This window comes from Chenopodium quinoa, unplaced genomic scaffold, assembly GCF_001683475.1.
Source record: "Chenopodium quinoa cultivar QQ74 unplaced genomic scaffold, ASM168347v1, whole genome shotgun sequence".
Lineage (NCBI taxonomy): Eukaryota > Viridiplantae > Streptophyta > Magnoliopsida > Caryophyllales > Amaranthaceae > Chenopodium > Chenopodium quinoa.
This window is the reverse complement of record NW_018745240.1, coordinates 657,159-729,247: the sequence shown is the minus strand read 5'-3', so window position 1 is coordinate 729,247 and position 72,089 is coordinate 657,159. Positions and strand designations below refer to the sequence as shown.

Below are 72,089 nucleotides of genomic sequence, written 5' to 3'. Positions count from 1 at the left end.
TTAGGCTAGCCTAGCACTCGCATGGCTAGGCCAATGCGAGGCTACAACCTAGCTTGTACTTGTCGCTTGGTTGATTTCTCGTCTCGTCGAATTCTAAACTCGACTCAACTTATGACGCTCGGTTTCGACGCTCCAAGCTTGATATCCGATGTCTTTGTTCGTAATACTCTAATGACTCATCTAATCTTTCGGAGTGATTCGTCGTCTCGGATCGATTATTCGATTGGGATACGACCTGAAGGGTTCAGTCAAGATTAAGCTGTAATATTAATTACACATTAATATTACTGATCGAAAGCGGCCTCCACCTAGGCATTTCGATCACTTGACCTCACTGAAGAATTAGCTTTCTAATAATTCCTAACCCTCTATCGAAATAATACACTTGTTGGTAGGACACCATTCCTTTCACGACAAGGTTGTCGCGACGCGGTAAACCTGGCGTTTGGCGGCACAAATTAAATTTCCGCACCAATTAATGGAATGTTAATTTAACTTGTTTTCAGTAATCCTTTCAAAGGTATAAGCTTATAGTCATGCTAGGTCAAGTATATTTAGACTTTATAAGTTAAAATTAATTAACCAATTAATTAAGCAAAGTCCTTTTTTAGTCTTTGGTTAGTTGATTAAGACTTTACTTACAAACATAAGTCAACACAAGAGGTTAGTTTAATCACAAGTAGAGTATGCACAAGTAGTCACAATCATGATGCAATGAGTTTGCAATCTAACCATGCCTCTAGGTCTTTAAAGGTGAAGAATTATGGTGTCCAAAGAGGGTCCATGGTTATGAGTCCGGATGCATTGTGCTGAAGCCTTACCTTTGGAAGGGCTGGCACGATGGATGGGACCTCGCAAGTTAGACTTGCTTCCATGGTTTGGTGAATTCACAAACTCGGATGCACCCATCGTTGCACGGAGCGTTCGTTAGGGTGGATGGAGCGCGAATTTCTAGGGGCTAAGACCATATGTAGAACACATATGGGTTCGGAAAAGAAGGAAAAACTTAATCAGGAAGTAAAATCGTCGAGATAGTACTAGAATTGGTCAAAACAAGAAGACAGACTCCAGGCACGATGTCGCAAGAACTTAGCGCAAGAAGACAGGAGTTGTCGCGCGATAAAGCTGTCGCATGGCGACAAAACCTGCCGTTTCGCGACAGTTGCAATGCGTCGCGGCAGTTTTCTATGTTCTATGATTTTTCTGATTTTCATAGTATCTTTTCGATTCTAGTTATTGTGAAATATTTCTAGCTTTTCCTACGTGTAAAAATCCTATGTTTTTGACGCATTATGGATTGTCTTTCCAATGCGAACCTTTTTATGCTTATGCCACAATGTTAATCAAAATTACGCACATGAATATCTAGAATCTTTCAAGTCTCATCCACTCATTTTAAAGTCAATTGCCAAAATAAATTTTAGGAATCAAAATTAGAAATCCTCCCCGACGGAGTCGCCAAAAACTATAGGGAATTTTTCAAACTCAACCTTGTGAGCCCCACTGTGTTCATGCTTTTAAGCATGGTGGCGTCCAAAGGGAAGGAAGCTAGAGATAAAAGAGTCGCCAACAAGTTTTAGGAACTTGTAAACCGTTCACGGGTGTGAAGGTTACACCCCATTCACGACCACGGAGATCGCTAACTCCATAGTGGTCCAGAACCATGACTGGATATTCGGGGATGATGGTACGAATCCAACCTAAAAGATATTGAACCTGCCCTAAATCAACCCTACTTAATTTTTATAATATTCATGTGCGCTTTCTGATCAACATACATACATTAAATTAGCCTTAATTAAACCTGTTAATCTACATTGGTTGATTATTAATGCACAAATAAATCTATTATTGGCGATCACTTGAATTAAAATCATATTAGCCTAAAATAAATTATTAATTATCTTATTAAGTGTGATTTCAAGTACAAATTCCCTTTAAACCTGCAAGAAGGTGCATCAAGCAATAACAATAGATCATAAATAATCAAGCAATGTATAATTGACACAACAATCATCATCATAATTAAATCATCAAAACATGATTAATAGCAAGATCCTAGGCATGATACTAAACGAATTAATAACAAACCCTAGCATGTCACTAATAAAAAAGATCAAAGCATTAGCCTAAACATGACACTAGGAACATGATATTAGAAATATTAATTAACACCCTAAACATGATACTAGGAATCAAAATCAACATCCTAACATGATACTAGGAATCAAAATCAATATCCTAACATGATACTAGGAATTAAAATAATATCCTAAGCATGATCTCTATATCAAAATAATAAATATTAGGGAGATCAAATTACTCACTTTGATGTCTCGTATCTCTTTCTATCAAAATAATACACACGTTAGTAATTTCAAGAAAGATTAAATCAAATAAATAAATCAAATAATAATTGAAATATAGATTTAGGACCAAACCCTCAGAACAATCAACCTTTCACGTCGAGGTCGAATGCAACTTCGAGATTGGCTTAGAGTATTCAAGGCTCGTGAAGGAGGTATGGTGTTTGCTTGAAGAGAATATCAAGAAGGTGTTGGGATGTTTAGGCAAAGGCTAGACATCAAGAAAGAAGAGAGAGAGAGAGAGAGAGAGAAAAGCTTTTAGCTTAGAGAGGGGATTAGATGATGATTGTTGGTGATTGAAAACGGGGTGAAACGACCTCTATTTATAGGAAAAAAGAGGGTCGTAGGGTCAGAAAAAGAGTCAAAATTCAAATCAAAATAAAAACATATTCCATCGCGGCGCGGTAATTCTGTCGCTCAATGATGGTTTTTGGAAGATAAAACTCGTACGGAATCCGACTTCCAAATTTCCGTACGTATTCTAATTTGACCAAGATTAAAATCATTGAAAAACAGATGTTTTATCTGATGTAAAATTCTTAAATCTTTATCTTTTCAAAAACAGGATAAATTAGGACCTTCTAGAGGATTCCAAAAGCTTGTAATAAATCCTAATCGATTTAGGAATGAGGTTGAGATTAATGGACCTTCCACATGGTCATTGGGTTGCAGGTAAGGCTCGATTTGGGCTTAGTTTAGTATTTTGACCATAACTTCTTCGTTATAAGTCGAATTTGGGCTCACAATATACCGTTGGAAAGCTCTCTTCAAGTCCCATCCAACTAAACAATTATTGGACTAGGATCATGGACCAAAATAAACTAGTTTGGAAGTTTTTATAAATAGGACACGAAATGGATGATTTTCAAAGGCATGAAATGAATGATTTTGGATTTAAAGGCACGAAATAAATGATTTTGATTAAAACATTTCAGGTAAGGTTAGAAATGGTCAAGGCTTAAGTGAAATTCACGAGACTCTTCAACTTTTTACCTAACTCGATAATCAAAGACGTGAAAGGTACTCATTACTAGGTTTGGTTTTTAGGGAGACACAATCAGGTGTCTACACCACCAAAATATATATTTATTTGTAACTTGTGCTTGTGGACAAACATTAGACAAACAATATTACAAATAACACAAACCAGTAAGATAATCAATTAATCAGTCACTAAGTGAGACTTCACTTCACAAATTCCAAGGATATGTCATTCCAAATTCATATAGTAATAGTGATCTCTTAACCTTATAAAACGTTTAAATTTTAAATTTTTTAAATCAATATAAAACATTTACATATGTTGTTTGATACTCTCTCCGTTTCGTAATATTCGTAATATTAGGGATGACACAAAATTTTAGGAAAATTATAAGGTGGGGACCTAAAAAGGAATTTTATAATATAAAGTATAATTAGTGGGTATATATATATATAATTGTTAATAAGAGAGAAAAATAATAATAATAATAATAATAATAATAATAATAATAATAATAATAATAATAAAAAAGTATAAATGGGGTCAATATGAGAGAAAAATCTAATCTAATATATATAAATAAAGTAGGCATTTTTTGAGAGCATTAGGCACGCCACATAAGCAAAGGCATTATTTCGACCAATTAAAAAATAGATTTCTATTTTATTTTAGAATTAAAAAAATTCGTTTGCCACCTAAGTGAAAGTGACGAATGAGATTTAAGAGTTTTTCCACGTAAGTAAAAACAACGAATATTGATTTATTAGGATTTAATTTACTTAAAAAACTAAAAGTTATCTTTTAAACTAATTATCTTTAGATATAGGATTTATATACCTACTATTATAAGATAAATTTTGATAGTGTTTATGATAAGAAATAAAAATTATTCCTAAATTATAATTAAATTAAAATTTGTGATATTTACCATTATAAATTGATGTATCATATCACACCAACAAAATTTCGTATCAATACAAAACCAAACCAAGCAAATTTTGTGTCATTAATTTGTGTCGGTTTATTAGGTCATCAATGGCTGGGTATTTCTTAGCCTAATTTTTAAAACTCATGTTTAAATGTATATTTGTGATTATTGATTAAATAGTATTTATTTGGGATACTTAATGATTATATGTTTATGTTTTGTTTACTGAATTTTGTTTTTACATGCAGATCTAATTTAATTAGAGAATTAAATTCGAGCAAAAATCTTTGGAATATCAAAGTACGAGTTTCTCGCTTGATAATCTTATTGGATGAGAAGGTATTATATCTTTATAAATTTTTTTACATTTATTAAATCTTTTAATGAACCTTTTAGTTTTTATCAATTAATTTTATGATTAAAACAAATTTTTTGTGATTTAGGTAGCTTAATTAAGTCATAAAATTAACTTAATTTTTTATTTTTAATTACAGGGTGATTACGTTCCCTCAATTAAAGTCAACTTTGTTCTACAATTTTTTTCAAAATTGATTATTAAAATTATATTTTTATTTTTGATTTTGTTCAACGAATAATGATTTAGGATTTAAATTATTTTAAAAATAAAAAATTATTATTTTTTCACAATAAAGATTTTATGCTAATATGTAATCAATGAAATATCATATTTACATTTTTTTTGTAAAGATATCATATTATTGTCATATAACCAATAACAACGAATAAAATACAAAACAACAATAAATTAAGTGGCATTATAAATTACATTAAAAAAATATATACTTTTGTAATTGGCAATATCATTTTAATTAATTTTTTTTTTCTGAAATTATTAAATTGTAAAATAAATCAAATAATTATAAAAAAAAAAAAAACCCCCTTAGAGTATATAGGAAAATATCTTTTCTTGAGATATATGTATGAAAATTCGTGCATCACACGATATTATTTCAACCAATTAAAAGTTAGATTTGAATTTTATTTTATAAATAAAAAATTCACTCGCCACATAAGCAAAAGTGACGAATGAAATTTAAAATTTTTGCCACGTAGGTAAAAACAAAGAATAATGATTTATTATTTAAATTATTTTAAAACTAAAAATTAACTTTTTTAAAAGATGATCTTTTGATATTAGGATTTAAATTAAAAAAAACAACTATAAATTATACAAAATTATAGACAAACACTTTAAAATTAAATATTTGAAAAAGGAAAATATATGTTCATTTTGTTTTTAAGAAAACGTTCAATCAATTTTTTTAAAAAAAAAAATTAAAAGAAATATAAATTATTAATAATTAACTAATATTCTTCAATTTTTTTCAAAAAAATCAATATTCTTCAAAAAAAAAAATTAACAATAATGTTCAGTCTTTATCAATATTCTTAAAAAAAAACAATAATGTTCAATTTTTATCTTATCTAGCAACCCATTTCATGATTAGATAAAATTTTTATAAGAGATTTATTTGCTACTCCACAAATATATAAGATAGGATGATATTAAAGATTTGTATACATCCTCTCAAAAATATAATTTTGATTTTTTTCTTCAATTGTAAATAGACAATATATATATACTATACAAAAAACACAAACATGTTAATATTATTTATCTACACTTTTTCATGGTGTGAATTTTTTTCAGGTCTAATTCGTTGATTAACAAAAAATATTGGAAATAATGTAAGTATATCAAGGCTTTCTGATGGTAAACAAAATAAATTGATTGTTATTCATTATTTTATAAGATGTATGTTTTGTTTTATTTTACCTAATCTAATTATGTTACTTATCGTATTAAATTTTGTTAAACAACTTAATTGTAACTTAATATTAATTATTTTATATTTGAAGGGATTATGTCCATGCGCCAATTGAAAGGAAATTATTGGAAAAGTAAGGGTCTGTTCTCTTCAGCTTAATCTCAGTTCAGTTTTGTTCAGTTCCTAATTTCCCTCTCTCATAAAATATTCAGTTCAGTTCAGCTTCAATCAGTTCAGTTCACCTCAGCTCAGTTCAGTAAATCAGAACAGACCCTAAGTAAACTATAATGTTACAATAGTAGGGAAAAAAAATTATAGATTGTAAGAGATGTCTCAAATAATTTTTATTTTTTGTGTATTATAGTTTCTGGTAGAATATCTATATTATTATTGTAAAAATCATTTTAGTAGTGTATACATATAACTCTATTATTAAGACATATGATAATGAAATTTCATTATAAAGATTTAATTTTATTCAATTAGATTAATTTTAGTAATGCAACACTCTTGGTAGTATATATATATATTTCATTTAACTATTTAAAAATTTATAAAGTCATATCTTTTACTATTACTCCCACCGTCTTTATTTTAACCCTATTGTTTTGGGTTTACTTTATTAATTTTTCATTGTATAAAGTTGATACGGAGTAAAAGAATAATGGTGGTCTAAGTTATTGTTTGTGAAAGAAAAATAGTAATTCTATAACTATATATGTATAGTGGAACAACGTGTTTTCGTTATACAAACGAATCATAGGTTGAAAAAATACGAACAGGATTATGATTTTATTCTAATATCTATCATACTTATAATTTTCATATAACTAATATTAGTAAATTAAGGTCGCATTATAAGTTGCATAAAAATAAAACAAATTATCCGTTTTCTAACAAGCAAAATAATAAAAAAAAAATTATAGGGTTTAATTAAGAAAAACATCTTTTTTATGAGATTTATGCATCGCACGGGCTTTCATCTAGTAATAAAATAATAGTGGATCTTTACCAAAAAAGAAAAAGTGTTGTAATTATTATGAAACGGATAAAAATGAAAAGTGTTTCGTTAACTACGAAACGGAGTGAGTGAGGTTATACACCCCTTGGTCACCCCTTGCAGGCCTGCCACTTGGTGGCAGTAGATGTTGCAAACAACAACAGGACGAAGGACGAAGGAAGGAGTAATCTCTTCGTATTACAATTGGGTTTTGTTGTGTCATTATCAGTAGTTGGAATCAAATCTTGGAATTTCGGTTACTTTGGACTCTTTGGTCATACACTTCTACTACGTAGAAGATTCATAAGGCTTAAAAGCAACCTCAAGATAATATTTCGTGATTCATGAACAACTACAATACTTTAGAATAAAATAAAATTTGAATGAGATATTGTGGGCTTGGTAAGTACGAGTATGAGCTTGATTGATAATTGCAATAATTAAGCTATTTGTCGCGTCACATATGAATTGCATGTGACTGCTTTACCAGATTTTGTACGCAATTGTCACATGATACCCCTCTCGAATATTCTTTTTTTTTTCTTTTTTTTTTTTTCAATAAGCAGCCATTAATCTCTTCTTGTCTTCTTCATTTAGCTATTTTCTAAGAAAAGCACTTTTAATTGTATAAATTAGAATAAAATAGGACAAATAATTTCAACTAGACCCTCACTGATATAATTTTAAAGTCATAATAAAACTTTATTAGCGTTTGTTAATCATGCTTAGTGAGTTGTTACACCATCTATTAAAAATTCAGTTTAGCTACATTATTAAAAAATATATATTCGGCAACATTAGTAGTTTAGTACGAATGTACACTAACAAGTTTAGGATATATATGTTTTGAATATATTAGATATCAATCATATCATACTTGAATTAATATCTTAAACCTATGATGGGGAGATTTTCAATTTTTTTTTTGGAATAAATATACTCGATTATATAAATTAACTATTATCTTTATTTTTTATTATGTGTAACAAAAGAATATTTTATATTTCATAAATAATACTCGTTTTGAATTATTGTAAAAATAAGAAATGGAGGTAGGTATTGTCTAGAATATTTGTGAAATATGGAGTATTTCATCGATTTTTTTACTATTAACCAATATTTGTTCATTCATGATTAACTAAAATTGAACATGTTTAATTTTTTTTGTTTCTCATTTTTTTTAGGAACATTAATTTACTTTACCTTGCATGCACTTTTATACGCATATATATAATACCAATATATTAATGACCTACTTGCAATTTCTAAATAATTAGAGCTATATGCTAGCCATTGTGGAGATACATAAGTTGTAGCTAAGGCCAAACTATATAGCTCTATAGAGCTATGTAGTTGAAACTCCACCCAATGCACATATATTGATTTTTTTTATGTATTTGCTTTTTGTTTTTTTTTATATAGTTTATTTATTACAAAAGGAAGTAGCTTGCCATTGTAGAAGTTATAGCTTAAATCATGTAGCTTGGGGAATAATGATGTGACAACCCAAGCTCCATGTACAAGTAGCTAGTCATCGTGGATACTCTTAGAGTTCTATCAATTTATTAGTTTTGGGGGAATCAAATCATACTTTGCACCATTAATTTAACCCCTGTTTTAATGAGTCATTTGAAATGGGAATATGTGTTAGAATTAAATTTGATTTTGATCTACGTACAAAATGAGTAAACAGTATTTACTCATTTAGTATAGGAAAAATTGCTTTAAATAATACCACCTTTGACCCGTCTGCTAAAAACAAGTCGATCTTTTGATTATCTCTATATAATACCACCTTTGTAGGTTGTCCGCTTTAAACAAGTTATTAAACCTGCAACCTGAATAACCGGTTAAAATTTTTTTTTTTAATAAATTCATTTAACTGATTTTTATTTTTAAAATAAATGATTTTTTTTTTTTTTGAAATCAACCCCCTTCCCAACCCCCCATTTCACCGGAAACCATCACCCCCACTGACCCACCCCACCTGAAACCACCCCATCTTAGCCCCCATCTCCGTTTCCGATCCCCCTTCCCTTTTCCGTCATCATTTCCGGGCCCCTTTCCCCTTCCCGTCCTCATTTCTGGCCCTCCTTCACTTTTCCTTCTCCATTTTCGGCCCCCTTCCTCTTCCCTTCCCCATTTCCGGTGCCCCTCCCCTTCCCTTTCTCCATTTCCAATCCCCCCCTCTTCCCTTCCCCATTTCCGGCCCCCTACCACCTATCCCCTTCCCTGAAACCCTAACCAGTCGAAAATGATGGTGGTGTAAAGGGGAAAGGCTCGAAAGTGGGGACGATGAAGGGAGGGGTGATCGAATCTGTTACGGGGAGGAGAGGTGGGGGCTAAAATCGGGAACGGGGAAGGGAGGGGGCCCGAAATCGGGGTGGTGGTTCCCGGTGAAAGGGAAGCTAGGCAAAGGGGGGTTTAAATTTTTTTTTTAAATTTTATGTTTTGATGAGGGTGGGGTGGCTATGGATGCAAGGGGAGGGGGTAGGCTTTTCCGGCGCGAGGAGGAGGTTGTGGCGCCTGACGGCTGGGAAGAGGTGCTGGCACTGGCAGCCTGGCAGCCATGACAGGGAGGGGAAGGGGTGGTTGGTGGGGAAGGGGGAGGGGGTTATTTTTTTTTTAATAAAAATAATAATAATAATAATAATATTACCTATTAAAAATAAAATATTAAAAACAAAAAAACAAATTATATTTTTTTAACCCAATCAAACATTGACACGTGTCCCATATACCTATTAATCAAGTCAACAACAGGCCATAACTTGTCTAAAGCGGACAACCTACAAAGGTGGTATTATTTAGAGATAATCAAAAGGTGGAGTTATTTTTAGCGGACGGACCAAAGGTGGTATTATTTAAAGCAATTTTTTCCTTAGTATATGAGCATATGAAAACTTCTTTGTTCGTTGATGAGAAATTCACCTTACCTTAAGGTCACAACTAACAATGTTAAATCCTGACCTTCCAACTATGGTACTTGGGGGTGAGGATGCATTACGCTTATCCCTCACTTTCAAGTGCCTAAACCGATCTGATGCAACTCTATAAAATTAGGCCTTTCATTCGTATATATACACGATTTTTATTAACAAAAGTACTCTACTAAATCATCAATCTTCTGATAAAATAAAAGATCATATATGATCAACAAGTTTTCTCTTCATATAATTTATCAATCAAAATATATAAAGCAACATAATTTAACAAAAATATCAATTTCGCGGTTTACTTGGTTCTATTTATTGTCTGAGGTATAATTCTTTATCTTGGGAGGATGCCTCCGCTCGGTCAACCGTCTCTAGAATTGTGGTTAAGGGAACCCACCGGAGTCGTAGCGAAAGCTAGTCTTCAATGTACGGTCGAGGACTTACGAATACGAGTTTCCCGAGACAGTGACGCTGATGAGTACTTTGATATGAGGCGACTATGAACTTGTAATTCGTATCTTTCATATTATATTATTTGGTATGTGAAAATATGAAGCAACATAACTATTAACAGATATTAGCAGACTATGAACACATCGACTTACCAAGGCGAGTTTCACAAGGCAATGATCTATGATGCCAATGAGTACTTTAACGTAGTAGAATATAAAAACATTATAAATTATATAACACACTTATGAGTTACGTTACATTGTTACTTACATAGGTATACATTTTTTATTAATGAGTCTCTGTTCTTCTTTCCTTATTTTCAGTTATTTCAAGTCTAATTAGATCGAAAACATAACTTTGGGCTAACTTCGTGTTGAGTTGATTACCAATTTGAAGTTTTTGCGTCGAGATAATTTCAAATTATCATTTTCGGGTATCATTTTTAGGTGAAAATCGAGTGTCAGGTTAGAACTGTTTTCCTGAGTCTAGAGATTGCACACCTTACACATGCTCAAAACTACCCCTAGATTAATTTAATTTGATTCAATATCAGACCCTAAATCCAACATTTTACGAATCATATCAGATTTTAATTTATTATTTATCTGGTCGATTCAGATTCAATTGATAAGAATCCTCCCAAAGACCCAACAGACTATATACAACTACAGCTCTACAACTATACAACCGTACATGATACATGTGATATACTTTCATCTATACGACTATACTCTAACCAAAAGTATTTTAAAAAAAATATTGAAAGATATTTTGATGGCAAATTGGTAATAAAGTCAGTACTAATCATACACCAAAAAATAATCACATACCTAACTCAAATAATTTTATTATTTTTAATCCTCCTTCAAAAATAATACTCCATAAAAAAATAATTATTTAAATCAAACCAAAACCCGATAATTAGTTCGGTGACCTCATTTACGGCGGCCCTTATTATAAATTATAAAAACAAAAAACACACCCTATTCATTCAACCAAAACAAAATAATACCAGAACAAAGAAAAACAAAAAATCATTCAACAAACAAAGAAATATATAAAAAAAAAAAAAAAAAAAAAAAAAAACAAGAACAAAATAGATCAAATCAATTCAATTTCTATGCCATCAAAAACAGATCAATTGTTCGTAATTTTCATCTTCGAATTCAAATCCGAATGAGCTTGTTTGATAAACTTCGTTCTTCTCCTCCTAATATTCATAATTGCCGCCTTATTGCTGGCATTCTTCTTTTTCTTCTTTTTCATTCTTCTCAATTAATTTCCAATTTCTTGCTTCCTATAAAACCCTAATCTTACCTTTTTTCATTTATTTTTATCTTAATCTAATCTAAAGAAATTCAATCCAATCTTTTTTTGTTGTTTTTTTTGGATTTTAATTTGTTGAATTTCGTTCAATGGAGCATAATCAACCCGTCGATCATATTTTCAATGGTTTGTTTTCTCTCTCTTGATTTTTTTACGTTAGATTTTGTTGTTTTTGATCGATTTTTTTTTTTTTTTTGGTGGATTAGTTGTTGATGATGACTTATCCTAGTTTTTTGATTAATTTATTTGGTAATTTTTTATTTTGATGGAGCAAATCATGATTTTGTAATGCTGCTGATGATTTTGATTTGTGATTTAGTATATCAAATAATATGATATTATGAAATTCATGCAGAAATATTTTGGATGAATTTGGCGACGGATTAATTAATATTTTAAAAATATTTTTATCATTTGAATATAATACTTCGTATAAGCTATATGTTGATCAACTAGCTGGAATTGTACTTCTGAGAATCTGAAACTATGATTGGTGTAGCTCATTTAATATGCAATTGATTTATTTCCTTAAATCATGTTAATTTAATACTAATTTGGTTTTCTAGCCATTTATTTTTATTTTACAGTATGTTTTATTTTGTTTGTAATTATGTCCATTTATGGAATTTGGAGGTGGATGGGGGTGTTTTGACATTGATGCCAGTGGATTTCGAAATTCTGTTTTCGCTTAGTCGATTTTGATTCTTCTTTTGGGAGTAGATGATTGAGTCAGCTCTGTTTATTTTGGGAGTAAAAGATTGACTCAACTAAGGCTATTTTGGTACTAGATATTCACTCAGCTAAGCTAATTTTGATAGTGGATCATTGACATAGCTAGCTAAGCTATAAATGATTGGCTTAGCTAAGATGAATGGCGTTTTTTAAAGTAATTTTTATTTCTCCTTATAATTTAATGATAAGTGTTGTATGAAATTCGTATGTTTGATTTTTCGTTATGACACACGGAACGTTCGGGATTGGTCATAACTAAAGTTGTAGAACAATGTCGATAATAGAAAGTTCGGATTGTTGTCATAACTAAAGAATCAGAAGTTATATCTCAGGAGAGATAGGTTTATTGACAGTATTTCTAATAATCATAAACTTGAGTTAAGATACATGCTGTTGTATTAGTTTACCATAAAAAGAATTTTTTTTTTTTTGCATTGGTTATTATAGAGTCACTCGGAGCTACAATAGAAATGCTCCTTTATTTATTATCCGTCTTTTGCTTTCCTGTATTACCTTGGCATGTTTTAACTCATTTAATGACTCTTTTACTGGTGATTACCTGCAGCTGCGAGTGCTCAATGCATTGAGAGGCGGACCTGTGCAACTCCTACTGTCATTGTCATTGGTGGTGGTATCTCTGGAGTTGCTGCTGCTCGCTTTCTCACAAATGCGTCATTTAAGGTAACTTATTCTGTGCATAGTCTGTCATGCGTTTACTCTGGTGTCATCCCTCAGTCCTTTAGCTTACATTGTTTCCTGATATTTTTTTCAGGTGATTTTGTTGGAATCACGCGATAGACTTGGTGGCCGAATTCATACTGATTACTCGTTTGGCTGTCCCGTTGACATGGGGGCTTCATGGTTAGTTCCTTTTCTCCTCCTCTCTTCAGAATCTAACCTATTGTGCACTCCCCATAAATTATATTGACACTGCACCTGGCTTATATTTATTATAAACACCATAAATCTGAGCAGCAGATATTATAAGTTAAAGTTCCTGTATGCATTTTCAATATTTTACTCTATTTTGATAGTCTTTTTATTCTGTCTTCCTTATTCTGTCTTCCTTATGCTGTATTTTTTCGCAATGGTTTTTGTGCATTGCTTTAGCTGTACATCTAACCATCTAAGGAAGAAAAGTTATGAGCTTTCATTAAACATGTTACATGTACAAATGAGTGTATGACAGCCATTTTTTCAATGTACTTTCAGGCTACATGGTGTCTGCAATGAGAATCCACTGGCTCCATTAATATGTTCTTTGGGGCTTAAATTATATCGTACCAGTGGTGACAACTCTGTGATTTATGACCATGACCTCGACAGGTACTTTTTCTTTAAATAATTTTTGCCCTCTGCAAATGAGCAACTTGCTTTGACATGGTTTTGTGTCCACATTTTCTTTGGCCTTATTAGCAGTGCTATTTCAGAACACTTAGTTGCTTATTAGGATAAATGGCTTTTTAATGCAATACTGCAAGCATTGAGAATATTGCTGCATTATGTGGCCCCTGGTTTTTATTGCATTTTCGTGTCTATCTAGTCTTGTATAATTTGTTCTGAGGATGTGAACTTGTCTTCTCAGCTGTAGCCTCTTCACTAAGGATGGACAGCAGATTCCTCAGCAGTTGGTCATTGAAGTTGGTGAAATATTTAAAAATATTCTCAAGGAGGTTGGTTGCACAGTGATTAAATTTATGTTGATATTAGTCCTTTCCTGTCAATTTGATATAACTGCAAGGCACTGATTAAATGTTGTGTTGCATCTATAGACTGAGAAAATTAGGGATGCCCACAGTGCTGACATGTCTGTTCTTCAAGCTATTTCAATTGTGCTGGACTCGCATCCACATTTGAGGTAGGATTTAAAGAAATTAATTGATATGCAAAAATTATTTTTCATGTTAGAATTTTGTTCATGTATGTGAGCTCTACTTTTGCAGACAAGAAGGCCTGGCTCATGAAGTATTGCAGTGGTTCTTGTGTAGATTGGAAGCTTGGTTTGCTGCTGATGCAGATATGATATCCTTGAAAACTTGGGATCAGGTAATCTATTTTTCTGCAAGGGACATGCAATCGTGTATATAACTGCAGAGTAGTGGAAGGACTATCAACATTTTTACGTGACATAAAAGCTTAGTTTAACTCGTAGTCAATTAGATTCGCTTAACTTGGGTACTCTAACCTGGGTATAAGTTGTCAATAGCACCTTCTCTATGTAGGACTTTTAAATGCTTAGCTGTTATTCTCATATGGACATTTCTTTTCTGTCATGTTTTCTGACATGTTCGTCATGAGCAGGAGCAAGTTCTTTCTGGTGGTCATGGACTAATGACACAAGGTTATTACCCTTTGATAGATGCGCTTGCAAAGGACATTGACATACGGTTGAATCACAGGTATCTTTTTTGTACATTTAGTAACTTCGTAAAGGGACATAGTTAAATCAATCTTCTTAAGGTTTTTTTATATGAAAACCGTTTTTTTATATGAAAACCTGTATAGGCTACTAAAGCTAATTGACTTATCACCAGAACCAGTTTTTTTTTTCCTTCATCCCTCTTCTTCAACTTCTACCCCCCCCCCCCCTCCCCTTCCTATCTCTCAATATGTTTCCAACATTACTATTCGAACTCTTCAACACATACCCAAAAATGTTAATTATGAACTGGTATCCTGGAGACTCATTATATGATTTTAAATGTTGAATTAAGGAACTAGGAACTCTATTTAGGTGCAGAATATGAAAATCCATACTGAATTACTCACACTTTTTTATAATATGAATGCCAACTAGGGTTACAAAGATATCTAGTGGGCTTGACACAGTGAAGGTGACTGTGGACGATACTGAAATCATTGCCAATGCTGCAATCATTACAGTTCCTCTTGGTGTTCTGAAAGCCAACTTGATTAATTTTGAACCGAAGTTGCCAGATTGGAAGATATCTGCAATTTCAGATCTCGGCGTGGGAAATGAGAACAAGATTGCTTTGAGATTTTCTGATGTTTTTTGGCCGGATGTTGAATTGTTAGGAATGGTCGCTCCTAATTCTTTTACATGCGGTTATTTTCTTAATTTGCACAAGGCAACTGGACGCCCTGTCCTTGTCTATATGATTGCGGGAAGGTGTGCTTATGATCTTGAGAAGCTTTCAGATGAGGCAGCAGTAAATTTTGTGATGTTACAGCTCAAGAAAATGTTTCCGGATGCCACTCAGCCAGTAAGTTTTTTTTCATTCTGCTTTATTCACTACTTTCTATCTCCTTTTATATCTAAGGTTCTTTCTATGTGTGTCATCTAGTCCTAATTCGAGTACCTTTTGGCCGTGATGAGTATTAAAATGATCTGACTCTACTTCTGCCATGCATGGCCAGCGTCATCTATTTTCACACCTACAATATTCAATCAGGATGTATATTAGTGCAGCATTTTTTCATGTGTCCTTTAGGAAATACTTCGTATTCCTTAAATTTCTGTTCTTGATGCAATAACTTGATAAACGCTCGTACCAAATTTTAGTCCATGGATTTAACTGCCTTTGCTGATTTAACTTCTAGGTGATATGAATGAAATTTTGTTTAGTAAGTGTTCTTACTTCCGGTTTATTGATATTTTCAGGTCCAGTATCTTGTATCTCGTTGGGGAACAGACCCTCACTCTCTTGGTTGTTATTCGTATGACTTGGTGGGAAAGCCTACAGATGTATACGACAGACTAAGAGCACCAGTTGGTAGCCTCTTCTTTGGCGGTGAAGCGGTTAGTATGGAAGATCACCAAGGTTCTGTGCATGGAGCTTACTCTGCAGGAATAATGGCCGCTCAAAATTGTCAAAGCCATCTCTTAGAAAGACTTGGCAACATGGAAAAGTTCCACCTTATCCCTTGGAGGGAAGAAATTCATGATGCTTCTATTCCTCTACAAATTTCTAGAATGTAAACAACTAAACATGAGTATGGCAAACTTGACGGGGAACTTTGATGTTTTGTTGTTATGTTAACTTCGTTATAGACGTTCAGCAAATTGTTGAACTTTGTCTGTTTGTTCTCTTACTGATGTGATCTTTTCATGCTCACAAATACAAGAGTTTTAAATTGCACATCTGAAGAACTTCTAGTTTCCATCATCACATATATCTAGGTCCAGCCAACTTTAGTAAGTCCGAAACTTTTGTATACAACTGGTATATCAAATGCAATAAGGCCCTGTTCTATTAAGCTTCTGACAAGCAGATTATTATTATTAATGCATTATTATTATTATTATTATTATTATTATTATTATTATTATTATTATTATTATTATCTCAAAAAAGACAAAGTCATACAACCTACAAATAATTAGTAGGAAGCCAGGATACAATTTGGGCCCCCACTTCTCTAGCTATAACAAATCCTATTCTAGTGAAGATATGAGCAGCAGCACGTGTCCCAATGTCTTGAGTCTTCGAGAACTTCTGGATCCGCTTCAGCAATGCAACCGTCTCCTTCTCTAATTCCCCAAGTGTAGAGAAAGAGAAAGGAAGGAAACCATATCTGTTTCGGGGTTTTCTGTGTCCTTCGGCAGAGTTACAATTCCAAGACTGGATTGCGGGCGCCTGTACCTGCCTAACAACGGAGACTCCGGTTGGTGGGAGTTCTACCTCCAACGATCAAGTTAGACCGTATTCGGATGTAAAAAGTGCGGAATGTAAATGGGATCAGGTTCCTCTTATGAGAGGAATGATCATCCGGCTATAGCAAACAACCTCAATATTCGAGTGTAAACTCTCAAGTGTTTTTAATTATGCAATTAATACTCTCACTGAATGTTTGTGAAAAAAATGTTGTTCCCCAAGTGGGAACATCTCCCTTTTATAGGGTCTCGAAATACGTGCCCAGTCTTAGGTTACGGAAACCTAGGACTGATTGGGCTTCCTAGGAGTTTGGGCCTTGAAGGCAGCCATTCCTAGTTGGATATCTGTCTATCACATGTCGTGTCCTGATTGGTCCACTTTGGACTCTGCACTGAGTGACACGTGGCGGACTCTGGTTGGTCCATGTGGAGGGTCTTGATTGGTCCACGTGGCGGGATAAAAAATTCCCTAATCATTTGCCCCTCACAAGGGTGACGTGGCTTACCACGTGGCGCTTGTGACAGATGTCACATGCGGATTGGAGGACGGTTTTTTACCGTTTTCCCTCTTCTTTTTTTTTTTTTTTGAATTTTAAAATTTTAGGGGTTCCCCCTTGAAATTCTTATCCTTCTATATAAGGGTGGTGTTCCAATCAGTTTTTCGAACATTCTCAAGATTTTCGGACATAAAATCTTTGACTTTTAGAAAAGAACTTGTCTTTTTCTTAAAAGCATCTTCCGCCCGCTACCTGACCGCATGTTTCAACAGCCGCCCAAGTCTTTTTTCAGGCGTCAACAGCACCTTCAAACCAAAGGTAACCGCTTGCTTTTCTCTCGTATTTTACTTTGTTTCTTTTCTTTTTGAAAATGGTTTCCCAAAAGCACACGGCACGACCTAGGTTAGTGATCAGTCGGTCACCGGGGACGGCTGAATCTAGAACTAGGAGTGTCGACTACCCCTTGCTGGACCACCCTTTGCGAACTTCTCCAAGTCCAACTGTCTCTGTGTCTGTGCTGGACACCATGGCCAGAATTAAGCAAACAGACAGGCAGTAATACACGGACGGCTCCTTTAGGGCGCCTCTTAGCGAAACCTCTAACGTGCCGCCTGGCACCCCAAGTACCCCCAATGATTCAATATTACAAGAATCAGGGGAAGAATTAGAGAGTGAAGTCTCGGGCTCTGTTGGCCAAGCCCCCCAGGCGGACGCTAGGTCCGACAGCTCAGACAGTGAATCTGATCCTTGTACATCCGGCAGAGTCTCTGATGACTCTGAAGAAATGCACTCTCGGCTGGAGACAGCGAGAGAATCCCTCTGTGGAAAGGGGGGAGAATTAGGCCGAGCCAACTGCTACCCGCCGAGAGGAATTTGCTGCTTACTATCATCACGTTCCCGCAGGCAGGCGGAAAGCAATGGCTGATAAAATAGGGACTTTTAGAGCTGAACATGTCGTGGGACATGGTTTTATTTTGTGCCTGCCGGATGTCGATCGAGGACACCGTAGTCTGGCCAAAAGGGTTCAGCTATAGGGACGAATGCTTTGGATGTTATGAGGCGGCCATTCAGGTTGGTCTCAAGTTCCCCCTCCAACTGGTCGTAGAGAGAATTCTTAATGGATACCAGTTAGGTATCTAGCAACTGGCCCCAAACTCTTGGGTAAATAATTTGGGCTACGTTGCCGCCTGCGAAACGCTGGAGGTGGATCCTAGCTTCGAGGCATTCGCCCACATGCATAATCTCAGCTGGACCCCAAAGGCAAGCGGGTCCGGATGGTACACTTTGTCTAGCCACAAAGGTTATATGATGACAATAGGAAAGGAGAACAAGTGGAAGGATTGGAAAAGCAAGTTCTACATTGTCTCTTCTCCTGACAAAGTGAAGAACAAATAATACAACAAGTGGAACCGGAACCCACCTCAACTATAAGGCGGACCTGAATTGCCGCTTGTTCCCAAAAACGCCAAGGAGGAGATCTTGAACAAGGGTCTCTTCAAAATGACCATCCAGCCCAATGAGGAGACTAGGGTGAAGGAGGTCATTCCCCATAGTTATATTCCCCGATATGCCTGGCTATCTGATGGGGATTATCTGGCCGCCTGTGGCCTTAGCGTTGAGAAGCCGAGAGGTAGACGACCGAATGTTTTTAGATGTTAAGTAAGACTTTTTTTGTTTTGTCCTACTTACTTAACCATTTGAATCTTCTTATGCAGACAAAACAATGGAGAAGTTCTCGACCACCAAGAAGCCAGCTGCCTACTACCGCTCCCTTTTGGGCAAGCGGAAGGGCAAAGAGTCGCCTGCGGCTCAGACGCCCAGGTGAGCCTTTTTTCAATTTGTCTAAGATTTGATTTATTTTTCCCGCTTACTTCTTACTCATGTTAGTTTATGTGCAGGGCGTTTCATCCAAACCTTCTCTATCTTCACAGCCGGACCCGAAGCTTCAAAAGCAGACGGCCGACGATGTGACGACTCCTGGCAGGTCCAGGAAACATGTGGCGGCCCAGAGGCCTGGAAGGACCCATCCTCCAAAGTCCCCAACCACCTCTGAGAGTAGTCGGCCCCAAAAGGAGGAGGCGGCCGAAGGTATTACAAGCTTTAATCCTTTGCCTTACCCTTGTAGGGTCAAATTCAATCAGCAGTCGACCAGCACCTCTAAAAACAGCCGGCCTATAGGTCGAATTTACCCCAAGTATTTACAAAGTGTTGATTGTGCAGATGTCGGCACCCTCAACCTTGATGTCATCCTTGCTCTTCTCGCTGAGGTATTCTAACTTGTAATTTTCACTTTTTTGCGCAACTATTTTAGCCGCCTGTACTAATGCTTTGCTCTTTGCCGAATGCAGTCTATGCTGTGAGTGCATGGACTTAGAAAGCCCATCCACGAGAAGACCAAAGAGGTAAAAGCTGCGAATGCTCGCTCCGCCTCTTCTCTAGATACGACCATGTTTCAGATTGCTCAAAAAGAAATATTGACGACTGACATACTGTATTCACAGGCAACCGCCAACCTGCAGGTCAAGGCTGATTTGGACACTGCGAAGAGGCGAGTCTCTGAGCTGGAGCAACAGGTCAAGGACCTCAACGCCAAGATTGAGCCCCTCAAAGAGGCGGACGCCGAAGCAGCCGGCCTTCACACTTGGGTGGACAAACTCAAGTCCAGGCTGCAAAACAAGGAAGTCCAACTCGCCAAAAAATATACTTCAAGGGCTGAGGAGGAAAAAGAGGCCTTAGTCAAACAAATCATGGACAACTGCAACGCCATCATGGAGATGACTTGGGGGGCTCTCTTCCTGGATGCTAGCTATGATGGCTAAAAGAATCAATTCGCCGCCTCCTCTCAAGAGTACAATGATAAAATCATGAACGAAGCCCAAGAGGAAGAGGAAGAGGAAGAGGAGGACGAGTCGTCTGATTCGGCCGAGGGGTTCGATCAAGAGGAGGAGCAGGATGCTGAAAAGGAACAGGAGCCGACTAGGGAAGAGAAGGATGCGGCTGCTGATACTGAAAAGCCTCCTCCTGAATCTTAAGTCTTGGGTTGTTTTTTCTACGGCCGGATGGCCATGTACTTATTTCTTCGGCCTGCGTGTCGTATGTTTCAATCGATCTTTACCGACCAAGGGGTCGGGTTTATCTTGCCGGTTGTACTGGTTAACTCTTTTTGTCGGTCATGAGGCCGACTATGTTTATGAATTATCCTGCCATTTGGCCGGTTTCACCAATTCACACTTGCTTTAAATTTTTACATTTCATAAATTTTTTCCAAGTATAATATGCTTTTTGTTTGAATGCTTTTTTCATTATACCGACTGTGCGCCAGGTTTTCAAAGGTAAATTGATTGACTTGGAAATTGTTGATACTTTAAGGAGTATGACTGATTTCCAAGTCAGTCAATCACTATGGTGAATGCCCCAAACCAGGCGGACAGTTGGCCATTGCACAGGCGGGTAAACTTTCAGCATTATCCGGCCTTCGGCCTCAATATAGTTCTTAAGACAAACCACGGTTAGCTGCTAAGTTTTTATACTTAGCTTATTTTGTTGATTGTAAATTGGTTGTTTGTATGATACATGTACAATAGCAGGCGTCAAACGGGATATCTAACTAAGATAGCGACCGCTTGTTATATTACAGGCGGTAGCCTTAATTATCTTGGTTTAGTTAGCTTAAGTAGGAATAGTGGTAGAATACGGACTAGTGTCAATAAGACAGGCGGTTTTGTTCGTACCATTTAGGTTCCATTTTAGGTGGAACGACTGTAGTTAGCCCTTTGGGTTAATCAATCAGGCGGTTTGGACTTAGCGTATTTTTTTTTAGATTAGCTGCTAAGTATTGGACTTAGCTTATATCCTCAAATTTGGCCGTTTGTATTGCCCCTAGGCAATAGCAGACAGTATCTGACCAAGATTATAACTGTTTACCTCTTGTTTTAAACAGTCGGCAGTTTTTGTAATTCTAGTCTCATTTGATCAATTCAAACGGTTGCGAGCTTATCTTTAACTAGACAGTCGGTGGGGCGGTTTGTTTTTAAGTTTATAGTGCAATGTGCCCCCCAAATGGGAGATGCTCTCTACAACGAATTCACCCAAATGGGTGTCGCCGGACGCCTTCTCATGTTAGAGAAGACGTATTTTTTATATATTAAGTTCATCCGGCCATAGGCCTCACTTAGATCATCCGGCCATAGCCTCATTAGGTTGTTCTAAAAAGAACAGCACATAGCTGCTAAGTTTTTTAGACTTAGCTTATATTTACTCATGTTGGAGTAGATGGGAATTTGTAATAAGTTCGTCTGCACATTTCACAGGTGGCCCTCCCATTGGGAGGATTCATACAAGTAGACAAAAAGTATTGAAAACACACATCAAATTTTTGATGATATGCTTTCAAAAATTTTACAAGTCTCAGAAGTAGTACTTTTTCAAGTTGTCTACGTTCCAAGTTTTGGCTAGCTACCTGCCGTCTGGTGTTTCCAGGCGGTAGGTGCCACCTCTTACTTCTTCAAAGATTCGGTAGGGGCCTTTCCAATTAAGGGTCAGCTTTCCCTGCTCATTGGCCCTACCGATTGCCTCCATTTTTCGTAACACAAAGTCCCCTACTTTCAAGGGCCTTGTGTACTCTTTTGTTGTAGGCTCTCGCCATTCTCAGACAGTAGATCTCATGACGCAAGGCAGCATTGCCCCTGCATTCCGGGAGTGAGTCCAACGCTAGCCGCATGGCCTCCCAATTAGCCTCCTCATCATATAACATGACTCGAAGAGTCGGCTCATAGTGCTCAATAGGTAAAACAGCATCTGCACCATAAACCATGAGAAATGGGGTTTCACCAGTCGCCCCTTTTTCAGTCGTTCTGATGGCCCATAGAACATGCGGCAATTCATCCGCCCATAGGCCGCCAGCTCTTTCAACTTTGTTTTTAATGCCATTTGAGATTAACTTGTTGAAGGCTTCTACCTGGCCATTTGCTTGAGGGCGGCCGACTGATGCAAAACAATGAGAGATCCCTTGGTCTCCCAACCAGTTCTTGAGAGCAGGCGTCTCAAACTGAGGACCATTGTCAAAGACCATAGATATGGGTACCCCAAATCGGGTGATAACATTTCTCCAAATGAAGGAGATGACATCCTTTGTCTTAATGCGTTTGACCGCCTCTACTTCTACCCATTTGGTGAAGTAGTCGACAACAACCAATATATACCTTCGTTCGCCTGTAGCAGGCGTATATGGACCCAGAATGTCCATGCCCCATTTGGCGCATGGTACTGGGTTGTGAATGGCCGTCAGATCAGTGGCTGGACGGTGTAAGAGTTTGCCAAATCTTTGACACTTGTCACATTTCTTCACTATTTTCATGGCGTATGCTTTGAGGGTAGGCTAAAAGTAGCCTTGCCGCCTGGTCCTTTTTGCAAGGGTCCTGCCACCTATGTGGGAGGCGCAAAAGCCCGAATGCAGGTCCTCTAAAACCTCTCGTCCCCTTTCTAGGGTGACACATTTCAACAAAGGTTGAAGATATCCTTTCTTGAAAATTTCTCCATTATGAATTTCAAAACCGGCTGCACATTTTTTCCTTGCGACCATTTCTGAGTAAGTATCCGGCAAGGTGTCGTCTGTTAAGTAAGCCCAGATGCCATCCATCCAGGTTGAGCTTTGGTCTAGTACTCTAATGGGATCTTCTTCAATACTTATTTTTTCCATAACTTCCCAAAAGACTGACCTAGGTGTATCACAAGAAGCGGATGATGCCAGCTTAGAGAGAGCATCCGCCTGATTATTCTCTGACCTAGGCACCTGACATAAATGAAATTCATCAAGTGTCCCAGCTTCTTCCTTGACCGCCTGCAAATATTTTATCATGGCCAGATGGGTGGCCTTATAGTCACCATGGTATTGGCTAACAATCAATTGTGAATCAGAGCAGGCGTCAACTTTTCTTGCCCCTGCCGCCTTGCACATGCAGATGCCGGCTAGTAGGGCTTCATATTATGCCTCATTATTTGAGGCTTGGAACTTGAATCGTAGTGCATATTCATACTTATCCCCTTCAGGAGATTGACATATGACGTCAGCACCACAACCGTTCATGGTAGAGCTCCCGTCCACATATACCTTCCAGACCTGATCAAGGTTTTCAAGATCAATCGACCTTGTCATTTCGACAATGAAGTCGGCAAACGCCTGTCCTTTCACTGCCTTCCTTGGTTCGAAGGAGATTTCAAGGCTTTGAATTTCAATCGCCCATTTGGTCATTCGTTCGAATGATTCCATGGTTATCATAGGACGCTTGATAGGTTGGTCTATGTAGACCACAACCCGATGCGCCAAGAAGTAAGGTTTTAACTTTTTTACTGCCATGAAGAGAGCAAGTCCAAACTTTTCAACCATGGGGTACCGAAGTTCTGCATTTCATAGAACATGACTGATGAAGTAGACCGAGAACTGGGTGCCACCTCTTTCAGCAAGGAGAACAGCACTAAGCGCATGGTCTGAGATGGCTAGGTAGATATACAACACTTCCTTTGGCAAAGGGCTAACAAGCCTTGGAAAAGAGTGCAAGTGTTCCTTCAATCTCTAAAAGGCCACCTCAGCATCCGCCCCCCATTCAAACATAGTCTTCTTTTTTATGGCTTAGAAGAAATAGAGGCACTTTTCGCCTGACCGACTGCGGAAGCTCCCTAATGCCACCAGACAACCTGTCAACTTTTGAACTTCCTTTACAGTGCGAGGCGACTACATGTCTATGACTGCCTGTATTTTTTCTGGGTTGGCCTCTATCCCCCTTTGATCAATCAGAAATCCAAGAAACTTCCCAGACTCAACACCAAAAACACACTTCTTGGGATTAAGCATGACCTGGTGCCGCCTGAGTGTGGCGAATGTTTCTCGGAGGTCAGCTAGATGATCCTCCTGTAGTTTGGATTTGACTATCATGTCATCAATTTACGCCTCTACATTCCTACCAATTTGATTAATGAAGAATGTATTAATCATTCGTTAGAAAGTAGCAGGCGCATTTTTCAAACCAAACGACATCACAATATAGCAGAATAACCCTTGACCAGTGACAAATGCCATCTTCTCTTGATCTTTCTTCCACAAGGGTATCTGATGGAAACCTGAATAGGCGTCCATGAAACTCATCAAGGCATGGCCGGTTGTAGAATCGACCAAATTGTCAATCTTTGGTAGAGGATAAGTGTCCTTGGGACATGCCTTGTTTAAATCTTTGTAGCCAACACACATGCGCCAGGTACCATTCGACTTCTTGACAAGCACAACATTGGCGACCCAATCTGGGAAGTAACATTGCCGGATGAACCCAGCATCCAGAAACTTTTTTACCTCGGCGCCTGCCGCCTGACTTCTTTCTTCACCATGGTTCCTTTTCTTTTGCTTAACCGGCTTCTTTTTGGATCAACAGCAAGTTTATGAACAGCAAGATCCGGACTTATGTCTGGCATCTTTTCTACTTCAAAGGCAAAAATGTCTTTGAATTCTTTTAACAAATTATGTAAGTCTCTACCCAAGTTTGCTAAAGTAGCTGTCCCAACCTTAACTGTTCACTTTGGCCATATGTCGTCTAGAGCAATATCAATGTGTTCACCAGCCGAATGGGGACGGAGTTCATCTGACCGTTCCCCAGTCAGTGATTGCTATTGTTTTTCTTTTTTTTAATGGCCACCAACTGGTCGGCCTTTCTCTTTTTGCCAGCTGCTATTAGAGCAGGCGCAGCATCCTTGATTTTGTCAAGGTCTATTGGTTCATTACCCTGGCCGGATGTGGCCACCGTAGGCTTGACGTCCGAGAGGTAGCAATCTCTAGCCGTCTTCTGATCTCCGCTTAAGGAGTCAACAAACCCATCATCCTTCTCAAAACTTAAGGAGCATAAGGGATGGGATGATAACAACTTTTGATTTATTTAGAGTGGGACGACCTAATATCAAGTTATACGTCGTCAGCTTTTCAACGACCAAGAACCGGACTACCATGTGGCGTCCTTCTCCCTTCTCCCCTAGCCGGATGGGTAGATCTATCAGGCCTACCATATGTACAACTCCACCCCCAAATCCAACTAAGGGGTGAGACACCTTGTGCATGCTACCTGGCTTGTACTTTAATTTTGCCAGACACTTGTGGCTGATGAGATTAGACGAACTGCCAGTGTCAATGAGGATTCGGCCTACCTTCTGGTTGGCCACTTTGCATTTGATGACAATGGGGTCATCATGCGGCCTCCTGAACTTGCCCCTATCTTTCTCAATGATGATAAATTCAGGGAAAGTGTCCTTGGATGCCTGCCCCTCATCAAATGAGCTGACATCCAACCGTCTGATGTAGTCCTTGGTACCCCCAAATGGTTGGGCCACCTCCAGTAAAGCCGCCTGCTATTGTATGATCGGTTCTTCATCAGTGTCCGAACTATTAGCAGGTTGAGGCTTCTTTTTGGACGACTACCCATGTTTAGTTTGCAGAGTAACCTTGGACCTCATAATATAAGACTGAAGCACTCCTTTGTCAGCCAAACGGTTCTACAGCCGCTTGAGACTATAGCAGTCGTTGGTGTCATGGCCAATTTCCTCATAGAAATGATAATACATGTTGTTGTTCTGATTTTTAGCGGAACCTTTCTTTGCAGCCGACTTCTCAATGGTCACCCAGTCTTTGATCTCCATGAGGATGGAGTAACAATCTTTGTTAAACTCATACTTGGGGGTGTATGGTTTAGATTCTTTCTTTTTCTTCTAGGACCGCTGCTCAAAGCTATCGGCCACCCAGACTTCTTTTCTTTTTTATTCTCTTCTTTCTTAGCCGGCTGTGATGGCCGACTCTCTTTTTTGTCAGACCACTTTGAGTTCGACTTTACTCATGTTGCAGAGTTCGGTCGCCTGTATATAGGCATCCGCCTCCATCAGTGCCTCTTGGAGGGTAGCAACCCTTTTTCTGACGAGGTCGAACTTAAAGGCCACCCCGTCTTTCAGACCTTTGAAAAAGTCTGTATAGGCCACTTCATCAGACAACCCTTGAATCTGAATTCTCATCAGATTGAACTGCCTGATATAGGACCGAAGCCCTTCTCTATCTCCCAGCTGAATGGCACCCAAGTCCAGGCTTATTTTCTTAGTAGGGATATTCATAGAGAAGTTGGACGCAAACAAGTACGCAAGCGTCTTGAAATTGTTGATGCATCCGGCTGGCAAGATGCCGAACCATTGTTGGGCGACACCCTTTAATGTGGCCGGGAAGCATCGGCACCATGCGGCATCATCCAACCCTTGTAAATACATAAGGTTGGTGTAAGCCATAAGGTGATCTTTCGGATTGGTGGTACCATCATAGGTACCAACTAGAACATTTTTAACCTTGGTCGGCTGTGCAGCCTCGGTTATTTCCTGGGAGAACGCAGAGGGTTGTTCCCCAAGCCTTAGCAGACGGAGCTGCGAGTCCAAAGGTTGGACATTTTGTGCCGCCTGCCCCCCGAAGAGGGTTGGTTGCACATAAAGTTGTCCATACGGCATGTATGGCTGCTGAGGCACATACGGTGTTGGGTTTCGTAGCGTCCAACGCTACGCGGAAGAGAAACCCACCCAAGACCCGCTCACTAATTAAAGCAACTAAATATTTAATCACATAATTAAAAACATAAGAGAGAGAAAGAGAAAAGACATTCTTACCCTTGACGCGTGCTTCGCTCGATTCACTAGCTCTTACTTCAAAGCTCAAGCCTCGCAAGTGTGACTGCCTCCTACGGCTCGCACCCTTGACCCGACTCGAACGGTCTTAATCCCGAAGGTTAGTCGGGACTTGACCAATAAAAAACTAGAGTATTACGAAATTAAGGTTTTCTCACTTTACTAAGGAGATGCCTTTTTAGTTCCACTCAAGTGTTCTTCCCAAAACCCAAAACTTGGGTATTTATTGGGAATAGAGACTTTATCTCCATTCTCCCATCAATGTGGGAGATTTGTATTTTCCTCTATTTTATTTTAATCAAAAACAAAATAAAATGCAATTCAATCAACAAGCTACAAGTGGCACAAGGAGGGAGAGAGAGTAGGTTAGGACCACCAAGGGAGGACCAACTCATCTTGCTCCCCAAGCCAAACACCATCCCCTTTGGTCCCCTCCTTGACCGGCTGTCCATGCCACATGGCTGGCTGGCAGCCTGCCTTGGCTGCCAAGGCTACCAGCTGGCTCCTAACACTAAGGCTGAGCTGTCCAGCCAGCACGCCCATGCATGCGTGCAGCTAGCAAGCCACGCATGCGGGCTGATGCCTGGGCGCTGCTATCCGAGTGTGCTGGGTTGCTGCTATGCGATGCCTAGCACTCATAGTGTGCTGTTGCTTGGTGCCCCAACGCTGGCACGCAAGCACATCATGTAGCGATGGCTGGCCGAGCATGGCTAGTAAGCACACACAGTGCTATGCGCTGCTTGCTTGTGAAAGCGAGGCTAACAAGCACTTGCGTGCTGCTGATCTTGCGATGCTTGCGGGCTGTGCTTGGCCATGCCTAGCATGTTGCGATGGCTGATGTTGCTATGCTTGCAAGCACGCCCAGCCATGCTAGCACAACCACAACGCGCACACACGCATGGCACGTATCTTTCGATGCTTGGGCCATGCGATGTGCGTGTGCTAGCCGATGCTAGCCACGCATGGGATGGGGACCTCGCCTAGCCTAGCACTTGCATGGCTAGGCCAATGTGAGGCTACGGCTAGGATCGAACTTGTCGCTTGCTTGATTCCCCGTCTCGTCGAATTCTAAATTCGACTTGACTTGCGACGCTCGGTCTCGACGCTCTAAGCTCGATCTCCGATGTCTTTGTTCGTAATACTCTAATGACTCATCTAATCCATTGGATTGATTCGTAGATTAAGTAGTTATTCCATTGGGGTGCGACCCAAAGGGTTCAGTCAAGATTAAGTCGTAATATTAAATATGCATTAATATTACTGATTGGAAGCAGCCTCCACCTAGGCATTCCGATCACTTGACCTCACTGAAGAATTAGCTTTCTAATAATTTTGAACCCTCTATCAGAATTATACACTTGTTGGAAGTACACCACTACTTTCATGCGGAGCCTAATGGATTATCTAAGGGCCAGAGTGGACGGACATGCCGCCTGACTAACCCTCTCGGTTTGACTGCGAATATCTCATTAAGGTATTCTGAATGCTATTTGGATAACTCGACATTGAAGCCGACTCAGACAGCTGTTAACTCTTCTTTTGCTGGATTAACATCCGAGCATCAGAATAAGTTTTCATTGTGTCATCCGGCTGGATGTGCCGAATGGCCTTTCTCGTCCCTGTCTCAGGAAATTGGATTTTTGTAAGATCAATCAAGGGCCGCTTCTTTTCCCTTGATTTAGGATGCGGAGTGGGTTCTCGGTCCTTGACAGACTTGTTCCTCCCAAAATGGGAAGGCTTCCTGGCCGACTGCTCCTTGTTAGAGCCAGCCGACTTTTTATCGATAAGGTCCTTTATCTCCCCCTTGAAACTTGTCATGAATCTCATGAGTTCGTCTCGGGTGATTAGGGATGTGCCTTCGGCTGCCTGGTTTTGTCCAGTCAGCCGTACAGTTGGATCACTTGGACCAGCTTGATCATTGCCTCGTTCCTTTATTTCCAAGGGACGGGTACGCCTGGTTCCGAGTGAACCATCAACAGCTACATAGGTGTCGACGTCAAAGTCGTCACCGCTATTCTGGTCTGAGTAGACTTGGACTTCGGCCGAGGGCCGCTTCTCATTAGGAGGTGGTACAGACTCATGTGAAGCCATCTTAAAAGTCATCTCCCCACAGACGGCGCCAAATGTTTCGGGGTTTTCTGTGTCCTTCGGGAGAATTACAATTCCAAGACTGGATTGCGGGCGCTTGTACCTGCAAAACAACAGAGACTCCGGTTGGTGGGAGTTATGCCTCCGATCAACGCTCAAGTTAGAACGTGTTCGGATGTAAAAAGTGCGGAATGTAAATGGGATTAGGTTCCTCTTAGGAGAGGAATGATCATCCGGCTATAACAAACAGCCTCAATATCCGAGTGTAAACTCTCAGGTGTGTTTAATTCTGCAATTAATACTCTCACTGAATGTTTGTGAAAAAAAATGTTGTTCCCCAAGTGGGAACATCTCCCTTTTATAGGGTCTCAAAGTACGTGCCCAGTCTTAGGTTACGGAAACCTAGGACTGATTGGGCTGCCTAGGAGTTTGGGCCTTGAAGGCAACCATTGGTAGTTGGATATCTGTCTATCACGTGTCGTGCCCTGATTGGTCCACTTTGGACTCTTCACCGAGTGACACGTGGCAGACTCTAGTTGGTCCACGTGGATGACACATGGAGGGTCTTGATTGGTCCACATGGCAGGATAAAAATCCACTAATCAATATCCAATTGCCCGACAATTGGATTCGTACATATCCCGCTTCTGATGAGCTGCATCAGCCACAACCCGTCCAGGAACAAAGTTAGATAACCCAAACTGTGTCAAAGGAGAAGACCTTGTCAAGTCAACGCAGATATCGCGACCACAATCCCAAGAATAAAGTAACACATCTGCAAGTCTGAGGGCCCCGTCGTTCCCTCCAGACAACCCAATGTCAACGTCCTTTCTAACTGAAATCCCAGATTGATAACAAGCATCAACAAGGGTATCCCACACAACATTATGTCGATGTTTAATACCCACTATACTAGCACACGACACCATATGGTCACCGAAAAAATCCTTGAACAAGCAGAACACAGCGTCGAGACAAAGAATAATGGAACACCCACCGGTAGCACAACACACATCGGTAAGTCTTTACGTTCATCGTCTGACCCAACCCCGAAATAGGAACCGCCCGAAGCCAAGCAGAGGTGTGATCTCCATGCTGCGATTTCCACAACGCTGATTGACGAGGAGATAAAGAGAAGGTGGATTTTGCAGATCGGTAAGCTTTGTGAAATATATATCTGCCAATTTCTTCATGAGTTTAGGGGCAGCAACCTCACTAGGATTACTCAAGATGTCAGACTCCACCGTTCTATTGAACAAGCTCAACGCATCCCCAAAGGCTCGACCAAGGCCAACAACGCCAGCATGCCGTAGAAGCCTTGTCTGCAACCCAGCAGACTGTAACCGCGAAGCAAGAAAAGCATAATGACAAACATCACCTGCGGAATAAACACCAAGTCCGCCATACGCAAAAGGCAAGGTGGCAAGCCGCCACTGCTAATCACTAAACCCAGGCCCTGAAGCAGCAATGATACGCTCCAAGGAAGATCGAAGTGCCTCGTCGAATGTGTGCTGAGCCACCTCAAAAGTACTTGGGGGACAAGTACGCAAAGCAAAGTAGAGTTTAGAAACTCCTGTAAGCCCTAAGCAACAACAGCTCGCACTAAGGATCATCAATCTTAGCAACCCTATCCATAAGCGTAATGGTCTTGGTCACCCTCTACATCACAAGCTCACCTCCAAAACCGGAATCGGAACTATCAGGACCACCAAGAAACTTAACACCACGCAAGGGTCGAGCAATATTAGGTGGAAAGACACCCACAAGCCTGCTTCAAGGGTCTTCTGTAGGCCAGAAGACTTCAGTTTTTTCCACGTTAAGATGTAACACAAAACGAGGCCCTTCCTCCATAATCAACCGCAGAACCTTCCCCACCACCAACGTGTCACCAATAACAGTGTCGTCATCCAAATACCAAGCCTGAAGACATACATCAAAAGTGTCTTTGATTTTACACACCAGGGGTTGTAAAACCAAAGCAAAAAGCAGAGGACCTAAGGGATCACCCTGCTGCACCCCTTGAGACGACCATAAGGTGTGGTCCCCATAATACAATCTAGCTGGATTGGAGTAGCAGAATTCAATCCATCGCGTAAGGCCCAAACAACGACGACGAACTTCAAGTAACATGACTGCATGATCAACTAGATTGAAGGCAGTTTGAAAATCCAACAATAACATAGAAAGACCAACATCGGAACCACGATCCTCAACCAACCAATTCACAGCATGAAGAATCGCCTCACCTCTCGAAGAAACCCCAACACCAAATTGGAGACCATCAAAATAACTTCCTAAAGACTAGCCAACCATAACACCACCGACCTTCGAAACCAGACGCCGCTAAACAGTACCCACAGCTATAGGATGAATACCACCACCAAGCTTGACAAGTGGTGTAAGAGGAGCACTAGCAATATACTCTCCTAGTTCCATAGGACACTTTCCAGCTAGAAAGAGATTAACCACCTCGGGAATAGAGTCAACTAACTCATCTGATACAGCCACATCAACACCACTCAAGCAATCCATAAGGTGCTGAGCACGTAAACCGTCCCTACCACATGATGTGCCACGTGGAAATTAAACTCTTAATCTGATCCAAAACAACATCAGAAGTAGTAATGAGATGAAGGCCATCAACAGGTATATCATGCAAGGATGGAGCTGGAGAAGTAGGGTGTTTAGATTGTAAATCCACGAGAGTGGTGTCATTATAAAGAGCAACACCTGAAGAAGAAAGAACCCGGACTACAACAGTGTGGCCGTCACAAATCTTCCTACGACATTGCTTAATATTACGCTCCTCCAAATCAAGGTCCTCATCACCAACCACTGATAAAGTAGGAGAATCCTCTGCCAAAGTATCCCTCACAAGCTGCAAATTACCACCTGGTGCACTCCAAAAACAAATAGCACGGGAAATACTCTCTTCTTGATGCCAACGTTTTACCGAATACCTAGACTCAAAGCTGCTCCGCGGGCGAAAGGTTTTACTGCATTATTATTACTATTATTATTATCGCATTATTATTATAATCATTAAATATTATTATTAAATATTAATTATTTATTATTATTACTATTATTATTATCGCATTATTATTATAATCATTAATTATTATTATAATAATAATTATTATTAATATTAATTATTTATTATTTATTATTATTATTAAATATTAATTATTTATTATTATTATTCTACTACTACTACTACTACTCCTACTCCTCCTCCTCCTCCTCCTCCTCCTCCTCCTCCTCCTCCTACTACTACTACTACTACTACTACTACTACTACTATTATTATTATTATCGCATTAATTATTATAATCATTAAATATTATTATTAAATATTAACTATTATTATTATAATAATTATAATTATTAAATATTAATTATTATTATTATTATTATTAAATATTAATTATTTATTATTATCAAATATTAATAATTTATTATTATTATTAACAATTAATAATTAATAATTAATATCTCTAAATATTAGTTATCATCTTTAAAATATTAATTTTTATTATAAAAATAAATTATTATTATTATTATTATTATTAATTATTATTATTATTATCATTATTATTATTACTATTTTTATTACTATTATTATCATTAAATATTAATTATTATTATTATTATTATTATTATTACTATTATTATTATTAAATATTAATTATTTATTATTATTATTAAATATTAAATATTATTATAATAATTCAATATTAACTATTATTTTAAGCATAGCAGAGTAGATTGAAATAGAGTAGAGCAAGACTCAGCAGAGCAACTCTAAAGAACAGGACCTAAGTATCATTTTTCAAAAAAAAAAAAATACAATAAGTATCACCTTAAATCACATAAAAATCTAACCATTGCAAAGTTGATTTTTATACAATATAAGTGACCATCTCTAATAGTATGCCCGTACACAAGTTGTGATTAAAATAAAAGGCAGAGTGCAATTTGGTCTTGATGAGAGATTCTACACCTTGAGAAATCTTTGATGAACTGGCGTCTATAATGGGTAATTCCTAACCAAGCATTGTGTACGAATAAAAAAGACATTTTTTGAAGACCAAGAAAGAAAAAGGGGGTCAACAATCAATTGTGTGTACTTTAGCCTACATACAATCATTAACTTTAATTTGACACTTAATACTTCTTATACTTGACAAGTTTATACTATTAGACCACTATCAGCAGTGAGGGAAAAAAAAACTCCTCAATCTCTCTCTACCCACTTTCTCACTCCTCCAACCCAATTTCCCTCATCAAATGATTTTTTCACCACACCAATGAGGAAAAAAAAAACTCCTCAATCTCTCTCTACCCACTTTCTCACTCCTCCACTATACCCCACCATAATACACATCATCTTTTTATTTTATCTTTATTTTGAAATATTGTTTATACTACATAATTAATTTTCCAATACAATTAAAATATGTAAACATAATTTATTTTTTAATTACGTTTAAAAATAATTTAATAAAAATATGTAAAAATAATTTTTTTTTTGTAAGAAATAAGTATAATAATAAGAAGAAGAAGAAATTGAGAGAATATGTTAATTTCTCTAATTTATGAGATTTTTTTAAATTATATCAAAATGCATGTCTATTTATAGAGAAAAAATTTTTATGACCGTTGGTGTATTTTTTTTTTAAAAATATTTACAAAATATAACCATTGTAAAAAAGGTACAAAAATTCTGATTGGCTGAAGCACTGACACTGTCACCCTCCCATTGGCTAGGCTGACGCGCGTCAGTGCCAGCCATTTAATTTTTTTTTTTTTTGCTTCGTGTACTGTTCATTGCTACCAGAAAAAAAAAAAGAAAATGTATTGCTTGTGGGCCCCACGCGTGCACTGTTCATTTAGAAAAACCCTCAACTCTTGAGGGTTTTTTTTTCCCTCACTGCCGTGGTGCTCGGTTTTTTTTTTTACACCCTTATTTTTACTCGTGAGGGTTTTTTTCCTCACTGCTGGTAGTAGCAAAATAAATACTTCAACTTAGAAAAACGTATCAATCTCGATATATGTTCCATTGTAATAACCTCAATTTCTCATGATCAACAATAAGATATACTTCCTTCTTTCTTTTTTACTTGATCCATTTTGACTTTTACACTATTCACTACCTCTTATTTGACCATCTTTTGTGAATAATATATAAGGAAAAACATATTCATGTGAGATCTTATTAAATTCATCTCAATAAGTATTATCATAATATATAACTTTTATAATTTTTACTTATGGAGAAAAAATTATTGATCGTTAAAGTTTTACATTGTCAAGCGTGATAAAAGAAACAGGTCAAGTAAAAGAGAACAGAGGAAGTACCAAGTATCTCTCATCAACTTTTTCTTAACTGGTCAGACTTTCGATTGCTTTTCTAATTTTTTTTATTTAAAAATATAAATCTTCATAGTATTTTTGAAAAAGGGACTTGTTTAATTCAGCTTATTTTTGTTTATTTGATCTGATCCGATCTGATTATCTGAATTGACCAAACTTTGACCTTAAGTGTACGATGACCTATAAGAAAAAATTATATCAAGTGGGTTTGTTAGATTCGTAATAATGTGTATTTTATTAATATGTAATCATAATTTTTTTTACTACGAAATTAAAGATATTTAGCGATAAAAAAACTGCACATAAAACGATGATCTAATTTGAACTTATTTTTCCTGATTAGATTTGATCTAAACTTTTTTTTTTTTTTTTTAAATAAGTAGAAATAAGTTGAACTAAACAAGGCCTAAAACCAAAGTGACTAAAATAAGGATTAATTTGCATGGACATAATGATTTAACACGACTAAAATCCAAAATTACCCAATCTTTCTAAACTCAATTCAAAACAAACATGCAAACCCAATTTTCTAGCTTTAATTCCATTACTAGTACATGCCCCGGACGTTGCCCCGAATACCATGTTTTGTATTATTATTATAATTATAATAATAACAATAATAATTATTATTATTACTAGCATTTTTTTAAAATGTTAGATACAAAAAGAGAGTTGAAACACCACATATTATTCTTTTTCCACGTTTGTTATTAATAATTTTTAGTTTTTGTAAGCTGCACTATATTCACTTGGTATGCTACGACCAATGTTTATCAAAGTTTTATGTCGACATATGTGCTAAATTTTAATGGGACACTAAAATAATAGAGGGAGTATAATTTTGTGAAAAGAAAAGTGCATCGATAAAAAAATAATAAAATAAATAAAAATTTAAAAGTAATTATTTTTTTGACACGTAAAATCAACAGATTATATTATTGGCCTAATTGTCCCATTTGTAATATATGGCTGGTAAATAGGCAATAGAGGCTTTGTAAAACCCGTAAAGTTCTAAGACTTTACTATTATTGATCTGAATTCAGTTCAAGATCCCCTTGTATTGTACAGTTTCTGTTGAGTCCCAATTTTAGTAGTTTTTTATTTCTTTAATTTTTAACAAAATCACTAACATACACAAAAATATTACAACCAAATATGAAGAATACCCAATTCAAAAGCTTTAATGGTAAATCAATGGTAGACTAAAAAAAAATAATGATACATGGCCATATCTATAATTATAATTACGTAGCTATTTATATAGGAGTAAAATTCTATTGTTATTTGGATATTCATATCATATCATATCACTAATACATAAAGCCGGTCTAGCAGCCAGGCCACGAGACAGCGACACTTGGCATTCCAGTTTTTCGCCAAGAGTCACGCCACATAGGCGACAAATAGGTTTTAGGGTGACATATATGATGTTAGGTAAGAGATTTTTAGATAGATTTTTAAGATAAAATTGTTGTATAGAATTTTATTATCGATAAAATTCTAATATTTCATATATACAAAATTAATCATAACTTTTAATAAATATCATATAACACAATTCTATTCCCATAAACAAAATTCATTTTAAAAAGTTCTTTAAAATAAGATCCATTAATAATATTAATATGTTTTCACAAAACTAATAAATAAAGTCGTTCTCGCAACCAGGCCACGAGATAGCGACACTTGACATTCCAGTTTTTCACCAAGTGTCGCGCCATGTAGGAGATAAATAAGTATTATTGTGATACATAAGATGCTAAGTAAGCGATTTTTGGATAGATTTTTTAAGATAAAATTGTTGTATGGAGTTCTATTATCAATAGAATTCTAATATTTCATATATACAAAATTAATCATAATTTTTAATAAATATCCTATAACACAATTCTATTCTCATCATTAAATTCGTTTTAAAAAGTTTTTTTAAAATAAAATCCATTTATAGTATATCTAATCACAAACTTTTATACGTAGCTGGCTAAACTGCGTCACCAACTATTACAAGAGTTACTTCGTTAGTGCTACAGGGGTTACTTGGTTAGTGTTATAGTGGTTATTCAATAAGTGTTATAGATAGGGGTTAGTCAGTGTTAGAGGTTACTCAATTAGTATTACAGGGGTTACTCGGTCAGCTTTATAGGGGTTATTTTGTCCGACCAAATGGTGTGTCGCTAACCGCATACAAAATGCATTGCTATTTAATTTATTAAAAAAAATTAGAGAATTAGTAAAAATAAGTTTTAATTAGTAAAAATAATTTTAGTTTCGTAAAAAATACTTTCAGTTTAGCAAAAATAATTTAAGTTCAATAAAAATAATTTCAAGTCAATAATAACATAGATATCTTTTACAAACAAAACTATAAAAAGTACACTATTATATAAATATAAGTCATATGATATCGTATGTCTAAATATCCTACATTATCAGAACGGATTATTTGACCGTATTTAACATTCAAGTAAAAATGTTATGTTTAAATTTTATCTACCATATGGGTATCGCCCAGGCACAAAACTAGTTAATTATAATATGTGGTGTGTTGCTATAAGTAAAATTCTATTGTCAATAAAAAGATAAATTTTTTTCAAAAGAATTATAAATTATTTTATGTATACTTTTTTTATCCTAAATACATCTATCCAATGTTATTAAAATCGCGATTCAGATCCTAATCCACCCAAACGATGTAAATTGTCGGTAAAATCACTGTGTTGTAGAATCGATCAAAGAATCAGTTTAATTGGTTAGAATCGGTGGAATCGGACCGATTCCACGATTTTATACCAATTCTAACGATTCCACTCCAGCAAAAAGTCTAATTTTTCGAAACCCATAACTTTTGATTGCGAAGTCGGAATTGAGCTTATAATATATCATTGGAAAGCTCTTGAGATCTAATTTCTAATAGAATTAGTCCTATACCCATATTATTTATATATTTTATGTTATGTCCTAAAGAGTGTAAGGGTGTCATAGTTGAGACTAACTTTAGTCAGTGACTTATATGTTATTCATATAAATCATAATTAAGCTTATGAAACATCAATTTAAATAACTTTTAAAGGTTTATTTAACCATTTAAATTTTTTGGGGCAAAAGAATATATTCATGAGTCTTATGCACTCAACTTTGGGCATATAAAAAACACTTATAACATGAGTTTGTTGTAGTTGTCATTCTCTAGCTATATGTTTGAATTGAACTAACTTGACACTTAGTATTCTATTATCATCGGATATTTTATTTGGGAAAACAGTTTTAGGAGTCAACATTTATTTAACAACAATGGTCTCGTACTCTCGTGATTAAGAATGTGTACCAATATTTTGACTTTGTAGTGTACTGTTTGAGTTATGCGAGTGCGGAATTACTTCTAAAACTATTTAATGTCTGTATAGTCGTTATTATGTTATCAACAATATATATTATTATCATTCTCATTGCTTGAAAATTATGTATGAAGTCATTAGTTACATTTTGAAGCCCAATTTTTCAATTTTGTAGAATCGTAGAATCGTACGATTCTACCGATTCGATTCTACCCCACTCACTGATCCAAGGTAGAACCCCGATTCTAATAACTATGAATATATCAAATCTAATCTAATGTGGCATTTAATCTAATCACAATAATCAATAATATCTATTTGTCGCCTACATGGCTCGACACTTGGCGAAAAACAAGAATGCCAAGTGTCGTTGTCTAGTGGCCTGGCCGCGAGACCGGCTTTATTTATTAGTGAAGTGATATGATATGATATTCCAAATGGATTACAATTACAAGTGAACCACTTCATACCACTTGGTGTGATGTAAGTACTTTTATAATTTATACTAATATCATATCATATCATATCATATCACTAATATATAAAGCCGGTCTCGCGGCCAGGCCACGAGACAACGACACTTGGCATTTCAGTTTTTTGCCAAGTATCGAACCGCGTAGGCGATAAATAGGTATTATTGTGACACATAGGATGCTAAGTAAGCGAATTTTGGATAGATTTTTAAAGATAAAAATGTTGTATAGTGTTTTATTATCAATATACTTTTAATATTTCATAGACACAAAATTAATTATAACTTTTAATAAATATCCTATAACTCAGTACTATTTCCATCATAAAATTCGTTTTGAAAAGTTCTTTAAAATGAAATCTATTAATAATTTAAGTGCTATAAAAAAATTTCAAGTTAATAATAACATAGATATCTATTTACAAATAAAACTACAAAAAATATGCTATTATATAAATAAGCGATATAGTTAAAGTTATATTTGATATATTTTAAACGATTACAGATTATATTATACCTAATACGAGGAGTAGTATAAAAATCACAACATAATAAAAGTTATCCCAAATCAAGTTAAAATTTATCCAAAATCAGATTAAAAATCATCCAAAACTCAAGCGTATTTAAAACGAGGAGTATTATAAAAATCAGAACATAATAAAAGTTTTTTTTTTTTCTCTTCTGATAAGAACATAATAAAAGTTATCCCAAATCAAGTTAAAATAAAAATCATTTAAAACTCGAGTATAATAAATAAACTACTCCGCCTTTCAAAAAAAAAAAAAAAAAAAAAAAAAAAACCTACTCCGTACTCCATAATACTTGCTGTACTCCGTATTAAATTCGTGTATGGTAGAAAAACTGTTACAAGCAACTCATCAAAGTAGTCGTAGCACCATAACCATAATTTGGGTGAGAGTTAAAACGTGTCCATATTGAAAATTACTACGCAGAAACTTCGGACTCTCAAACAAACAAACCCAACAACAAGCAAAAGTCATCTTCTTCCTTTCGCCCTAATTCCCCATTTTCTCTCTCCTCTTTCCAGAATCTCATCATTCATCTTTCTCCTTTTTCTTTGATCTCCCCGATTTCCTCTTATGGCGACTACCGGTCACAACAATCTCAATGCTAAATTGGTATTACTTTTTTCCTTAATTTCTGCTTTTTTTTAAAAAAAAAAAAAATTAATTTTAATTCTACTTTTCTTGCAATTTGCAATTTTAGGTTTTCGATGCTCCGATCTTTAGAATTAAGTTGTTTTTCTTCGTTTTTAGTGATTATTATTATTAAAACATCGATTAAAGCTTTGATCTTGTTCTGAAATTTAGGTTCTTCTCGGTGATATGGGAGCTGGAAAATCCAGCGTTGTACTTCGGTTTGTTAAAGGTCAATTCCTCGAATTCCAGGTAAATTTAAGGGTTTTTCTTTTTAGTTAAATTCTGTTAAATTTTAATTTGAAGTGGTAAATTTCAATTGATAATTCCTAATTACTGATTGCATTAATTTGTTGTGCAGGAATCGACGATCGGAGCAGCGTTTTTCTCGCAGACATTAGCAGTAAATGACGCCACAGTGAAGTTTGAGATATGGGATACTGCTGGTCAAGAAAGGTACCACAGTTTGGCTCCTATGTATTACAGAGGTGCTGCCGCCGCGATTATCGTATACGACATTACTACCCAGGTACCTAATTTATCTCCCTTCGTACTTGTATTGATTATATTGCTTTTTCGATGATTTCAAAGAGTCGCATAAGTTAGTGATGTAGACGGGATTTGGTCCAATGTATGTTTTGGGTGGTAGGTACTATATTTAAGACGTTAACCAACTAAACTAGTTAGTTTCCGCAATATTTAGACCATAGTGGTGAAAGAGGAAATGTCTGGACTGTTTTGAGTGTGATGTCCATGTTGCATGGGATATATATTTTTCGGAGCTTTAGCATAGTAGAATGGGAGAAGAAGTTGGTCTGTGATACTGTTTAGATGTTGGGGCATGTATGATAAAATGGTGTTGTTTTATTGATGCAATGCACTAAGGGTGTCATTGGATTTTTGGGTTAAGGATGTACTTTGAATGTATGGTTGTCTTATGTTGATTTATACTCCGTGTAAAAATAGGCAATGAAGTTATGAAAGTGTTTAGACGGGGTCGTTAGTATGGAAAAGTCGATGTGTGTTTTATTGCTTTCAGTGAAGTGAAATAGTAGTCACCTTCAAAGAATTTTGAGAAATTGTGTTTATTTTCATAATTCAATTCCATGACTATGTAGTTGGCTGGAAAATTGTGCTGTCTTTATAGTCACCGGGCCTTCTGTGTATATGCTGAAGGCTCTATTTGGTTGGAAGGAATTGGGAGGAAAAGAAAGGAAAAATATGGATTCTTTTGTTTGGTTCAAAAAATTAAATGGAATTTGATAAGAAATGAAGGGAAATGGAAGGAAAGCTCCATTCACAAAATCTTCCCTTTCCTTTCCTTCCAAACTCCAGTTTTGGAGGAAAGAAAGAAAATAAATATATCAAGACTAAAATTAGTTTTCCTTCCTTTACTAATATCATACCGAACAAAAGATTCCTTTATTTTCCGTTTTTCTAATATCAAACCAAATATTGGATGATATAGTTTCTTTCATTTCCCTTCTTTTCCTTTCTTTTCTCTTCCCTTCCTTTTCTTTCCTTTGACACATCAATTTTGTTATTAAAAAATTTGTGTTTATTTATTTATTTATATTTTTTTTTTGGGGGGGGGGTTGTGGATTGGAGAAGGTGGAGTTTTGCTGGCCTTGTGCTCTTGTCATAATGAAAGCAACCATATTGAGATGCGTCAACCCTTCTTTCATGTTTATTGAGGTTGCTGGAAGATAGGAGTTCTGATTTTCCTTAATGCAAAATTGTTACCGTAGATTGTGTGAGGGTTCTTAAAAGCATCTGAAAATTGCTCTCATATCTTCTTTGGTTAGGGGGATGTGTCTGTTTTGTCTGTGAGCTCCATTGGGGTGATTTTTATATGTATTCTATGTAGTAAAATGTATATTGATTGACTTATTCTTTTGCTAATTTCTTTTTCAATTCCCAAGTATGGCATATTAATATAACTTGAAGTTACACTAAGTGCTTCTGTGAGAAGGTTGTGGATTTCGTTGAATATTATTTTTTTCCCCCCAATTTATGTAATTTATTATTAATCTTTCTTAATTTTCCATCTTGGGTGTCGCATTTATTGAGTTTTTTTTTTTTTGTAAAATTTGTTTCAGGAGTCTTTTTCTCGTGCTAAGAAATGGGTACAAGAACTTCAGAAGCAAGGTATGTGCAGCCTGGTCACACATTTAGTATTTAGTTTCTGGTTTTGTATACTTTTACCAAGAATTGATAAAATCCACTGCATATCTGAATGCTTGGAGTGTTTGCTATACATTAAGAACTTCTAATTGTTATGGTCTATACTCTATACTGATTGTTTATTTTCCCAGGGAATCCAAATATGGTAATGGCACTTGCAGGGAACAAAGCTGATTTAGAAGAAAAGAGGGTTGTTTCAGCAGAAGTAAGTGTGACACTGCTTACTAGATTATGTGACTTTTTATTACCTATTGTACCTTCTATAAGTGTGTTGACCCTCACCCTCCTTGTGATTTCACTGGGCAGTAATGCTCTTGATCTCTGTTACAGTTGAAGAAATCAGACCTGATCCTTTGTGGTTGGTTTAAATCAGAGGTCTCTTTTGTAAAATATATTATTTCTAGGGGTTACTATTTGCCGTCAAGAAATTACCATTTTACCCTTATAAAATTCTACCAACACCCTTTCTAACCCTTTTACTTTCACTTTCTCTCTCCAATGACCACTGGTAAATCACCGCCCATAGCCATCAGTAATCTGAGTTAGCCGATGCCACTAGCAGCCAACAGCCTGTCGCCACACCACCGAAAAGTACATAGAATACTGATTAGAATATAAAAAAATAAAAGAAACGTGCTCATGGTTTATGCGCCCAACCATGTGCCTGAACCATGTGCCTATATGTACTTTCCAGCAATAAAAAAACTTCACTGACCGTGAAAGTTCATCTTCTGCGCCCAACGTCTCCGAGATGTGCGGGAACTGTTGCCTCATTGGTAACCACCGGATTAACAACTGGAGAGTTGGATTGTGTCAGGATTAAGGCCATAATAGGTGTCAGTGGTGTGGCTTGGGTGGATGGTGTTTGTGATGATGGTGGTGGTAGGAATTTGGATGTTAGTGGTGGCTAAGTAAAAGTGGGAGGGGGAAGAGAGTGGAATGGAATTTTCAAGTAAATTAAAATTAAACCACAGGCATTTCAGTCATTACGTATGGCTGCATGACTAATATTTTGGCGGCAAATAGCAATTCATTATTTCTATTGAGTTCAATTCTAATTTTCTCCATGGTCTTGGAAGGCAATGAATTGAGTGTTGCAGGTTTGGCTTGTAGGCTGAAAATATTAAGACCTTTTAATTGACTATCTCTAGCCTTTCAGCCTCAATGTGTTTGTTTACCTTTCTACTCTATTTTATGTTTGCATATTCATTTTCTGTATATGCGTATGCAGTCAATCAGATTTCGCTGTTCTCATTACATGAACATTCTATTGGCTATATTTCATTCATTGTTAACACGCGATATATGTGAAGAGCGATAGACAAATATATTGGGATGGAAGGAGTACACGAACTTTATAATATAGGATTTGGAGTTGCATATATTGCTGCCTGCTAGGTGTGGTCTATTCATTGCGATATATCATTGTGCTGTTGTGCTTCTTACTTGGCTTCTGTGTTCGCTTGTTTGATCGGATGATGGTTGACTGTCGGGAGTGATGGAAGAATAATTAATGGTGTCTCAGAGTTACCGTTACCTTTTGCTATTGACAAATCAGACTTTTCAAAGAATTGTGGTAGTTATATCCTTATTAATTTCATTTGAATAAAATCAAGTCCCACTAAAAAGTGCTAGATGCCTAGAGATGCTGTATTCTAGAAATGGATCTTAGTAAAACATATGCAGTTGATTATTTGGCCTAGATACCCCTTCTAAATGAAAAATAATGGATACATTACGACTTCTTGAGTTCTCCCCGTAAATTTAATTGAAGGGATGTGCAGCTATGCTACAGAAAATATGTACCATAATTATTCTGTTGTCTGGAATCTATTGTCGTTGATAGGCTTTCTTAGGTAATTGAAGGATTTAGCATTTAGTGTGCTTGCTATAATCTGATTGGTGATTAGCTCTATGGTATGTTCAGGAAACTGTGAAAATTGACTTTGATTAAGTTCTTGCATCTCTCTTGAATAGTCAAGGGCTCTTGCTGATTATATAACTATAGTCTTATGTCTTTCCCTCCTGTTCTATTCTTTTTCGTACTTTCCTGTTGTACTATTGAGTTGGATTTACATGTGTCCTTGACTTATTTGATGTTGCTGCCTATGTAGTATGCATCCACTAGACAACAATGAAGCCACACTTCTCAGTCTCATGTTGCTCTTCAACTTTCTTAACATATTATGATTGCATATTATGTGACCTATTTGGTCTGTATTAAAGATTAGTCTTCCTGCTCTCTCTCTCTCTTGGGTTGGAATTTTTTTTTTTATTTTTTTTTTTGGAATCCAAATAAAAGGTTACATGTAGAAAATTATCCTAACTTAAGCTATCTGGCTTACTTAAACTTTTCAAACGTGTTGGACTTATATAAAGTAGACCTGGCAATCCTGACCCAGACCCGATGACCCGACCCAAATGACCCGAAAGTGACCCGACCCGACCCATACCCGACCCGAAAATGGAGTTGACCCGAACCTGACCCGACACCCGAACTGACCCGACCTGAAGTTGACCCGACCCGAAATTGACCCGAAGTGTTTGACCCAAACAGACCCGATACCCAAAATTGACCCAAACAGACCCAATACCCGACATGTCCCGAACTAAAATTACCTTATAGTTGAACTTAAAATGTCTTGTACCAAAAGTAACTCAAATTGTTCATCTTCAACCATAGCTAAGCTCATAAACTGAATTGATAGTTTTTATTATAACAATAACAAAATATATAATCCGTATAAAATTATTCATTTGAGCTTGAATCACAAATAAAACAACCCGAACATGACCCGACCAGATTTTGACCTGACCCGAATATGACCCGAACATACTTGACCCGACCCGAATTTGACCCGAAACCCGAATCGACCCGACCGAATGTTAACCGACCCAGACCCGACCCGACCCGAAAGTGACCCGACCCGACCCGAATGACCCATTTGCCAGGTCTAATATAAAGTCTTTCTAGATTATGATACTTGTAGGTTTCAAGGTATATGTGTTCGTATCAGACATTTTAGTAGGGTTTGAGCAATATAAATCTACATTGAATAGTTTAATATTATGAAAATTGTGTTTAATAAATACAAGTATGTTTGGTGATTTTTGCAGGAGGCACGTACATATGCTGAAGAAAATGGTCTCTTCTTTATGGAAACATCAGCAAAAACAGCTCAGAATGTTAATGAGATATTCTATGAAATAGGTGTGCACCAGATATTTTGTATTTCTAAATCTATTTTATGTGGTTGTGATTTTGACATGTACAAGCCAATTTGTTAAAGTTGAATTAATAGGTGGATAGTAATTGTTGGTTAATTGTTTGGAAAAAGCCAGCAACAGCAGCTTGATAATTGGTTCTTTTTGAATTTTATAAAATGATTTGTTGGAAATCAGTGTGCATGAAGAAATAGTTTTCTGTAAGGAATAGCTTATTGCTGGCAGCCTGGCAATGAAAGGCGCGTACTTCACAGGGCAACTGCTCTGTTGCATCTGATATGATACTTTGTCTTTGCATATTGCAATTTTCAATTTTTATTGTGAGGAAGTCTATGTCGATGAAGGTGAAAAAGATCACTTCACAGCGCAAACTAACTGGAATTGTGGGGACAACCTTATTAAGTAATTGTGAGGAAAGTGGTAATTTATTACCAAATGTTTGTGCATCCCACTGTAGGAACTAGTTTTCTGGCTGAACATCTTAAACTACCTGGACCTGCCTTTGTCTAGCCCTTAAGTCTTTTTTCAGAACTGTTTACCTCCTGCATCTGCCTTGACTTACTTCTGTAGAAGCTATAGCATATTTAGATTTTAACCTTCTTTTTCACCTCCAAGTCATATCCTGGAAATTTATGTTTTGCAAGGATTTATTTAGCATACTCGTGCTATCTAGTGTACTCCAACATTTTTTATGTTGCCAATTGTGGATTTTGTTACTTTTACTATTTGTACACCAGTAGTAAAGTTTAGAAAGTAACACTTGTCATAGAATGTTGCTATTCTCATATATTTGGCCTAAGAAGCACTAAAACTTCTGGGACCTGAGGTTTCCTTATTCCTATACCCCATCGTTTCCTTGTTAATGAAGCCCTGGAATGGTTGGGGGTTGAGGTTTTCTTGTTTCCAAGATATTTTCATTTCCAAAACCCAATTCGTTTCTGTGATACATAGTTGTGACAGTGTCTTTACTAGTTATGGCTCTCATGAAGTTATATTTTGCTGCCTTGGAGCTTTTTAGGTCAATATTTTGATACAACTAGCCAAGTTCAGATAGCAACTTTTACTACCTAATGTTGTTATTTTCATATTTGTGAGTGTGCTTTTATAAGTATTGGTTGTGTTGAAGTTGTTTATAGCTGTCTCGAAGTGATGTTAATTTTTTTCTGATCTAATTTTCATCCTTCTATAACAGCCAAAAGATTACCAAGGGCCCAAATGCCACAGAATCCAGCTGGAATGGTTCTTGTTGACCGGCAGGGAGATGCAGCCAGAGCTTCATCATGCTGTTCTTAAGTATTCTGTACTGAGCTTTGCTTCGTCTATGATGTTCATATGGTGAAATATTATTTTCCAGCTGATGACTATGAATTATTGAATTGCTTTCTAAATTCTGAGATGCCTGTACAAATTGCTACGCTAACATTTCTTGTGGATATGCCTACGCTGTTTGAAATCTATTCATTTACTTGCTTAATAGCAGTTTCTAACATTCTTTGCGTATGGGATGTCTGTACATGGTTTCTATATCTATAGCTGTAAATGAAGTGAGGGTTTTTCTTTTAGCAGGAACAGGTCTGTTTCAGAGTAGGAGAGGTGACAAGATTCCAGGGCTGTTGTTGAGTGGATAATATATATGCATAGCCGTTGTTTCGTTTGTGTCCGTGTAATTTGTAAATTTGGCGTGATTGAATCTGTTTTTATTGTTACTGCATAAATTTCATCATAGCTGTTTATGTATGAAAGATTAATGGCTTGTTTAATGAAGAAATCAAGTCATAATTGTGGACAGCCTGGAGTTTCACATTTACTGCTTGTGATTTATCTCTTCCCAGTTTGATTTTAGAATTTCACATCCTCCCCCCCCCCCCCCCCCAATAGGTTCATCGCGAGTAATATCCCATTCAGGCTAGGTTTGGTTGAGGCTGCAGTAAAGAGGGTTAAAAATTAAAAGGCGGTAAGTTAGAAGGGGAAAAGAATGACCAGGGGCATAAGAGGTACATTCAGGTCACTTTACTAGCAATGTTACCACGATCTATCCTGTCCGTTTGTTTAATAACTGTTGTCGTTATGTATGAGAGTATCATCCAAAATGATACATCATGACTGTAGAGACCCAATTCATAACAGAACTTTAACTTAATATGGAACTATTATAAGAATATGATTGTCCTTCATATTACTAATAATAACAAGGTAATTTAGAGTCAACATCAAATGATGCTACAACCGAAATTATTCAATTATGGCTCTTGTTTGGATCCTCTGCTTATACTTTTGAGGGGAGCCTGATTCCCTCGATTGAAAGCCTTTAAGTCTTGTAGGGTAGTGTTAATTTGGAATTATCTTCCAAGTTAAAAGGCATTTACCCATGGTTATTTAAGCGTGAAATAGGAAATAAGTCCATAAATATAGTTTGGCTTTGTTGTCGTCGTAAATCACTCATCGAACCACCTCTTCACCATCATCATCGCAACAACCACCACTGCCCGGCCTTCTGCTGGCGAGCTCCTCTCTGGTTTCCCCTTACTTTTCTTGCTGCTCCACCTCATCTTCAGCATCCTTTCTCTTCCTCTGAAGTCATTTTCTTTCCTTTATTATGGCTATATCCGTTATTATTTCCTCCAAAATTGTGGTCCATGACCCCTGCCTAAAAACTGTAGCCTTTCTTAGTCTTACATGATCACCAGTTTACCAAACAGGTCCACTCTCTGCAACCATTATTGTCCTTTATTAAAGTTACTGATGATAGTTGAGGGGAAAAAAATTGGGTACTTCTGATTTAATTGGAATCCCAACTAGACCTTGTTTGGCATTGCTCATAAGTCATAACGGATAAATTGTTTGGTTGACATTAACATAAGGAGTGAGGAAGTTTCACTTCCCACAATACTGGTGAAATTGACCACATAACATCCATAATTAGGTAGAACTTGGTATGGGAATTACACTTTCTTATGGCCAATCAAAGAATTTGCTCGCTTTCTAGGAAACTTCATGGAAGTTGCAAATTCAAGGGAAGTCTTAACTCTTTACCTTTTTTTTTTTTTTTTTCTCTCTCTCTCTCTCTCTTTGGTCTTACCAATTTTCTTTCATCAACCTTTCTAAATCAAAAATTAAAAAGTAATTTCGTTCAAGTAAGACAAACAAATGAAGACGGAGGAAGTATCTGGTGTGACACAAAGAATAGAACCATTATGCATGAATGAGGGGACAACGAAGAATTGCCCAAGGTAAGATAAATCATACAATTGAAAGCATTTGGATTGATTTGTAAAAAGACAATAGAAATAGAGATCAAGGATGAGCCCAAGCAAAACCTAATTTTTATCAAGTATTTTTAAATCTCATTAAGTTTGCCTCAAGCTGAATACCTTATAGTTTGCTTTTTAAAAGAGTTGGTTCACTTGAAAGTTAAAAATACATGGATTGCACATGGGTGTTATTAGGGGATAATAGTGTATTTCCTTTTTTTTTTTTTTTTTTTTTTGTATTTTTTATTTTTTAAATAAAAGAAACAGAGGTGATATAAGCGTAATATTTTAATCTTTACACTTTTCACATAAAATTCTTTTACCACCTTCTGTGATTATTAAGGAAAAATATAATTATATGAGGTCTCATAACGTCTTGATAATACTTTTAAAATATTAAATTTTATAAATTCTGTAAAACAATAATTAGAGATATTAATGGTCACAAATGTCCATTCGTTAACGTAAAAGTCTAAATGTTGTATTTATAAATCAATAGAGAATGTATAAATAATGGAATAAGGCACATGTTTTGCTATTCATAATTATAGCATATGTATGATGCAACCTTAGTGGAGGGTTTATCACAAGGATAATAACCAGCCAAAGTAATGGAGGTCCAAGCGGGTCAAAACAACATTTCAATTCTTGAGTTTGTCGTCATTCAATTAATAGACCTATTTGTTATTTTTTTTTAATTTTTTATGATGGAATCTAAGTTTTTTGATATAGTTTTAAGTAAAAACATGATGTGGGAACACTTTTTATTTTTTTTATTTTTTTTTAACAAAAGGAAACAAACCAACCTTAAAGACTAAAAAGACCAAAAAAGTAGGCGTCTCTACCGAGCCTGAACCGCTATCCAGTGAGCCGGGAAAATCCACCTACGAGGCACTTGACGAAGCACACAAACAGAAAATCGTGATATCACTGCCCGAATATTCTGGGTTAACCAGTAACTGACAATGTCCCCATCTCTTCTATCCTGGAGAAAGGAGAAAAGACACGCACAATCAGTATAGAGTAGAAGATGATGAAAACCCCTATGATCGGTAGCGCGAAGAGCCCACAAACAAGCCTGTAATTCAAACTGAAGAGCGGAGGAAGAGTGACAAGCTTTAAAACATCCTCCCAAAACAGAGGCGGAATTAACATCCCTAAAACCTGCCCCCACACTGAGATCCTGAGAACTCCAAGCCCCATCAAAAAGAAGACAAACATCAAAAGGCGAGGAACCATCTCCTTGTAACGTGCAGATTTGAAGACTTGCCTAGGAGGGACATGAAAAGCTTCCTGAGAAGTAAAACATCGAGCAGAAGCGCTCCTAGTAGTCCAATCCTGCATTACATGGAAAATAGTAGTAGGAGACAACATAGCTTGCCAGAAGATCTTATTGTTCCTTGCTAGCCAGACCGCCCAACAAAAACAAATAAAAGCCACTAACAGTGGCGTCACCAGGATTTTCGAACTGTGGGTTCGAAACTTCCGAAATTTGAAATCATAATTAACAAAGGAATAAAAATACAATAATTAAATATTCAGTACATAAATAAGTTCAAACTATGGATTACAAATAGATTACACATAGAAAAATGAAAAAAAAAAAAAACTACAGAAGCATTTTTCGAGTCTTCATACTTTGGAAGCGTTCCAATACATCATCATCACTAACTCTTGAAAATAAATCTCTTTCAAGAAAAGTGACTAAATTATCATTCAATAGTTGATCATCCATACTATTTCGCAACTTATTTTTTACGTATGTCATTGAGGAAAACACTCGTTCCACGCTTGCAGTTGCAACCGGAAGGATCAATGCTAGTCTTATAAGCAAGTAAACTAAGTTGTAAGTAGTATGCTTATTTGTTTCAACAAGCATCATAGAAAGCTCATGAATACCCTTCAAGTCTCCAAACCTTGCATCTTGGCGCACATCATTAATATAAAATTGAAGCTCATGACGAAGTGCAGTCATCGTCATATCATTAGTTGGAAACTCTTTGGGATATAACTCAGCAAGTCTCAACAACTTTTGCATATCAAATGCCGCAAATGAATTGATCGGGTTTAAGCATGACACACAAATAAGTAACTCCATATTTTCTTCATCAAATCTACTATTGAGCTCTTGGAGTTGTAAATCAATGACACTTATAAACATTTCTACCCGAAATCGATGAAGATTTGAAACTTTGGCAAAGAAGCGTCTTGACCTTCCACGAGGAACATACATATCATCCATAGTAGGAACTTCTACATCATGTTTAACACAAAAACAAACCACAAGATGTAAAAAGTCTTCCCACCCATGGTCCCTCATTTGTTGTAATCCCTCCTTAGTCAATTTAACATATGTCATGGCATTAACAATATCTTGGTCCCCCTTTTGCAGAGCTTGACACAATTTATCAGTAATCCCAAATATTTCGGACATCAAATGTATCATAAATACAAATTCAAATGATTCAAATGTAGACATGACAGTGATAGCCTTCACGCGATCATCCTTATAAATCTTATTTGATCCAATCTTCTCAAGAACTTTAACAATAGTAGCATACAATGCGGTAACATTTGAAACAGTTTTGTAATGTGATCCCCACCTAGTATCACCAGGCCTACCTAAGCCATGTTCTTGGTTTAAACCTTGCCCACTTTCAATTTCTCCTAGTTCTAATGCTTGTAGAATATGTTGAGATTGTATTTCTCTTTTCATTTCCCTTCGCTTACAAGAAACACCAATAATATTAAACAAAATAGCAAGTTGATCAAACAACCAAATACAATCATCATTATCCTTAGCAACAGCAACAAGGGTTAATTGAAGTTGGTGAGCAAAACAATGAATATAATAGGCTTGTTTTGTTTCATTCATGATCAAAGTCTTGAGACCATTTATCTCCCCCCTCATATTACTAGCACCGTCATAACCTTGTCCACGAACTCTAGACAAACTCAATGAATATTCCATAAGCAAAGACTCAATTGCACTCTTTAGTGACAAAGCAGTAGTATCCTTAACATGTACAATTCCAAGAAACCTCTCATTTATCTTCCCTTTATTATTGACATAACGCAAGCAAAGGGCCATTTGTTCCTTTTGAGATACATCACTTGATTCATCAGCCATTATTCCAAAATAGTCATCCCCAATATCATCAATAAGAAGTCTAGTGGTTTCTTTGGCACAACAATTAATAAGTTCTTTTTGAATTGAAGGACTAGTCATTCGATTATTTCCCGGGGCATTACCTAGAACAACCTTTGCTACCTCACTATTATTTTCTGAAAACCATGTTAAGAGTGCAAGAAAATTACCCCTATTCCAAGATTCTTCACTTTCATTATGCCCACGACAAGCTAAACCTTGATTTAAAAGAAATCTAATACATTTCAATGAATAAGTCAAGCGAGATTTGTATTGTAGTTTAGCTTCCTTAGAATAAGTGCAAAGAGATTCAGCAACAGATGTCTTTGGGTTGATAAACATACTATATTTCTCATTAGCCTGATTATGGAAACTACCAATACCACCCACATGAACATCAAATCTACCAGTCTTATTCCATCCTCAAAATCCCCCTTTAATAAAGGAATCATTAACAGCCAAAGAATAATCAACTTTATCAGTGAACAAATAGCACACAAAACAAAAAGCCGCATCTTTCTCAACACTATATTCAAGCCACTCATATTTATCAAACCAAGTAACATTAAAACGGCGCATACCTCCAACTTTTCTTTGAGGAAAATTATGTGTGCGTGGATCACAACGTTTCTTTGTAATATAGCCTCTCCTTACGGCATCTCGATCATTAGGAGGATACTCCATAATTGGAATTCTTTTTCCAGGGTCATGTGGAAGAAGATCAACATCATAAATGCGAGTATCATCGGAGTCAACAGTAGTATTTGGAACACTTGGACCTGTGTTCTCAGGTGGTGGAATTGTTACAGCAATAGGAACCTCATCATCATTAGGAGACACATGTTCTTCTATTGGAGGATCCCTTGAACTAGGTGAAGAACAAGTTGAAGACTTTTGTGACTTCCCGGCACGTTTCCAAAATGACTCTAAACTCATGGTATAATAGGTATATACTGCTAGTCTGCTACACACACATGATAAATGCAGAATGAGATCAATGAATGAATGATAAATCTAGAAAGCTAATTAAAACTATCGTAATTAAATATTACAGTCAATTACTCAATTAGTAAACGAAATCTAGACGGCAGAAAACGAAATAGCATATGAAATTATGAAAACTAGAAGGCAGAAAACGAAATACAGAAAATAGCATATGAAATTCAACAATGTAACAAAAAAAAATCCCCAAATTGAGAACTTGAGAAGTAAATTAGATAATTATAACCAAACTTCAGCAATTTACAAAAAATTTGCAATTCGTAATGTATATTAGCAATTTAGCATATGAATTTCAAGTATTCAATGATTTAGCAAAAAAAAAATCCCCAAATTGAGAAGTAAATTACATTTGCAAAAAAAAAATCCCCAAATTCACTTACCTACATACACCGATACACGGCTGTGAGGCTGTCAGTGCTGTGACGGACGACGGTGGGTCTGCTGGCCTGCTGGGTGAGTGGCTGGTGCGCTGCCGCTGCCACCGTGTTCGGGCGTTCTGCTGACTGCTGTCGTGTTGCGCCGGGAAGAGAAGGAGGAAGAACGGGAAGAGATTAAGAGAAGGAGGAAGAAGTTAGGGTTTTGCAATTTGGGGGAATGAGGAAGAGGAAAGCTGGAAGCAGGGAAAGCTCAGGAAACAAAATTAAAAAAAAAAGTGTGAGTTATGGGTTTTGAACCCACAAACTCTTGTGTGATGGGAGGTAAAAATAACCACTGGGCTACAACTTTACTTGTTGTCATATAATACACAAATATTCTATTTAAACCTATTTTGATTTTTTTTTTTTTTTAAAAAAAGTTTTTAATTTTTTTCAAAAAATTAGTGGGTTCAATTAACCCACTTGAACCCACCCTAGCTCCGCCACTGGCCACTAAACCGTCCCAATTCTTGGTCGAGCAAAACGCGGAGACAATATCAACAAACCAGGAGACAAAAGGTTTGTCATGTGATAAATCAAGAGGGAACGGAAGCAGAACAGAATCCCAAAGCCAAGAAGTAAAAGAACAATCTCAGAAAAGATGAATCGAAGATTCTTCCTCTTGAGAGAAGAACACACAAGTTGGATCCACTGGGAAACCCCGGAGCTGCAAAATTCCTGAGAGAGGTAAAGCATTGTGAAGAAGTTTCCAATAGAAACACTGTAATTTTGTTAGAATAGGTAATCCCCAGAACCGCTTCCACCAAGAAGCCGGGGGAGTCGGCGAAACACTAGAACTTCCCGAGCGATCCAACAACATGGCATAAGCCTACTTAGTGGAAAAGGAACCTTCCCGCGAGAACTTCCAATAAACGAAATCATCCATTGGCCGACTGGGATAGTCCAAAGCTAGATTACGAGAAGCCGAAGAAGAATCGAAAAGCCGATGAACCATAGTGGAATCCCATGCGTAAGGACGCGGATTAATGATAGAAGAAATATGTGTCGGCAAATCCGACACACTAGAACCTTCATGAAAAACAACTGGCTCTCCTGGGACCCAGTTGTCTTCGAGAATCCGAACCTGAGACCCTGAGCCCACCTTCCAAGCAATACCCTGAGCCAAAGTAGTCGAGTCGAATAAAAGACTTCGACAGCCCGAAGATGAGTGCGCAATGTGTTGAGTCTAAAAGGAACAAATGAGGGATACTTGGCAGAAAACAAACGAGAGACTAGAAGCTGAGGCCTGAGGATGATGATGGATACGCAAACATTGGCGAGCAAGGAGTGTCGAATTGAAACTCTCAATACAACGTATACCCAACCCCCCACCCCAAACCCTTAGGAAGATGGAGAAGAGACTTGGAACGTAAAGCCAACCCCTTAGACCGTGCATCTGACTTCCACCAAAACTAGCCAGAAGAGTATCGATTCAAGAACAGATCGAAGGAGGCACTTTGTGAAAGGAATGGTGTCCTTCCAACAAGTGTATTATTCCGATAGAGGGTTTAGAATTATTACAGAGCTAATTCTTCAGTAAGGTCAAGTGATCGGAATGCCTAGGTGGAGGCCGCTTCCGATCAGTAATATTAAGGTATAATTAATATTACAGCTTAATATTAACCGAACCCTTCGGGTCGAACCCAATCGAAAAACTGATCCGAGACGACGAATTAATCCGAAGGATTTAATGAGTCGATGGAGTTTTACGAATACAGACGTCGGATATCAAGCCTAGGGCGTCGAGATCGAGCGTCGCAAAATCACAAGCGACAAGTATGAACGTAGTCGTAGCGTCGCACTGGCCTAGCCATGTGGACTGCTAGACTAGGCTGGCTTAACATGAACCTAGGTGCACCATGGTGTACTAGGCGCACCATGCGTGCCAAGGGTGCTTAGGCGCCATCGCAGCCCTAGCATCATGCCTAGGCGCCATCGCAGCCCTAGCACCACGCACAACACCATCGCAGTGCTAGGCACATGCGTGTGTGCGTGTGCGTGTGCACCATCGCCCAGCACCAAGCCCAGCATGCGTGGCTCGCTAGCAGCACGCATGCTAGGCCTTGCGTGCGTGAGGGGCTGGCTGGCATGGCTGTGCGTAGCATGCGAGTATGTGCGAGGCAATGCGTGGGAGTGCTAGGGCCAGCGCCAGCATAGCGTGCTAGCAGCGCTTAGCACTAGCACGCACCAGCGCCAAGCATCGCCCAGCACCAGCACGCACTGCCTGGCTGGGGATGCAAGGCTGCTGGCTGGTGCTAGCTGGCAGCCAGCACAACCCTCCTTGAAGCCGGTTTGTGTGTGCTTGTGGGGACCAAGCAAAGCCTTGGGGAGCAAGGCTATGGTCCCCCCTCCTAACCTTGGGCATCACTCATTAGTATGTAATTGTGCCACTTGTCGTGTTGTGATTGATTTAATTGTTTATTTAATTTGGAATTAAATAAATTGTTGAATTTATCAACTCTCCCACATTGGTGGGAGATAGAAATCAAGGGTCCATTTCCCTATAAATACCAAAGGCATGGGTATTGGGAAAGAACACACTTGAGTGGAATTAAAAAGGCAACTCTTGATTTGAGTAAACCTTAAATTCGTAAAACTCTTAGTTTTTTATTTTTCCGGGCCTCGACTAACCTTCGAGGCTTAGGACGCTCAAGTCGGGTTCGAGGGTACGATCCCGTCGGAGGCCTTCTATTTTCGGGGTTCAAGTAAGAGCTCATAGTTGAGCGAAGCACGCGTCAAAGGTATAATCTTTTATCCTTTATTATGATTTTAATTATGTTTTGCTTGTTAATTGCATTTATTATGGGGGCGGGTCTTGGCGGGTTTCATTCCGCGTAGTGTGGGTCACTACGAAACCCTACACTTTGAAAATGGACAAAATATGATTGAAAGAAGCTACCAAAACTGAGTTAATAATAACCAGTTTCGCTGCGGATGATAACCCTACGGAGGCAAAATCGGACAACCTCTTAACCACCTTGTCAATAAGAAAACCGAAATATGAGACCTTACTTCGACTTAACTCAATTGGTACCCCCAGATAAGAGTCGAGAGAAGATTTACTATGAAGATTTAAAGAATGAGAAAAATATTCCCGATAGTCTGAAGGGGTGTTCGGACTAAACTTGACGAGTGATATTTGTAAATTAATCACCTGATTCGACACCCTGCAAAACTCGAACAAAAGAGTTGTACGATTGTCACAAACCTCACGAGAAACCTGTAAGAACAACAATGAATCATCCGCAAAGAACTTATTTGATTTGATTCAATGTGTAGTTTTTCAATATCAACTTTTTTTTTTAAAAAACAATAACACGCATTTGATTAGTTATGATTAATTGTTGCATTAAAAATTGTGTTGCATTAAAAGATGGAAGGTAAACTAGAATTAATGTCAATGTGTTGCATTAAAAGATGGAAGGCAAACTAGAATTTATATATTTTAAAATCAAATGGAAAAATCCATTACAAAATCTTTTGATACAAAACATAATTATTTTTAATTGAAAAATTTCAAAATTTACAAAAAAAATATAGTGAGAAAAATTATAAATAGAGTAATGATATATGTAGCCTTTAGGGTTTTAGTATATTTCTTAATGTGAAAATTAATTTAGAAATGTATGATAAATTAGGCATAGTATATATGCATTTGATTGATTGTAATGTCTTCGCATTATTAGCATTTTACAATATATGTTATTAACCGATAAGTAAAAATATATTTCCCTACCTTTTTAAAAGTATGAGTAAATTCTTATAAATAGTGTTGACTATTATACCCCTAAAAATGTTTATTTACCTATTTACCTCTTTTAAAAGTATCACCGCACTTTATGAATAGTGTTGAGACGATTATGTCCCTAAAATGTTTGTTTATATATTTGCCCTCATTAATGTTAATTGATTTTTTTTTTCTTCTAACTCTTAAGAATAGTGTATAGACATATATACCCCTAAAAATATTTGTTTATATATTTTTTCTAATTAACGCTACTAACGAACTCCAAATCGAAAGAACTTTCGAATATGGCTAGTTATAACGCGCGCATCGTGTGCGTTACCCGTCCTAGTATGGTTAAAGTTATGATCAGTTAGCGTGCATGCTAATTAATGTGCAGCAATATATGTTTAATAAATCAAATGCAACGCGAATACATGTATAATAAACTATATTTATTATATATATTAAAAAGCATTTCTAAAAACTTCAGTTGAATTAATTTGCCTCGAAAAAGTTGTCTTATTCTCAATGCAAGCCCCTGGTGGAGAAAATCTTGAACAGAGCTAAGGCTGGTCTAATAAATTTCTTTCATACGTTGGTAGGCTTCAACTGGTGAAGTCTATTTTGTTTGGCATGCAAACGTTCTAGAGTCAGATTTTCATCTTACCAAAAAAGGTAATCAAAGAAGTTGAGTCGTATTGCAGGTTGTTTCTCTGGACTGGAGACACTGCTAGTTCCAAGAAGGCTCTGTTCGGTTGGGAAAGACTTTGTTTTCTGAAATCTGCTGGTGGTAAAAATCTTGCTATTTGGAACAAGGCTGCAATTACCAAGCTCTTATGGGCTGTTATGTTCAAAAAGGATAAACTTTGGGTAAGATGGATAGACTTTATGTTCAGTGCTTTACTGAGACCGTTTATCATGTTTGGTTGTATAGGAATGCTAGTGTTTTTGGGAAAGATATTAAGCCTGTGCATATAGAATTGTTAAGGACATTGCTTTTCATGTGGCTTGTAGGTGTAATGAGTCTGTAAGAGCTGAGTTATTGATGTAATCAGCTTGTTTGTGTTTTTGTAGTTTTGGGGTTTGGGCTGTATTGCTGCTCCATTTTTGGGTTTGCTCTTTGGTTATTAATAAAATCTATTAATTGCCATATATATATATATATATATATATATATATAAGTGAAAATAATCCAAAATATTTTATTGTTGTCATTGTATTATTATATATTGACAATTAAAAATCAACAAGTTTTTCAAGCTTTTTAATATAGAAAAAAGTACTCAAATTGTAGTTTATAATATGGTTACACTGAAACATTTACATTCAAAAGAGTCCCCCCCTTTTCTTTTCTTTTTTTTTTTTTTTTTTTTTTTTTTTTTTTTTTTTGTGACAGAGAAAAGAGTCCATAATAAAGAAAGGACATTTTACTTAATTTAGTTAAGACCAAACTTCTAAATAGTTGAGTTATAGCGTATAATCGAGATTATAGGAAGCATCACTTTGGGCCCTGGAATCTCAAAAGGCATATGTCACAAAGGTGGGGCTAGCAATGGGTCTTAGCTACATACTTATGCAGCTATTTTAGCTGCAACAAGAGGAGGCTCCAAACGCGCAGCCCAAATCAAATAATCCAGACAACATATCCGTCCAAATTAACACCATGCTCTATAAAATGAACATTAAGTTAAGAAAAAAATTAACACGTAAAAAAAAATAAACATTTAATAATAAAAAATTAACACGTAAAAAAAATTGAATATTTAATACTAAAAAGTGAACATGTTATAAAATATGATCATTTATTAAAAATGAACATGATTATCATATAATCATAAATGTGCTACACCATGACCTTAAAAATGAACTTTTGGTAAAAAAAAAATGAACACGTAAAAAAAAAATAAAAAAAATTCAGTAATAAAAAATGAACATTTAGTAATAAAAGTGAACATGTCAAGAAAAGAAATGAACATTTACTATATTAGAAATGAACATTTATTATACAACCATAAAATAGCTGAACCATACAAAATAAAATGAACATTTCATAAAAATATATGAACACATTAAATTAATGAACATTTAGTATAAAAAAAACACGTAAAAAAAATGAACACGTCAAAAAAATTATGAGCATTTAGTATATTAAAAATGAACATGATTTTCATATATTTATATAGGTTCAAATTCATTGTATATAATAATTCACGAAAATAAAGCTAAAATGAATCGTTAAAATATGTTCATTTTTTATTTATTAAATGTTCATTTTTAGTGTACTAAATGTTCATTTTGTACAAAATTATTCAATTTAAAAGTACTTTGTATTCATTTTTATACAGAAATTATACACAAGTTTGACAAAAATTATTTGAACTCTAAAAATTTGAATATCCACCTTAAATTTAATCTTGATTCATCATAAAAACAATAATTATTGATCTATAACTTGATAGATTTGGAATCACAAATTTTGAATTGAGAAGAAAACAGAAGAGAGAGAAGATTAATAGAGCTATGAAAGAAGAAGAGAGAGAGTTAAGATATAAGGAAGAGAAAAAAATCGTATGTTCATTTTTTTATGTACTATATGTTCATATTTGCAGTTAGCTTAGCTGCACTAGTGTGTAACTTAGAATTTGCGGTGAGGCTAGTTCAATTAGGGTTGTATTTCTAGTTTTGCAACACAAGTAATAATTTTTGAATTAAGATATAAGTAGTCAAGTGATTTGGGCAATGCAAGATAGAAAAGATTTGAAAATATGTTTGGAGCAAAGTAGCTCGATAGAATTAGTCTATTAACTATGTTTGTGTGACCTTATACAGATTGCAAGATTAAACTAGTATCTGGGCCCGGGCGATGCCTGGGTCATTACATTTTTCCTTGTAATTAAATTTGTTATATATATATATATATATATATATATATATATATTAATATTTTGTATCAAAAGATAACATAAAAATATCACATACCTTGGTGGTAAGACACTCCTCTCTAGAATTAGAGGTTTCACGTTCAAATCTTGTGGATAATTTTTTTTAATATAAATGTGTGACATGCAATGATAAACATGGAAGGGGGAGCCACATGGCGTTGAGTGGGTGACATGGCGTAATAAGAAATTGAGTGGATGATGTGGCGTAATGAAAAGATCTACGTGAGTACGTGACACATAGACTTTGTTAGAACGCCTTTTAATATAGGAAATTTTGTATTTTAACACCAAAAAAGGCTGAAAATGGTTTTTAACACCCCAAAAAAAATTATTTTAACACCAGGAGATTCTTACAAAATTGGATTTTACCACCACTTAACGGTTTCTATCCAAAAAATCTGTTAGGTGGGGTCCATAGTGACACGTGACACCATTTTAGCGGTTTAAATAAAAGAAAGAGAAAAAAAAGAAAAAAAAAATTAAAAAAAATTCCTAAAACTACCTAGCCACCCCAGCCCCACCACCGCCACCTTCTTCTTCACCCTCACCAAGCGCCGTCGGTGCATCCACTTCCCCTCCATTTACCTGACGTAACCGAACCCTCCCCCTCCCTTTCCCCCAGCCCTAAACTGCTCTTAACACCGCCAATTAGGGGTGTTCAAAATTTGTTCTGGACCGAAAAAATGGATCGGACCAGTCCGGACTGACCCCGGACGGGACTAAATTAATTGGTCCGATCTCTAGGTCGAGAAATTTGTTTTTCTAGTCTTTAGTCCAGTGCGATCCAAAACCCTATAAAAAATCGGTCTTGAATCGGACCGGTTTTTTTCCTTAAAATCATACCAAAAAACCTTTAATAATGATTAAGATTATCCTTAATAAGCTTGAAAACTTTAGTCGTATAAGCTTTTTTGTACTAAACATACAAAAAAGACGTTAAAATATTATTGAAATTTTTTATAAAAATTCTAATATCGGTCCAAACCGGTCCGGTCCGGATTTGGTCCTAGCTTAATCGGTCCGGTCTTCAGTTCTTGAAATTCAATTTTTTGGTCTTCGGTCCGGTTTGAGTTGGTTCGGTCCGATGCAGTCTTGGACCTATGAACAACCCTACCGTCAATAACACCGCCAAACGCCCAAACCGCAATCCTCTTTCCCCAAAAATGGCCACGAATTTGGCCAATGATGGCTGAAATCGGCCGATTTTGGGGCTAAGTGGCCTTAACCGATCGAATTTTTGGGGAAGGACGGCTGCGGTTTGGTGATTTTGGGGCGGTTTAGGACTAGGGAAAGGGAGGGGGAGGGTTTAGGTGGGTTGGGTTTAGGCTGGGGGAGGGGATGTGCCGACGATGGGCCGAGGGCGGCGGCTGCGCTTGGCAGGGGCGGAGAAGAGGGTGGTAGTGGTGGGGCTGGGGTGGTTGGGTAGTTTTGGATTTTTTATATTTTTTTTAAACTTTTGTTTTATTTATTTATTTTTTTCTTTTTTTGGCCAATAACAAAGCGACATGTAGCTTTATGATCCCACTTAGGCCCTGTTTAATTCACCTTATTTTTACTTATTTTAGAAAAAATAAGTTCAGATCAGAAAAAATAAGTTCAGATCAGATCAGATCAGAAAAAATAAGTTCAGATCAGATCAGATCAGAAAAAATAAGTTCAGATCAGGAAAAATAAGTTTAGATCAGATCAGAAAAAATAAGTTCAGATCAGATCAGATCAGAAAAAATAAGTTCAGATCAGAAAAAATAAGTTCAGATCAAATTATTATTATTATTATTATTATTATTATTATTATTATTGATTTATAATGTATCGGATTTGATTTTATCGTTTGTTTGAACTAGCAACATTGTCTATGTTATTAAATAGCACAAACAATAAACGATAATAATTAAAATTTCATTATAAGCTATTTTTTCCTTCTCCTCTCTATTTACGATTGAGTTCTCCTCCTCCTCCTTTTCTCTTCTCTCTCGTCAACCACTAACCAAGCCGCCATTAACTAAGCATCTATTATTATTTTTAAAGGTTTTTAAGGTCAATTTCGACCAAGAAAACTCTAAAGCTAGAGGTTTCTTGGTCGAATTTGGCCTTATTAACCAAGTTTGAGGTGAAGTTCGAACCTATTTCAGATTTTGAGGTAAGATTTCGTGATTTTAATTTTTTTTTTAAATTGTTGAAATTCGATTTTTGGTTGGTTTTTGTGGTAGGTTTTGGACGGTTGGGGTGGTGACGGTGGTGGTTTGGGAGGGTTGGGAATGCCGAGGTGGGGGGTGGTGGTGGTGGGGATCTGGGATTTGTGGTTAATTTCGAACGGTTTGGGTGGTTTGGGTGTTTTCGAGGGTGGTGGGTGCGTGTGGTGGGTGTGTGTGGTGGGTATGTGCAGTGGGTGTGTGCAGTGGGTGCGTGTGGTGGGGATGGGGGGGCTGGTGGAAGGGTGGGTATGTGCAGTGGGTGTGTGCAGTGGGTGCGTGTGGTGGGGATGGGGGGGCTGGTGGAAGGGTGGGTGCGTGTGGTGGGTGTGTGTGGTGGGTGTGTGATGAAGTGATGATTGTAGACGAAATAATACTCCGTAACTACGTAGTATGTAAAATTATAAGTTCAATTATAATTATAAGTATTGAAGTATTGTATCAACTACACGTAAGTTCCATCAAGTTATATTCAATTATAAGCTCCCAAATGTGTACTTCGTATGTATGTAAAATAAATTCTGAAATTATTCAACTGTATACTATAGACGCCCAACAGATGAAGTCATGATTGTAGATGAAATTATGAAAATATAATAAAAAAAAATAACAAAGAGTTAACGTATTTACCTGTCGACGAGATTGTATACGAGCAAGCTACTACAATGACCAACAGAAGGACAAAATTTGGGAGAGATTGATGTGTTGTAGGTAAGAGATATTGCAATACGAAAAAATATATATATACACAAAAAAAAACTGTAGTACCAAACTACCAATACTCCCAATTAATATTTTTGTCACCCAATTCAGATTTCTAGAATTGACTGACAGTAAAATTACAGTACCGAGAAACCCAATTCAGATTACAGAAAAAGTAATTTAAAATAAAAAAATGGTGAAGAATAGCAACAATGGTGAAGAGTGTAAAATAAGCACAAAAAACAGAGAGGAGAGAGAAAGTGTGAGTACAGAAAAAGAGATAGACAGTTGTTATGGGAAAAAAAAAACAAGGTCAAAATCTGGAAAAGTGAAAAATTAAAGAACAAAAAACAAAGTAAAAAAATAATTAAATCATTCCAAAAGGTTAATTAAAATAAAAATCATTTATATGCTGCATTTGCTACATGAATTGAAAAGCTAAACTTATATAGCCGAAAATAAGGTTAATTATGAATCATTTTCCTTACCTTACTTGAAGTTAAAAACATATATGCGTGTAAGTGGTCATATTCGGACTTGATTTACTCGAATAACATACAATCCCATCGTTTATTTATCTATTTATTTATTTGTTACTAATGCATCAAAAAATCTTAAATTTTTTGGAAAAGAGACCAAAATTGACCCATTATCACTCTCTCTATGGGTTGACAACGTGAGAAAATAAGGTGGTCAGAGTGGTGATAGAACTCTTTGCCTGAATAAGCTTAAACAGTGAAGACTGAAGAGTCGTAAATTTCATGACTGTTGCTTATAATTTACGCATTTTTAGCCTTAACCTTAGTCTGCAAGCAATAATATAATAGTAATAATAATATAATATAATATAATATAATAATAATATAATACAATACAATATAATAATAATAATAATAATAATAATATAATATCATATAATAATAATAATATAATATCATATAATAATAATAATAATAATATAATAATAATAATAACAATAACAATAATAATAATAACAATAATAATAATAATAACAATAATAATAATTAAACAATAATATTAATTAACATTAAAAGTAGAATATTGAAATAATTAAAATAAGGTCAAATCAGAAAAAAATAAGTTCAGATCAGATCAGATCAGAAAAAATAAGTTCAGATCAGATCAGATCAGAAAAAATAAGTTCAGATCAGATCAGATCAGATCAGCTAAAATCAGGTGAACTAAACAGCCTCTTAATGGATTTTTGGACGGAATCAGTTAAGTGGTGGTAAAAGCCAATTTTTCACATTTTTTGTGCTGTTAAAATGAATTTTTTTTTGGGGTGTTAAAAACCATTTTCAGTCTATTTTGTGGTGTTAAATTCCAAAATTTCCTTTAATATATTAGTATAAATAAATATGAGTTATATGTAAGGGAGAATATACGTAGTATATTAATTAAGAAAAGAATCCACGTATAAGTTGAGGCAAGTTTTCCAACATTGAAGAAATAAAGTCGAAATGACTAATACGAACGCCAATTTATTTTACGATGAAATCTCATAATGCATTTATGACGTCAGGAAAAGGGTGAATGCGCCTCTTTGATGTTGAGCTCTTAAAAGCATTACCAAATAAATGAGTAAAGAGGGATGATAAAAAAAAAGTCGAGAAGAGAATGAATATCTACAATAATGTAATCGAAGAATCAATACACAATTACATATGTGGTTAAGGTTAACAATGGTGATTTTTTTTTTTTTTTTTTTTTTTTTTTTTTTTTTTTTTTTTTATTGAGCTCAGCTATGGTGACTTGGTGAGTGAATCATGCAATGATTCATCACTTATTTTTCTAATTTTTATTTCCTTTTTTTGGTGATGCTTTATTGATCATTTTCGGTTGACCCCATGCCTTTTTATTCCGGATTTTGTGTATCTATCTTGGATTATTTGTTCCATTTATATTTGTCGGTTGATATTAACATAATAACATTATAGCTAAATAAACTCTTAAATGTATTTGATCCACGCTAATTTATCGTGGATCATTAATATTAAAGACACTACAATTGTTTAATTAATAAAAAAAAAGTCACTATATAATGCTCTATCCGTTTCGTATTAATCGCAACACTTTTCTTATACATTCGTTTCATATTAATTGCAACACTTCTATATTTAAAAAGAACCCACCATTATTTTATAATTTCTCTCTCCTACTAACTCCACTTTCACAAATATTTTATTATATATCTTTCCTACCAACCCCACTTACACTATTTTTTTTTTTAATTTTTTTTATTATTTTTATCTCTTTACTAACAATACTTTATATTATCAAAAATCCTCATTTGGACCTCACCCTAAAAATCTTCTTAAACTTTGTGAACACCCTAATGTTGCAATTAATATGAAACGGAGGGAGTAATAAAAGTTACTATGTTGAAATAAAAATCATTCTTATATTATAAAGATTATAAGAGGTTATTTTATTTTATTTTTTTATGAAATTTTTATATACTGGTCAATATAAATAATAAAGGTTACTATGTTAAAATTAGGGTCACTATGTTTAATATAACATCGTATTTCGAGTTCACAATAATATTAAATGTCACACAAGTTTTAACAAAGATAATTATGTTAAAAATAAGGTTATTATGTTAAAAATAAGGTCACTATGTTCCATATAATGTCAATTGCTTGCGTATAAACTTCGTGGTCACAACAATAATATTGTGGACCAGGTCCATGCAAGATTTTTGAAATTAGTTATGGTGTGGAAATCTCTAGCAATTTCTGTAATGGACAAAGATATACTACTTACATTTTGGTAATTTTTTTTTCATTATCTTTTCATTTCTTTTCAATGAAATACTCTAGTATGGTCACCAATAAGTCTTAACTGCATTCTTGTGTAGCTAAGATAGTTGCACCACTCTCTATAAAATGAACATTTAATAGAAAAATATGAACATATATAAAAAAAAATTGAACATTTAGTAGAAAAATATGAACATATATATATATATATATATTTATATGAACATTCAGTAATAAAAAAAATGAATATGTAAAAATAATAAACATTTAGTATTAAAAAGTGAACATGTTAAAATAAATTATCATTTAGTATATTAAAAATGATCATGATTATCATATAATTATAGAATTGTTGGACCACCGCCTAAAAATGAACATTTAGTAAAAAAATAAAAATATAACTATCAACACAAACATTTAATAATAAAAAATGAACATGTAAAAAAAATGAATATTTTAGTATTAAAAAGCGAATACATTAAAAAAAAACAATTAGTATATTAAAAATGAACATTTAGTATATTAAATATGAACATTTATCATACAGTCATAGAAAAGTTGGACCATATCTAATAAAATGAACATTCTATAAAGATATATGAACACATTAAAAAAAATGAACACGTAAAATAATGAACAAGTTAAAATATGTTCATTTTTCATGTACTAAATGTTCAATTTTAATGTACTAAATGTTCATTTTGTATTAAATGTTCAATTTTAAAGTATTACGTGTTCATTTTTTATTTTTTACAGCGTTTATGCACAAGTTCGATTGTAATTATAATAACTCAAAAATTTTGAATCCACCTTAAATCTAATCTAGGTTATAATGACCGATCTATAAAATGATAGATTAGAGATCAAAATAATACAAAAAAAAAAAAAAAAACGAGTAGAGAGAGAAAATCTTAAAAGAAGAAGATAATGTCAAATACAGAGGAGAAAGAAAATTAGATAATATAACCTAATTAGACCAAATTATATATGTCACATATTAAAAATTGAAAAAATACCCAAAAATTATATATGCAATATCAATCACAAATTCAGAAAATATAACCTAATTAGACCAAATTACAAATCAATGACATAAACTAACCTGTATCAACTATCTCTTCAAGATTCCAATTAAATCCATCACGAATCAATGAAAAATAAAAAAATGAGGAGAGAGAAAATCTTAAAAGAAGAAGATAATGTCAAATACAGAGGAGAAAGAAAATTTCAACCAAAATTAAGAATTAATTAAAGAATTAGGAAAAAAGAGAAAAATTATGTAAAAATTAAGAAACAAGGAAAGAAATAAGGTAGGAAGAAGATTGGAGGAAAGAGATAAAGTGATATGTACAAGTAGTACATAGTATATATGTATGTTTGGTGTATAAATGGGGTAATTAATGAATGGTGCAGCCAGCTTAATAAGAATTTCCTCCCGCAAATTAGATAATGCAAGCCAGTGTATAGTGTGCTCAATATGCACATGAAAACCTAAACAGTATGAAAAAAGTGATAGAGTATATAAAACAATTACGGGCTTCAATTATCTGGTTAAACTTTTGGTTAAGAGTAGACTTGGTTATTGGGTAGGGCAGCCCAATGATTATAGAGCCAATGCCAAGCTTAAAGGGCTCTTAATAGACATGCCCTTTAATGGACAAGGTTCTTGTTGGATAGGGTCAATATAGGACCAAAATGTTTTTTCAATTTAATAAATAAAGAAAAATAGATAATGTTAAAAAAATTACATAAATATTTTTGTATCTATATATACTTAATAATGGATTTGTCAAATATTTATTTAAATTGATAGTTTGTTTGCCCGCCCATTATTGACCCACTAATGACCCTCGACCCGCTATTGACCCTATAAGTTGTTACCCTTCTTGACCCAACTCGCACCAACCCCGAGCAAGTGTAAGTAGAGCAGTGTAGAGCAGATTTCAACAGAGTAGAGTAGTTATTATTATTATTATTATTATTATTATTATTATTATTATTATTATTATTGATTAGGGGATTTTTACCCCGCCACGTGGACCAATCAAAGTCTGCCACATGACAGCCTAAGGAGAGCCTTAAGTGGACTAACAAGGGCTCGACATGTGGCCGACAGATATCCAACTAGGAAAGGCGACCTTCAAAGGCCCAAACTCCTAGGTAGCCCAATCAGTCCTAGGTTTCCGTAACCTAGGACTGGACGCTTATAGACCCTATAAAAGGGAGATGTTTCCACCACGGAAACACATTCAAGACGTACAATCCATAAAAATTACGAGAGTAAAGGCTTAGATATCGAGGCTGTCTATGATAGCCGGATGATCATTTCTCACCATAGAGAAACCTGATCTCACTTTATATTTCGCACTTTTTCTCTTCCGAACATGTTCTAACTTGACCATCGGACGCGGAACTCCACCCAACCAGAGTCTCCGTTGTTTTGCAGGTTTAGGCGCTCAGAATCTAGTCTTGGTGTTGTAACTCTCCCGAGGGACACAGAAAACCTTGAAACATTTGGCGCCATTTGTGGGGAGAGTACTTCTAATATGGCTTCACAAGAAATTATACCGCCTCCTAGTGAGAAACGGCCAATGGCCGACGCTCAGGTCTATACGGACCAAGACACTGATGTCGACTTTGAAGCCGAAACATGTGTGGCTGCCGACGGTTCACTTAGAACAAGACGCACTCGTCCCATCGAAAGAAGGGGACAGGGCGATGATCAAGCAGGTCCAAGTCAACCATCTGGACAGCCGTCTAGAAAACCCCAGGTGGCCGATGGAACAACCCCAATCACCCGAGACGAACTCATGAGATTCATGACAAGTTTCAAGGTGGAGATAAAGAACCTCATTGATAAAAAGTCGGATGACTCTAACAAGGAGCAGTCTGCCAAGAAGCCTTCCCATTCTGGGAGGAACAAGTCTGTGAAGGACCGAAAACCTACTCTGCATCCTAAATCAAAGGAGGGGAAGCGACCCTTGATCGATCTTACAAAGATCCGAATCCCTGAGACAGGGACGAGGAAGGTCATTTGACACGTCCAGCCGGATGGCACAAAGAAGACTTATTCTGATGTCCGGATGTTAATTCAGCAGAAGAAGAGTCAACAGTTGTCTAAGTCGACTTCAACGTCGAGTTACCCAAACAGTTTTTAGAATACCTCAATGAGGTTTTCGTAGTCAAACCGAGAAGGTCAGTCAGGCGGCCTGTCCGTTCACTCTGGTCCTTAGATAATCCATTCGGCTCCGTATGTGCCTCAGCAGCCATACATGCCGTATGGACATCCTTACATGTAGCCGGCCCTCTTCGGGAGTAGGCGGCACAAAACGTCCAACCTTTGGACTGGCAGTTCCGTCTGCTAAAACTTGGGGAACAACCTTCAGCGTTTTCCAAGGAAATAACCAAAGCTGCACAGCTGGCCAAGGTTAAAAATGTTATGGTAGGTACTTACGATGGTACCACCAACCCAGAAGATCACCTCATGGCTTACACCAACCTCATGTATTTATAGGGGTTGGATGATGCCGCATGGTGTCGATGCTTCCCGACCACGTACTTAAAGTGATTCGCCCAACGATGGTTCGGCAACCTGCCGGCCGGATGCATCAACAACTTCAAGACGCTTGCGTACTTGTTTGATTCCAACTTCTCTATGAACATCCCTGCTAAGAAAACAAGTCTGGACTTGGGTGCAATTAAGCAGTGAGATAGAGAAGGGCTACGGTCATATATCAGGCGGTTCAATTTGATGAGAATTCAGATTCAAGGGCTGTCTGATGAAGTGGCCTATACAGTATTCTTCAAAGGTCTGAAAGACGAGTCCAACTTTAAATTCGACCTCGTCAGAAAGAGGGTTGCTACTCTCCAAGAAGCTCAGATGGAGGCGGACGCCTATATACAGGCGACCGAACTCTGTAACATCAGTAAGCAGTCGGACTCCAAGAAGTCTGACAAAAAAGAGAGTCGGTCATCACAACCGACTAAAAATGAAGAAAGTAAAAAGAGAAAAGAGATCTGGGCGGCAGTTGACTATGAGCAGCCATCCCAGAAGAAAAAGCAGGATTCTAAAACCGTACATCCCAAAGTACGAGTTTAACAAGGACTATTACTCCATCTTCATGGAAATCAAAGAATGGGTGACATTGAGAAGTCGAATACTATGAAAGATTCCGCCAAAAATCGGAACAAAAACAAGTATTGTCACTTCCATGAGGACATTGGCCACGACACCAACGACTGTTATAGTCTCAGGCGGCTGTTGGACCGCTTGGTTGATAAAGGAGTGCTAAGTCCTATTTTTTGAGATCCAAGGTGACCCTGCAGACAAACCATGGACAGCCGTCCGAAAAGAAGGCCCAACCTGCTAATAGTTCGGACACTGATGAAGAACCGATCTATACCATAGTAGGCGGCTTTGCTGGAGGCGGCCCAACCATCCGGGGTACCAAGGACTACATCAGGCGGCTGGTTGTCAGCTCAGTTGATGAGGGGAAAGCGTCCAAGGACACTTTCCCTGAAGTTATCATCACTGAGAAAGATAGGGGCAAGGTCAGGAGGCCGCATGATGACCCCATTGTCATCGAATGCAAAGTGGCCAACCAGAAGGTAGGCCGAATCCTCATTGACACTGGCAGTTCGTCTTATCTCATCAGCCACAAATGCTTGGCAAGGCTCAAGTACAAGCCTGAAAGCATGCAAAAGGTGTCTCATCCCTTAGTTGGTTTTGGGGGTGGAGTTGTGCATTTAGTAGGCCGGATAGACCTACCCATTCGGCCAGGGGAGAAGGGAAAAGGACGCCACATGGTGGTCCGTTTCTTGGTTGTTGAAGAACTGACCGCCTATAACTTGATATTGGGTCATCCTACTCTAAATGAGTCCAAGGCTATCATCATTCCTTCTCTTATGCTTCTGAAGTTTGAGAGGGATGATGGATTTGTTGGCTCCTTAAGAGGAGACCAGAAGATGGTTAGAGAGTGTTATCTCTTAGACGTTAATCCCACTGTGGTCGCATCCGGCCATAGTGAGGAAACAATGGATGTTGATGAAATCAAGAAAGCCGCGCCTGCTCCAATAGCAAAACCAGTTGGTGGCCATGAAAAAATAAAAGCAATAACAATCACTGACCAGAGAACGACCAGATGAATTCCGTCCCCAACCGACTGGTGAACACATTGATATCGCTCTGGATGACACATGTTTGGAACGTACTGTTAAGGTGGGGACAGTTGCTTTTGCAAAATTGGGTGCAGACTTGCGCAATTTATTGAAAGAGTTCAAAGACATTTTTACCTTTGAAGTGGATGAGATGCCAGGCATATTTCTGGATCTAGTAGTCCACAAACTTGCCATAGATCCCAAAAAGAAGCTGGTCAAGCAAAAGAAAAGAAACCATGGAAAAGAAAGAAGTCAGGCGGCAGCCGCCGAAGTAAAAAAGCTTTTAGACGTTGGGTTCATTCGGCAGTGTTACTTCCCAGATTGGATTGCCAATGTTGTACTTGTCAAAAAGCCGAATGGAACTTGGCACATGTGTGTTGATTACACAGATTTGAACAAGGCATGTCCAAAGGATATTTATCCTCTTCCAAAAATCGACAGTTTGGTTGACTCTACAGCCGGCCATGCCTTGATGAGCTTTATGGACGCCTACTCAGGCTTTCATCAGATACCCTTGTGGAAGAAAGATCAAGAGAAAACGACATTCATCACTGATCAGGGGTTATTTTGCTACACCGTGATGCCGTTTGGTTTGAAAAATGTGTCTGCTACTTTCCAGCGAATGATTAATATAGTCTTCATTAATCAAATTGGGAGGAATGTAGAGGCGGATCATCTTGCTGATCTCCGAGAAACATTCGCCACACTCAGGCGGCACCAGGTCATGCTCAATCCCAAGAAGTGTGTCTTTGGTGTTGAGTCCGGGAAGTTACTCGGATTTCTGATTGATCAAAGGGGGATAGAGGCCAGCCTAGAAAAAATACAAGCGGTCATAGACATGCAGTCGCCCCGCACTGTTAAAGAAATTCAAAAGTTAACAGGTTGTCTGGCGGCATTGGGGAGATTCCTCAGCCGGTCAAGCGACAAGTGCCTCTATTTTTTCCAAGCAACTAAAAAGAAAATTATGTTTGAATGGGGGGCGGATGTTGAGGCGGCCTTTCAAAAATTGAAAGAACACTTGCACTCTTTGCCAAGGCTTGTCAGCCCTTTGCCAAAGGAAGTGCTATACATGTACGTAGCCGTCTCAGATCATGCTCTCAGTGCTGTTCTCCTTGCTGAAAGAGACGACAGCTAGCTCCCGGTCTATTTCATCAGCCATGTTCTTCGAAATGCTGAACTACGGTACCCTATGGTTGAAAAGTTTGGCCTTGCTCTTTTTATGACAGTCAAGAAGTTAAAACCTTACTTCTTGACACATCCGGTAGTGGTTTACACAAACCAACCTATCAAGCGGCACATGACAACCATGGAATCATCGGCCGAATGATCAAATGGGAAATGAACTTCAAAGCCTTGTAATCACTTTTGAGCCAATGAAAGTAGTGAAGGGGCAGGCGTTTGTCGACTTCATTGTCGAAATGACAAGGCTGGTTGATCCTGAGAACCTTGAACAAATCTGGAAAGTATATGTGGACGGGAGCTCTACAATGAATGGTTGTGGTGCAGGAGTCATATGTTAGTCCCCTGAAGGGGATAAATACAAATATGCACTACGGTTTAAGTTACATGCCTCAAATAATGAGGCAGAATATGAAGCCCTACTAGCCGGCATCCGCA

The 72,089-nt window shown here is 36.5% G+C and overlaps 4 protein-coding genes and 1 long non-coding RNA gene across 10 annotated transcripts; 2 read left to right on the top strand and 3 right to left on the bottom strand.

Moving 5' to 3' along the window:
- Positions 1-11,503: 11,503 nt before the first annotated feature.
- Positions 11,504-16,731, top strand: LOC110711120 (probable polyamine oxidase 4). Its single transcript, XM_021889494.1, has 10 exons — positions 11,504-11,907; positions 13,079-13,194; positions 13,286-13,374; positions 13,726-13,839; positions 14,099-14,186; positions 14,286-14,371; positions 14,457-14,559; positions 14,815-14,912; positions 15,311-15,737; positions 16,136-16,731. Exons 1-10 carry the CDS (start codon positions 11,871-11,873, stop codon positions 16,451-16,453), a joined length of 1,476 nt encoding a protein of 491 aa, XP_021745186.1. The 5' UTR covers positions 11,504-11,870; the 3' UTR covers positions 16,454-16,731.
- A 22,732-nt stretch (positions 16,732-39,463) lies between these two features.
- LOC110711124 (ras-related protein RHN1-like) lies at positions 39,464-46,959 on the top strand. 5 transcript variants are annotated; one of them, XM_021889502.1, is made up of 8 exons: positions 39,464-39,725; positions 39,918-39,995; positions 40,105-40,272; positions 41,843-41,891; positions 42,059-42,132; positions 45,045-45,138; positions 46,345-46,452; positions 46,719-46,959. In XM_021889502.1, exons 1-7 carry the CDS (start codon positions 39,687-39,689, stop codon positions 46,443-46,445), a joined length of 603 nt encoding a protein of 200 aa, XP_021745194.1. In that variant the 5' UTR covers positions 39,464-39,686; the 3' UTR covers positions 46,446-46,452; positions 46,719-46,959. The 5 variants fall into 5 exon arrangements, with proteins under 5 accessions (XP_021745194.1, XP_021745195.1, XP_021745193.1 ...); XM_021889503.1 differs by having other exon boundaries at positions 46,716-46,959; XM_021889501.1 differs by having other exon boundaries at positions 39,465-39,725; positions 46,345-46,487; positions 46,716-46,959.
- Positions 46,960-50,012: 3,053 nt separating this feature from the next.
- Positions 50,013-51,893, bottom strand: LOC110711189 (zinc finger MYM-type protein 1-like). The gene has a single exon (XM_021889567.1). The coding sequence runs from the start codon at positions 51,891-51,893 to the stop codon at positions 50,013-50,015; it is 1,881 nt and encodes a 626-aa protein (XP_021745259.1).
- Positions 51,727-53,596, bottom strand: LOC110711171. Of its 2 annotated transcripts, none has more exons than XM_021889552.1 (2): positions 52,934-53,596; positions 51,727-52,515 (listed from the first exon to the last, which is right to left on the bottom strand). In XM_021889552.1, the coding sequence occupies exon 2, from the start codon at positions 52,485-52,487 to the stop codon at positions 51,975-51,977; it is 513 nt and encodes a 170-aa protein (XP_021745244.1). In that variant the 5' UTR covers positions 52,488-52,515; positions 52,934-53,596; the 3' UTR covers positions 51,727-51,974. The 2 variants fall into 2 exon arrangements, with proteins under 2 accessions (XP_021745244.1, XP_021745245.1); XM_021889553.1 differs by having other exon boundaries at positions 51,727-52,512.
- Positions 53,597-57,947: 4,351 nt separating this feature from the next.
- LOC110711162 lies at positions 57,948-63,329 on the bottom strand. The gene is made up of 2 exons (XR_002509287.1): positions 62,461-63,329; positions 57,948-58,364 (listed from the first exon to the last, which is right to left on the bottom strand). It is a non-coding gene; the product is annotated as an uncharacterized LOC110711162 (long non-coding RNA).
- Between the last annotated feature and the right edge of the window lie 8,760 nt (positions 63,330-72,089).

Excerpts from the sequence above, each read along its gene's own strand:
- LOC110711171 (XM_021889552.1), bottom strand. The coding sequence starts at position 52,487 with ATGAGTTTAGAGTCATTTTGGAAACGTGCCGGGAAGTCACAAAAGTCT.
- LOC110711124 (XM_021889502.1), top strand. The coding sequence starts at position 39,687 with ATGGCGACTACCGGTCACAACAATCTCAATGCTAAATTG. Across the intron at positions 42,133-45,044 it reads AGAGGGTTGTTTCAGCAGAA|GAGGCACGTACATATGCTGA; the intron begins GTAAGTGTGACA and ends TGATTTTTGCAG. Across the intron at positions 45,139-46,344 it reads TGAGATATTCTATGAAATAG|CCAAAAGATTACCAAGGGCC; the intron begins GTGTGCACCAGA and ends CTTCTATAACAG.
- LOC110711120 (XM_021889494.1), top strand. The coding sequence starts at position 11,871 with ATGGAGCATAATCAACCCGTCGATCATATTTTCAATG. Across the intron at positions 11,908-13,078 it reads CGTCGATCATATTTTCAATG|CTGCGAGTGCTCAATGCATT; the intron begins GTTTGTTTTCTC and ends GATTACCTGCAG. Across the intron at positions 13,375-13,725 it reads GTTGACATGGGGGCTTCATG|GCTACATGGTGTCTGCAATG; the intron begins GTTAGTTCCTTT and ends ATGTACTTTCAG.
- LOC110711189 (XM_021889567.1), bottom strand. The coding sequence starts at position 51,893 with ATGTTTATCAACCCAAAGACATCTGTTGCTGAATCTCTTTGCACTTAT.